General features: G+C 41.7%; 11 protein-coding genes across 13 annotated transcripts; 6 read left to right on the top strand and 5 right to left on the bottom strand.

Annotated features, from left to right (window-relative positions):
* Window positions 1–692: 692 nt before the first annotated feature.
* Window positions 693–24545, bottom strand: m (miniature). The gene is made up of 7 exons (XM_064691068.1): window positions 24415–24545; window positions 13662–13767; window positions 3991–4144; window positions 3800–3927; window positions 2931–3078; window positions 2273–2395; window positions 693–2179 (listed from the first exon to the last, which is right to left on the bottom strand). Exons 2-7 carry the CDS (start codon window positions 13737–13739, stop codon window positions 765–767), a joined length of 2046 nt encoding a protein of 681 aa, XP_064547138.1. The 5' UTR covers window positions 13740–13767; window positions 24415–24545; the 3' UTR covers window positions 693–764.
* Window positions 7609–8652, top strand: LOC135434440 (farnesol dehydrogenase-like). Its single transcript, XM_064691035.1, has 2 exons — window positions 7609–8241; window positions 8299–8652. The coding sequence occupies exons 1-2, from the start codon at window positions 7669–7671 to the stop codon at window positions 8476–8478; spliced, it is 753 nt and encodes a 250-aa protein (XP_064547105.1). The 5' UTR covers window positions 7609–7668; the 3' UTR covers window positions 8479–8652.
* Window positions 10509–11489, top strand: LOC135434435 (farnesol dehydrogenase-like). Its single transcript, XM_064691030.1, has 2 exons — window positions 10509–11137; window positions 11199–11489. Exons 1-2 carry the CDS (start codon window positions 10565–10567, stop codon window positions 11376–11378), a joined length of 753 nt encoding a protein of 250 aa, XP_064547100.1. The 5' UTR covers window positions 10509–10564; the 3' UTR covers window positions 11379–11489.
* Window positions 24546–32000: 7455 nt separating the features above from the next.
* Window positions 32001–48185, bottom strand: LOC135434446 (3-hydroxybenzoate transporter MhbT). 2 transcript variants are annotated; one of them, XM_064691044.1, is made up of 5 exons: window positions 48071–48179; window positions 47661–47999; window positions 33584–34102; window positions 32858–33511; window positions 32033–32791 (listed from the first exon to the last, which is right to left on the bottom strand). In XM_064691044.1, the coding sequence occupies exons 2-5, from the start codon at window positions 47701–47703 to the stop codon at window positions 32394–32396; spliced, it is 1614 nt and encodes a 537-aa protein (XP_064547114.1). In that variant the 5' UTR covers window positions 47704–47999; window positions 48071–48179; the 3' UTR covers window positions 32033–32393. The 2 variants fall into 2 exon arrangements, with proteins under 2 accessions (XP_064547113.1, XP_064547114.1); XM_064691043.1 differs by having other exon boundaries at window positions 32001–33511; window positions 48071–48185.
* Window positions 34064–42184, top strand: inaF-A. Its single transcript, XM_064691046.1, has 2 exons — window positions 34064–34544; window positions 42047–42184. The coding sequence occupies exons 1-2, from the start codon at window positions 34275–34277 to the stop codon at window positions 42056–42058; spliced, it is 282 nt and encodes a 93-aa protein (XP_064547116.1). The 5' UTR covers window positions 34064–34274; the 3' UTR covers window positions 42059–42184.
* LOC135434449 (uncharacterized) lies at window positions 35694–36093 on the top strand. Its single transcript, XM_064691047.1, has one exon. It carries the CDS (start codon window positions 35814–35816, stop codon window positions 36060–36062), a length of 249 nt encoding a protein of 82 aa, XP_064547117.1. The 5' UTR covers window positions 35694–35813; the 3' UTR covers window positions 36063–36093.
* Window positions 40220–43750, top strand: inaF-D. Its single transcript, XM_064691045.1, has 2 exons — window positions 40220–40478; window positions 42047–43750. The coding sequence occupies exons 1-2, from the start codon at window positions 40253–40255 to the stop codon at window positions 42907–42909; spliced, it is 1089 nt and encodes a 362-aa protein (XP_064547115.1). The 5' UTR covers window positions 40220–40252; the 3' UTR covers window positions 42910–43750.
* Window positions 48186–50504: 2319 nt separating the features above from the next.
* Tango10 (transport and golgi organization 10) lies at window positions 50505–53313 on the bottom strand. Its single transcript, XM_064691028.1, has 4 exons — window positions 52821–53313; window positions 51698–52700; window positions 51358–51515; window positions 50505–51295 (listed from the first exon to the last, which is right to left on the bottom strand). The coding sequence occupies exons 1-4, from the start codon at window positions 53124–53126 to the stop codon at window positions 51041–51043; spliced, it is 1722 nt and encodes a 573-aa protein (XP_064547098.1). The 5' UTR covers window positions 53127–53313; the 3' UTR covers window positions 50505–51040.
* A 664-nt stretch (window positions 53314–53977) lies between these two features.
* On the bottom strand, window positions 53978–57160 carry prtp (pretaporter). Its single transcript, XM_064691029.1, has 3 exons — window positions 56888–57160; window positions 54909–55317; window positions 53978–54845 (listed from the first exon to the last, which is right to left on the bottom strand). The coding sequence occupies exons 1-3, from the start codon at window positions 57073–57075 to the stop codon at window positions 54213–54215; spliced, it is 1230 nt and encodes a 409-aa protein (XP_064547099.1). The 5' UTR covers window positions 57076–57160; the 3' UTR covers window positions 53978–54212.
* Window positions 57161–57997: 837 nt separating this feature from the next.
* Ucp4A (Uncoupling protein 4A) lies at window positions 57998–61081 on the bottom strand. Of its 2 annotated transcripts, none has more exons than XM_064691033.1 (5): window positions 61050–61081; window positions 60050–60416; window positions 59082–59191; window positions 58424–58912; window positions 57998–58344 (listed from the first exon to the last, which is right to left on the bottom strand). In XM_064691033.1, exons 2-5 carry the CDS (start codon window positions 60407–60409, stop codon window positions 58170–58172), a joined length of 1134 nt encoding a protein of 377 aa, XP_064547103.1. In that variant the 5' UTR covers window positions 60410–60416; window positions 61050–61081; the 3' UTR covers window positions 57998–58169. The 2 variants fall into 2 exon arrangements, with proteins under 2 accessions (XP_064547103.1, XP_064547102.1); XM_064691032.1 differs by lacking the exon at window positions 61050–61081 and adding an exon at window positions 60840–61025.
* A 675-nt stretch (window positions 61082–61756) lies between these two features.
* On the top strand, window positions 61757–63785 carry LOC135434436 (inositol polyphosphate 5-phosphatase K). Its single transcript, XM_064691031.1, has 2 exons — window positions 61757–61985; window positions 62076–63785. Exon 2 carries the CDS (start codon window positions 62077–62079, stop codon window positions 63577–63579), a length of 1503 nt encoding a protein of 500 aa, XP_064547101.1. The 5' UTR covers window positions 61757–61985; window position 62076; the 3' UTR covers window positions 63580–63785.
* Window positions 63786–69173: the final 5388 nt, after the last annotated feature.

The following is a 69173-nucleotide window of genomic DNA, read 5'->3' as shown; positions in this document are numbered from 1 at the left end:
ATTCCACATTGTCCCTGTGGCCAGCTAGCGCATGAATCAATTCATGCTTCAGTCCATTCGCTTTTCTCACTTTCAGAGCTTTCATTCCATCTGTTTGTCAAATATGAGCCGAAGCATGTTCAAGTTTGATCGATTTCTTCTAGCTAACGACTGAATAAATGAACGAATGCAGGTTCCATTCCATTATGTTTCTGTTCTCTAACTAACGAATGAGTGGAAAACTAAATTCCGTTTTGTTCCTGCTCTCTTTCTCTCTGTTACTAACTAACAAATTTGGACATCTGCGGATTTGTGTTTCGGTTTCCGTTCTGTTTCTTATGCTCCATTCTATTTTGTTTCTATTTTGATTCTTGATCTTAAGGAAAGTGAAGAGAGCATGAACCATTCCATTCCATTCCATTCTGTTTCTACTCGATTGTGCATGTTCCATTCCATTGCGTTTCCTCGCTCTTTTTGTGGCTAACTAACGAATGATCGACTAAACTGAAAACGTGTTCCATTCCATTCGGTTTCTGCTCTATCTTTGTGGCTACTTCTTCTACTTAATTTTCTTCTACCTGTGCTGAGTTTGGAAAAGGTGCAGGTGCAAAACCTGCCAGTCAATAGGACATTTTCTTTGTGGTTAAACAAAAAAAACTAAAAAAAAAAAATAAATATATATAAATAAATAAGTTAAAACTGTTGCAGCAGGATTAGGGCTAGACTTGAGGGGGCAGGGACAAGGACAGGAACAGGGACGCGGGGAGGGAACTAGAAGGGATCGCTCATTGCACCGTTTCATGGCCAGCAGCGGGGCTGGGCAACTGTTGCTGCTGCTGCTGTTGCTGTTGCTGCTGTTGCAGGTGTCGCAAGCGGAAGAGGCGCAACGTCATCCAGGAGGCAAGTGTGCCCGGCACGGGCATGGGCGTCTGCTTCTCGAGCGCCTCCTTCTGCAGCTGATAGCGATAGAGCAGCGAGCCGGCGATTAGCGCCGAGACAATGGTCGCCGAGATGACCACAATGAAGAGTATGCTGAAGCCGGGCACCGGCATGCAAATGCCATAGACGACCTCCTCGCTGATCTTGCCCTGAAAGACGGTGACCGCCTCCTGCTTGGAGTCCGGCGAGAAGGCCAGATCCGCCTCAGAGATGACATCGTACAGCCCGCTGACGCCGACGTCGGCGCTGCGCACCTTGCGATCCGCTATCACCAACGATCGACGACGCCGGCGGCTGTTGCCTTGCGGCGTCTGCGTCTGTGTCTGCGTCACCGTCGACTCCGTGGAGCTGTTGGCATTCGGCAAGTCCAGATCGATGTGATCGTCGCGCGGCTGTTTTAATGCCTCCGCCTGTGGCCGGTAAACGGGACGCGGCACATCGTCCAGCTCCGTTTTCGGCTCCAGTGAGCGCGGTCCTGCCATTGGCACGCCCATGCGCTTTTGCGCCTCCAGCTGGCGGGGCCCGTGCGGAAATTTGCCGCTCTTCTTCAGTCCCAAATAGCGCTCGCCGTCGTTATCCATGTCGCTCAGATCATCGTCGCCAAAGAGATCGGACAGATCGGCCTCCTCATCGGGATCCTCGTGCACGGGTCGCGGCTGCAGATTGCCGCTCTTCTCCTCGTATAGATCAGATCCACCGCCAGCACCGCCGCCGCCAGCCCCGCCCATGGTCTGTTTGTGATCATGTATGATGTCCTCGTAGAAGATGTCATGATCCATGCCCATGCCCATGCCCATGCCCATGCCCAAGCCCATGCCCATGCCCATGCCCATGCCCAGACCATGGTGTCCGGGCTGCGGTCCGTGACCGATGTTGGCCGGCGGCATGGCCAGATCTCTGTGCATATCATTGTTGCTGCTGCTGCCCATGGCATCGCCAATGTGCACATCCTTGCGCTCGTGGGCATTGCCAATGGCCGGGCCCAGTCCATCGCCGGCCGCCGTATTCTGGCAGTGATCCAGGCAGCCGTGTCGGCAAATCTCCACCTTGCACTTGATGTGCACGCTGAGCGCATCCGGAAACTTGAAGGCATGGAAGAAGGCATATGTTATGACCGTGGCGCGCTCATCGGGAGCGCGTGCCTTGAGGAAGCGTGAGATCATCTTGGGACGCAGCACGCAGCCAAATTCATCCGATAGATTGATGACATGTCCCGAACCGTCCGAGGCGACGCACGACTTCACGCGCATATCAAATTCACCTGCACAGAAAAGGAGAGAGAGAGAGAGAGAGAGAGAGAGAGAGAGTTGTTAGTTGGGGGAAGGAACTGCTGGAACTGCTGCTGGGCACTTACCGCGATAGTCATTGATGGCCACCACCAGGGTGAGCGTCGATCCCAGCGGCACAATGCCGCTCACCGGCGGCGCCCAGGGTCCCTTGCCATGCTGTATCTCCATCCAGCAATCGACATTATCGCCTGCGCGAGACAAAGCGGAGAGTGCAAGAGACAAAATATTACTTTTTTTTTTCGTATTTTTTTGGGGTCAGCCAATTGAAAAAGAAATCGAGTACCTGAGTGCCTGAGTCGAGCGTGCCCGACTAGCAGATACCCTGCAATCAGCTTCGATCATTCGAAAGGAAGGGAAACCCTTAGCATATACCAAAAGCTGGGACTTCTAAAACTTGCTAACTTTAAAGGTAAGCGGAAAGAAGTAACAAATAGGAGGTAAACTTAAACATGCATACCAAATTTGGTGTCTTTAGCATTTATACTTCTCGAGATATGCTTAAAAGGAGATTTTTATAAATAAAATAATATATAAATATAAATTATCGATATACGGACGGACATGGTTTGATCGTCTCAGCACATCGACGCGATCAAGAATATGTATAAAATAGATAGGAGTTGTTTTGCCTGTTACAAAATCACGATGCCCGTTTTAGCAATTGCCAAGGGGTTACAGGGTATGCGAAGGAAAAAGAAAAGGCCAAGGGCCCACGCTACTTACCGCGAAAGTCAAGCTGTATTACATCCAAATCGGCAATTACCATCGGGGGCTTGGAGGCGGTCTTCTCATAGTCGTTGAACCACTCGCAGCGCAAACGCTTCGCCTCGTCCCAGACCTCCAGCAGATCCTTGTCATACTGCACGACTACCTGCGGTCACAATATGCCATTTAGCGGTTAGCGGTTTAGCGGTTTAGCGGGTTAAGTAAATGGCCCTCGAGCAGGTGAATGCACAGCGTGCAGCAACGTGGGAAAGCGATCAGTGATCAACGATCAGCGATCAGCGATCAGTGATCAGTTATGCAGCTCAGCTCAATGGGCTCCCATGGGCTTGCTTTGGCATATGGCATATGCCATATGAGCAGCAGCTATCTTTATGATCGATTCTCTTTTTCAGCTCCATGGGAATTTTCATTGAAGAGTCCTGTTTACTGAGCACTGATCACAGATTCGAGGATCGCTTTAGCAACATTTAATTTCAGCTGCGTTTGATGGTCCCATGGATAGCATGGTCTATGATTAAGAGACTCGGTATTTACATCGTGATCGTTGTCTCTTCACAAATATCATGGCATTTCGATCACTCTTGATCACTCTTCACTAGTAATTTATGTGCAATTAATTTCCCTAAGATGCCTCTGTTCACTGATCGTTGACTTCCGATCGTTCATCTACGGGCCACAGTGTGGATCTTGATCATTCTCTTTGTCGATCTTCCCTTAATGAACGATCTTTATTGATACATTGCTTTACGATCACTCTCTTCAAATATCATAAGTTGAAAGCTGTTTGCATTTGATAAGAGCATGTCTTAAGGATCGCTTTCGTATTCCCATTTGCTAAATTTGATGTGAATGGACGTTCCACTTACCGTATTCTCATAGAACTGGCCGTTGAGATCCGGTTTGGTGCCGCAGCGTGAGTACGAGATGCGAAACGAGAAGAACGTCTTGCCCGTCGATGGTGGCACATACACACAACGCGGATCACTGTGTTGTCCTGTTAATCAAACACATTGGATAAAGTCAGACTACGAACTGTATATGGTCTTGTCGTACGCACCTTTGGAGCTAACAATGCCTTCGAAGGGATTGGAGAAGGTCAAATGTACGTCCATGTGATCCTTACCGCACATGACCTCCAGTGAAACTATGTTTGGCATACCATCTGGCCGATCCATGGGCCACAGTTCATTACCAGCTATGACTAAACTAAACTGTTAGCGCAAATAGAAGAAGAACAAAGATACGGATATTAAAGCAAAGTCTTACTATTATTGAAGTAATCAGAGATCAACGAGGCTTAAGTTATTTACAAATATATTCACGCTCTTTTTCTTACATAAGTTGCAAGCTATCTTACAGGAGCTTACAACCAGCTTGTAAATTAGGATGTGAACAGATGAGTTTTGAAGCAAATTCCAGTGAAGTTCATTTATTCTTACTAGCCTAAATGGTTAAGCCTTAATACTTATATCGTTTAAATGGTAAACTTTTAAGGAATTTAAGAGCACCTTTTGAAAGGAAGAAGTTTAAGACCAGCTTGTAGAAGTTTACAGGAGCTTACAACCAGCTTGTAAAGTAGGCTGTGAACAGATGAGTTTTGAAGCCACTTCCAATGAAATTCATTTTCTCTTAGTAAACTATTAAGAAATTTTAGACCACCTTTTAAAAGGAAGAAGTTTAAAACCAGCTTGTAAAAGTTTACAAGAGCTTACAACCAGCTTGTAAAGTAGGCTGTGAACAGATGAGTTTTGAAGCCACTTCCAATGAAGTTCATTTCCTCTTATATCGCTTAAATGGTAAACTTTTAAAAAATTTTAGAGCTCCTTTTAGAAGCAAGAAGTTTAAAACCAGCTTGTAAAAGTTTTTAACCGGCCGCTAAAACTGTTTTTTAAAGCAGCTGGCAAAAGTCTTTTAAATTCCCGCCAAGTTGACGTCGCCTTAAAGAATACGTTTTTATGCCTCTTTATAAATCCAATTCCAACACAATTTCGCCGAGTTACTTACGCATATTTAGCTTGTATTTAACTTGCATTTAGATTGGAACAAACTGTTTGGCAGTGTGCGAAATGTGGGAAATAACTTGAACATTTCGCAGCACACTTAATTGACTTTTCTGGATGTAATTTATTTATTTTTCTTTTTTTGAGAAAGTTTGTATGTTCGTGCATTTCTAGATCTCTTAACTGATGCGCCTGACAACGATATGTAGACCGTTATAATTTCTAATTAACGCGATTCCCACTGGCAAACTTGACACCTGCTGCTGCTGCCAGCACCTGCCGACAACTAACAACTAACAACTGGCAACTGGCAACTGGCAACTGGCAACTGGCAACTGGCAGCTGGCATCTGAACTGGAATGGTGTGGTGCGACCCTCTTGCCCCATCCTTGCCCCAGCATGTTGGAATTAGTTGGTTAGTTAGTTAGTTAGTTGCCCTGATTGCAAATCGCGGACGTTAACCCGACTCCTGGAAATTAGGGTTGGCTGCCACAGCGACGGCCTTGAGGCTGCCGCACACAATGCACATCAGTCTATTGATGTTTTTTTTTTTTTTTTGCTTAATTACACTTGTTGGCCCCGCCAAACATGTTGCCAATAAAAACGAAATGCATTGCGCCAGGTTTCCGCTTTGGATTTGTTTTGCGGTTGTTGCCAGGCATCGAGCAGGCAAATTCCAGCAGCAGCTGCTGCCGTGGCCGTGCAGCTCGTGCAGCTCGTGCAACTCGTGCAACTCGTCTAGCTGGCTGGATTTACATACTTGCCGCAGCCGCAAAGCTGGCTCCTAGACGGGGCCAGGCTGGTCTTGGCTTTAATCGTACGGGCCAAAATGGGAATTTCGCGCTGCTGCACTTGCCGTAAAAGTTGATACCCATTCGCCACGCGAAAAGCAGCATTCAAAATTATGAACGACAGCTGCCGCTGCCCCAGCTCCTACCCCTGCCCCTGCCCCTGCACCTGCCCCTGCTCCTGCCCCTGCTCCTGCTCCTGCTATGCCATCCACAATTGGCCAAAAGGCGGTGCCAAATTGTCTGCAGCGTCCACAATGCGAGGCAACATGGACTACACTCTGAAGTTGACAAGTTAATTATTTATTTTTGTTCTGTTTTTTGTTTTTTTTGAAGTGCGGCAAATCACCTTGAAAAGGTCAGACTCCCATTTGGCATGTTTCGTATACCCTTGCAGAGGATATTATAATTTGATCATGACATGTGTAACGCATAGAAGAAGACATCTTTAAGCCCATAAAGAGACATTTCTGGGCCCATTAAGTATATTAATTCGAACTCAGCATCAAAGGCCGAGTTGATAAAGCCATGTCCGTCCATCTATCTATCTGTCCATCCGTCCGTCCATCTGTCCGTCTGTCCTCCTCTCCGCCTGTCTCCTTCTATGCAAACTAGTCCCCTTCTTTAGAGCCATCGTCTTGCAATATTGCTTAGCTCCGTCATTCTGTTGCAGGCAGAGCATATGTTATGTCGGAGTCGGGCGGATCGGACCACTTTATCATATAGCTAATCGAGTATTTTGTTTTTCCAAATATCTTCACAATTCACAAATTTGTCATTTAAAGGTTTCACTACGCTCCTCATATATATATTTAAAATTTTATCAACTCTTGTTAAGCTATGCTGCATTTATCTGAGCCAAGTCTTGTCAAGATCGAACTACTATAGCATATATGTAGCTGCCATAGGAGCGATCGGTCGATGAGGCGCTTCTTGTATGGAAAACTTTATTGTTTATTAATATATTTTGAGGATATAAATCTGATCATGATCAAACCACTATATCATATGGCTGTCAAAGGAACGATCGGTCCAAAATTGACTTTATATACTTTATTGTTTATCAAGATATCTTAACCAACTCCGGCACTTACTATTTAAACTATCGCACGACTCTATTATATGGCAATATAGGAAGAAACGGTCGGAAAATTAGTTTTCGTATGGCACAATATTCTGTTTTCCCAGATATTTTCAAGAAACCCAACATATGGCAAATGCCAAAAAGGGCACCGAACATATCCTTACCTTCTCGTTAGGCCTCAAACACATTAATTTATAGAACGGTTCCAGTTTTGAGCCTTGTTTCAAGGTCATCGACAAGCCATAAAACAACAGTTCGATAAGACAGCTGATGGCAACAATGCCCGAATATTTTTCAAGTGAAATACATTTGAAATCACTTTGAAGCAACCTTCTAAAGTACTTTCTTAAGCCACACACTTAAGGTAAATTTGTACCTGAGACCTCCCTTTGTTGGTTTAGGTAGAGATACATATTAAATGTGAACTGGAACCCCGAATGAATGTGTGAGTCATTTGAATCATCTGCAAAGCAGTCGGCTGTGTCGAATTATTAAACCTGTTCAGAGAGCGAGCGAGCGAGAGTGTGAGAGATAGAGAGAGAGAGAGACATAGAGAGACATAGAGAGAGAGAGAGAGGGGAACTGTAAGGCCTAACGACCCTAGTCGAGGCTAGATTCTGTCGAGCGGACAGCGGTTAATTGCGCTAACAGAATGACGCGACACTTTTCAAATTAAATATTTAGCTACCTATGCTTTACCTGTCCCATCACGAGCTGTGGGCGGGGTGGGTGTGGCGGCGCAGGTAAACAGCTGCTCACGCACAACCGGTTGCGCTATAAAACTGACTCGACGCGAGACGTTTGAGTTCAGTCAAAGTCTTGATATCTCTCCAGTCGGACATAGAAACTAAATACTTAAGAAAATGAATCGTTGGTTGAATCGTGTGGCCGTGGTAACCGGAGCCAGTTCGGGCATTGGTGCAGCCTCCTGCAAGGATTTGGTGGCCAAGGGCATGGTCGTGGTGGCTCTGGCGCGTCGCGAGAATCAACTCCAGGAGCTGAAGGCAGAGCTGCCCGCGGATCAGGCGGCGCGCTTCCATTACCGCAAGTGCGACGTGAGCGTGGAGCAGCAGGTGATCGATACCTTTGCCTGGGTCGACAAGCAGCTGGGCGGCGCAGATGTGCTGATCAATAGTGCGGGCGTAATGCTGCACACCGAAATCCTGAACTCGGAGACCAGCGCCGATCTGCGCTCCATACTGGACATCAATGTGCTGGGCGTCTCCTGGTGCACACGCGAGGCGTTCCTCTCGATGCAGCGGCGCAAGATCGACGATGGACATGTCGTCATTGTGAACAGCATTGCCGGACACCATGTGCCGGTTGTGCCGCAGATGAGCTTCAATATGTATGCGCCGTCCAAGTATGCGATCACCGCACTGACCGAGGTGCTCCGCCAGGAGTTCCTCAACAAGGGCACCAAAACAAAGATCACAGTGAGTGCCATTTGATTTGCCAGATAACAGTTGCTATATGTCTGCTTTCTACCATAGAGCATAAGTCCCGGCGCTGTGGATACGCAAATTATTGATACGAGTAATTTGTCCTCCCTTGGCGAGTTTCCCCTGTTGCGGTCCGAGGATGTCGCCGATGCGATCTCCTATTGCATTCAGACACCGCCGAATGTCCAAATACACGAGCTCACAATCAAGCCCATTGGCGAGAAATTCTAAGCTCATCCCAAGGCTATAGATACTCCGTATAAGGCTCGGAACTATTGTCATGTCATAAGATAATACTTAGTTCCAATATGGACGCTCAAAGTCAAATTCAATTCTATATATATATTTTATATTCTATTTTTTTTTCATTCTAATCTTTATAATATATGATTATATTTCACTAAAGAGTGTCTTTTCTTTTTAACAATTGGAAGCCAGTTAAATGTTAGTGGGATTTCTCAGACATTAAAACAGAATAGTTTATTAAGTCTGTACTTCCAGCTAAAAGTCTAAAGTAGTCGACCAGGCTATACCCTGTATCTGCCTCAGTTCTCTAGCCTGACAATAAATTTTGCATGTGAAATCAGCTTTTTATAGATTATGTTTATTCTAGCTAAACATTCAAAGTCAACTGGACTCATAAATCATAAATTTCTTTAATATACTCCTTGCGTTGCGAACACAGGGTATTGAAAACGTGTTCTTAATTGTCTACCTGCTAATGGGTATGTGTGTGTGTTCGTCTTAGCTGAGCGAAAGAATACACGTAAGAATTTGTAAATCATGATGATTATTAAATGAATTTTGTTTTATTGCGTCACGAATTAAAAACTGATTTTCAGTTTTCAGCAAGCAAAAACATTCCCAAACGATTTCGCATGAGAAATATACGAAATGAAATACGTTCGGCAATTAACAAGTAAGCGTACGTCAGTCGGGTGTGCCCGACGTGCAGATACCCTTAACCCATATGTTCTTCCTCGGAGCTTGTAGTCCGATCGTAATGACAATTTCAGATCTTAGGCATCTCATACAAAATAATGAATGGGCGACGATAGAACAAAATTTAAGTATTTCTTAGCTGCAGATATTACATCAAAATTCGAATAGATATTGTGCCAACTCGATATAGAAGAATATATAATTCAAATTTTAAGTCTGTAGATTTTGTAATCTGCCTGATACAAAAGCCCAATATACCCTTTTTCCCATTTTTCCCATTTTTAAGGGGAACATGCCCGGAACGACTCAGATTTCGAGAATATATGATTCCTTCTGCATGTTACATACTTTTGCTCAAGCCCAATATACCCCTTAAACCGCTTTTGAAGGGAAACATGACTTGATCGACTTAGCTAGTCATCCTGATCCATAATATATATGCTTTCTTCTGTCTTTTACATACTTTTGCACAAGCCCAATATACCCTTTTAGGGGAACAATATAAATATATAAATCTTATCTGGCGCAAAAATAAGAATATCAATGAAAAGGCATATTTTCAGACAAGTCGACTATTGGACACCCTCGCATAGAAGAGGGATATATTTATACACACAGCTAAATAGCCAGATTTCAAATGGATCACATGAGAGAGGCAGATAGAGAGAGAGAGAGAGATAGAGAGATAGAGAGAGAGAGAGAGGGAGAGAGAGCAAAGAGAAATCTTAAATATTTTTCCAGATCAGCAAATACGAAAGAAACGCATAGTCTGTCATTCATATCACGAACAAATTAACTATGACATGATCAGTTATTATAACTATAGCTGATCATACTGATCATATATATATATATATAAATATACTTAATGGAACCGACTGTCTTCATATAAAACATTCCAGACAAATAGAATTTCTTCTTGATTCGACTTGCCTCTTGTGAAATAAGGCTACAAAACTCGGATCTAATGATGATAGCCATTTCGCACGATCATCAAATCGAACAGAGAGTAAGATAGAGAGAGAGAGAGAGAGATGGGGGGGAGGGAGAGCTGGAGAGAGAGGAAAGGCCAAACGAGGCGCTCCCAAATAGACAGCGAGCGAGTCAAGGTTAGATTCTATCAAGTGGCCAGTGGGTTATAGTGCTATCAGCATGACGCGGCTCTTTTCGAATCTAACATTTAGATACCTGCAAATGTATTACGCTTGCCGCTGCGAGGGGTGCGGGAGGTGCGGGAGGTGAGTGTGCCGGGCCAGGCGATCAGCTGCTCACGCAGAACCGGTTGCGCTATAAAAGCGAAGTCGCCGGAGACGTTAACGTTCAGTCACAGCGTCGATAGCTCGCCCGCCGGACACATAAATATATATTGTTAAAAATGAATCGTTGGTTGAATCGTGTGGCCGTGGTAACCGGCGCCAGTTCGGGCATTGGTGCGGCCTGCTGCAAGGATTTGGTGGCCAAGGGCTTGGTCGTGGTGGCTCTGGCGCGTCGCGAGAATCGGCTGCAGGAGCTGAAGGCAGAGCTGCCCGCGGATCAGGCGGCGCGCTTCCATTACCGCAAGTGCGACGTGAGCGTGGAGCAGCAGGTGATCGATACCTTTGCCTGGATCGACAAGCAGCTGGGCGGCGCAGATGTGCTGATCAATAATGCGGGCATTGTGCGTCCCACCCAAATCATCAGCGAGGGCAACAGCGCCGATCTGCGCTCCATACTGGACACCAACGTGCTCGGCGTCTCCTGGTGCACGCGCGAGGCGTTCCTCTCGCTGCAGCGGCGCAAGATCGACGATGGACATGTCGTCATTGTGAACAGCATTGCCGGACACCATGTGCCCGCTGTGCCGCAGATGAGCTTCAATATGTATGCGCCGTCCAAGCATGCGATCACCGCACTGACCGAGGTGCTCCGCCAGGAGTTCCTCAACAAGGGCACCAAAATAAAGATCACAGTGAGTGCCACTTGAAATACGCGGAATCGATTATTTTAACATGTTTTTTTCCCCACAATAGAGCATTAGTCCCGGCGCTGTGGACACCGAAATTATTGCCAAGAGCGAAATTGCTGGATTGGGCGATTTACCCATGTTGCGGTCCGAGGATGTCGCCGATGCGATCTCCTATTGCATTCAGACACCGCCGAATGTCCAAATACACGAGCTCACGATCAAGCCCATTGGCGAGAGATTCTAAGCTCGTCAAGTGGATGCACTGCATATATAGATACTCTACAGAAGTCTAGGATCTGTTGTCTTATTGCATGTCCTTGTGAAATTATATTTATTATATATTTTTTTTCAACAATTCTGATCTTTGATTATATTTTACAACAACATATTAAGTTTGGAACAGCTGAGAATCCTGCAGATATTTGGCAAATTTACGATTTGTATACTTTATATAACATTGTAGTACAATGTTGGGGAGTATAGCATTAGAGCTCTCTTTATTGGCGATTTCGGTTAAGATATCTTTTAAAAGAAACAAGTTTTTGTGTTATAAACTTTTTTCGACCGATAGCTCCTCCGATTCGTTGCACTGATACAAAATTCGAATACCATCTGCCCGAATTTTACCAGAAAAGTGTTCTACTTTGAACTGTTCACTTCGTTTTTATATTTTGAAAATCCGCAGGTTGCGATCTATAAAAATATATATATTTTGTATGCCTAGTTTGATTATCATAGTTTCCTAGAAGACTCGTAAGGAATAAAGAGAACCTAACTTTTTTTGATATTTCCAAAGCGACTTCGAATCAATTTAAGTTTAAGATTAAAATAAAAATATTTATAAATTTTGATAAATTTGTATGCAAAAATGGGTCTTAAAAAAGTGGACCTTTTCGGGGTTTCTGCCTTTAAAATCGAAGAGTTTTTCTGCGTATGCCCCTTTTTTTGCTTAAATAGTTATAATTAGTGTACAACTTTGCATATATAAAAATCATAATACCCTTTTTTTTATGGGGTATAGGGTATTAAAATAGATAGGTAAAAACACTATAAAACATGTTGATACGATCGTATCTATTTCACATTCTTTTTTTTTTTATATAAATGATTATTGTATTGAATCAAAAATAGCATACATTATTTCACATTCTATCCCTCTCTCTCGCTCGCGCTGTCTCTCTCTCTCTATCTTACTCTCCCCCGCCCTCTCTATCTATCTATCTCTCTCTCTCTATCTGACTATCCCTCTCTCTCTCTCTGACGCGCTATCAGTGCCTCTCTAAGTGCTCAAAGGGCACAGATATGTGACTCGACACGTACAAATTAAAGCGTTCGATTTGCCATATCATGTGCACTTGATAAGATATTGTGCGTATGAATTACACAATCAATGTTTGTCTTGATCAAGATAATTATGATTATTTGTATATTGTGCTTAGATTCGTAGTGGTAGATAGGCTAAAATCGCTGATTTCTATATATTTTGTATATATGCAAACATGTATGCATGCGTACATGTATAAATACATGCCCGGATACATACATACATACATGCATACATACAAGCATACATACATACATATACACACACATACATACGAACATACATACATACATACATACATCCATTCATACATACATACAAACATACATACATACATACATATATACATACATACATACATACATTCATACATACATACATACATATATATGTATATACATATACACACACATACATACATACATATATATGTATATACATATACACACACATACATACATACATACATACATACATACATACATCCATTCATACATACATACAAACATACATACATACATATACATATATGTACATACATATACATATACATACATATATAAATATGTGCATATATACATACATACGCATATACATACATATTAACATATGTACATACATACGCATATACATACATATTAACATATGTACATACATACGCATATACATACATATTAACATATGTACATACATAGGTACATACATGCATCATAGGTATGAACACACGTACATACATACATATAAATGTATTTACACATACATTCATACAAAAAAAAACACAAACAAAAAAAAAACGAAAAAAAATACCAACAAAAATAAGTATGAAAAACTGCAGAGCCTACTTGAATTCTTGAGAATCGAGGAGTAGAGCATTTGGCAGAAATTCGTTTTATTTAAATTTGCAGCACAGCGACAAATGAGCTTGGTCTGCGTTTGGTATTAGAAAGCAAACATGCATGCATACATCTCTTCATGCACCAACACACACACCCTCACACACACAAACACACACCTATATGCCTTCGTACAAAATACTTTTAGTATTATATACTTTGTTCCATATAAGTTTACTATTATAAGATTCGCATAGAATCTATATATTATTCATTGCTCGTGTAAATATATATGTGTATATGTTACATATAAATATACAATTTTTCCCTTTCCCAACCATAATTATATTTACTTTCAAGTTGTACTTACCATTAAATGTAAAATAAATATACAGCTACTAAATCTAAGGTCCCACAGCCGTGTAGGACCTTTTTGTGGGCTCCACATGCTGGCGATGTGGGCGCTGCGGCTATATCTGCAAAAGAAAGCGAGAACAAGAAGAAGAACTGGTTAAATAATCAGATTCAAGGCATATAGCATACATCAAAATGTCATCACAATGGCAGGGCAGGTGTCTGTGCCATCTATTATTCGCTGTGGCTTGAGCGGCGCAGAGCCGCACAGTGGTTCAACATAGTTGAAAGTGCAACCAAAAATAGAATTTCAATTGAGCTTTAATCGTGCCACAAACACTTGCCTGTCAACATAGTTAAATTCCCTTATAATGCTTAGCTATATCCTAAAAGAGTTGGAATCTTAAGAATTCCGTTTAAGGTTTTGATTTAAATACAGTAGTCGCTCGCTATTTGTAACACTTTAATTAAATAAATAAAAACATATATCTGAAATTGAATATATGTAATATACTATATTGGATCCTTTTATGGGGTCTCTAAAAGTTCTATATTCAAACGCGTTTAAAAACAAGCGAAGCATTATACTGAAATAATGAAGTTAGTTAGTTTATAAATCAATGTGTTGTGCAACAAAAGACTCGAAGCTCAAGAGCTGCGATAACAAAAGGTCTATTAAGTGTCATCGTGATGATGTTTTAGCTACCTTTTAAAGAACAAATGAAAATATCAAGTGTTCACTGTTATCGAAGTTGCGATAATGTATGTAGAGATTGTAGGTCGTTCACAACTGACCAGCCCCAATGTGAGTCAATCTTTAATGGGCACTTCATAATTGTTGAACGAATAAACAAATAATAAAAGCACAAATAACAATATGTGAACAGATTTCATTTCAACATGATTTGTTAAAGTTTTTATTTGTAAAAAATACAGCCAAGTCCAAAGTTTCAGTTTTAATCGCAATCAACTGCATTTTAATAGAGCAGCAGTATTATTTTTTGCTGGCAAGATTTGCGCATTCGGTCCCACTGTGCGGCACTTTGCAACAGCCAGTTAGTGGCAGGCGAGAGTTGGCGTGAGTGGGTGGCGTGGCGAATGCGGCTAATGAAAAGAAATTGGCCAATTGCGAAAATCTGCTGGGAGAGCTTGACGAATGCGATTGCGAATGCCAAGCGCCAAGAGCCAAGTGCCAAGTGCGAAATGCATTTTGACTGTCTCTCACGCTTGGTCCAGTTTGTCGTGACCCACAAAACGGCAAGGCTGCAAAAGCGAGCTGCACAAATTAGTCGGGCGCTGCAAGGATTGCACTTGCAGTTATCGAGAAGCGATCAACTATTTAAGGGAAGTATGCGAGTGCGAAATGAATGGGCAAATACTTAGCTACAAGTTGCCATCAATTGTGATAGGATCGATTGATAAAGAGAGTTATCGAAAGTTATCGAAAGTTATCGAAAGTTATCGAAATTGATCAGTTGTGCCGACTGCAAGGGTTGCATTTGTATAGCTATCGATTAAGATTAAGCGATTAAACGAAAATATGATAGTCATCGATTGTTATCGAAATAGATCAATTGTATAGAAATGCAAAATGACATGAAATTGAATTAATTAATGTGTTTATCCTGTATAAATAATTAGCCGAGCCCTGGAAGGGTTTGCATTTGTGGACAAATCGATAAACGATAAACGATTAAACGCAAATCAAATTATCGATAGTTATCGAAATAGATCCATTGTACAGAAATGCAAAATGACATGACATCTTCCAGATGCTTCTATTTTAAAGATCATATTATGGTAGGAATTAGCAAAAGTTATCGATAGTTATCAAAATAGTTGAAATGTGCAAATTTCGGAATGTCAAGAAACAGGTTTAAGGAAAAGATTTCCCATGGCTCAGCATCTCGTTCATTGGCGTACCCAAAGAATTCCACCAACGGAACCAACCAAATTGTCTGTGGCACATCTTTGGGGCAGCAATAAACAAACTGAAATTTAATAAACGACAAGGCGGCTAATTTTAGTGGACCCAAAATTGAAACCCGTTTCTCGGATCAAGTGGGGGCCAGTGGCCCACAGGCCAGGGGCCACAGCCCAATTCCCGCTGCTTGCTCCGTTGCCAAAAACAGCGCCGCGAATCGTGTTAACGCCCCAAAAGCGTGAGCTGACCAAGCAATTTGTGAGGGTATAATTTAAACGGACTTCAGTTGAACGTAAATAAAAAATTACAAAAGAAATTATTAAAATAAGCACATGAACACAATTTAGATAATCGAGACATAATGCAGAGAGTTGAGATGGTAGCAAATCTAAAGAGAGTAAGAAGAAGTCTTCAGATAAGAGATATACAGGGAAGAGAATACACTTTTAAAGTCCTGAACAATTTGTAATGTTCAATAAATCTGGGTATAAATTTAAACTAGGAATTAATTCAAGAACGATTTGGTATTGCGCTTGAAAAACATTTTCTAAGGTATTAAAATGAAAAAAATAGAAAAAACAAGTAAGAGGTTCCAGTCGGGAGCTCCCGACTAGGGGATACCCTAAACCCTCTTCTTCCAACAGGCGATAGGTATAAAATGAAAGATACCCAAGATATATATATACTATTCTAGAAGCTACATGTCAAGTTTGGTGACTCTAGCTCATATTATTTACACAAATTGCTCAAAAAACCGGATTTCGATATCGATTTTTATCGATTACTTGGAAACGGGGTAAGTTATCGAATATCGGAATCAAACTCGATCTGCGCGGAGACTAGGAGGACCTACAGCTAAAGTCTCTAGCTCTTATAGGTTCTAAAATCCTTGCGTTCATACATACGGACAGACAGACGGACGGACAGACAGACGGACATGGCTAGATCGACTCGGATGTTGATTCTGATCAGGAATATATATACTTTATGGGGTCGGAGATGCTTCCTTCTGCCTGTTACATACATGTGCACAAATACATTATACCCTGTTTACCCATCTTCAATGGGTTCAGGGTATACAAATTATAAGAAAACTTTTTTGGGCTTACTAAATTCATATATTTCTTTCAGTTCGAAGAGCCTAAAAAATATTTAGAAAAATGCTTAAACACAACATAAACATTTTTGTGTGTCAACTGATCAAATTGTGGACATGATGAAGAAAGAGTTGGAAATCAGCCAAGTTTTGGGCAACTAATTAAGCTCAATTCAAGATCTGTTTAAAATGGGTTTTACGCACAAAGTTTGCAAGAGTTTGAACTCTTGTACACTCCGAGAAGCTGCGAGCTTTTCTATATGCTATTGATATTCAAAAGAGCTAAAATATTCCCAAATATAAGACAATTTAGTCAAGAAGTTGTTTAGTTCTCAAATTTCTATTGATCGGGCAGCAGGCGCACTTTCACTGCCGACATGTGGTGAATCATGCAATCAATCAATCAATCAATCAATCAATCAATCAGTCAGTCCAAACAGAGCAACGGACCAGCCCACATTGGAGCAATAATAATAAAAGCAAAGCGCAAACAAAATCAAGTCCAGCTATGCATAAATGTGTTTATTTCTCTCTTTTATGATTACCTGTATTTGCACACTTTTACCGCCAAAGGGGGTGGAGCTAACAGGGTGGGGAGGGTAGGGCAGGGGGTATTCGCTGGTAACAACAGGTGAAAATGAAATCGAAATTGTATGCGCGAAGCGGCTTTCAATCGATTTGTGGGCCGCATTCGAACAAAGGCGGGCACACAATAAGCCCGATGGGCAGCAGCTGCTGGATAAAAGATACAAGATACAGATACAGATACAAAATGCAGATACAGATACAGTTGGCAACTGCCAGAAGCCATTGTTGCTGCTTGTTGTTGATTGTTGTTGTTGTTGTTGCCTTTGAATTGAAGCGCAAAAATGCGGTCAGAATCGCGCGCAGAACTGTAAATTGTTTAAAGCATCGACAACAACAACAACGACAACGAATCAATGGAAATGCGATTTAACAACGGTAAATTGTCTGCTTATAAAGTTTACACACTTTTTTTTTTTACTACCTTATTTTTATATATATTTTTGTTTATTTTGCTTGTCGTCTTTAATTTGCGGCCGATTAATTTCTCTTTTTTTTTTTTTGGGCAGCGCTTTTCACTCTTAACTTGGCTAATTGGCCGCGGGATCAGTGTACACTGGACAGATTACAATATGGCTAACTGTAAAGAACACCTGAGCGCCTGTTGTTGTTGTTGTTGTTGTTGTTGTTATCAAAAAGTAGCATAGAAGAAAAAGCTGTTGGCTGCATCTGTCAAACCGCACTTTGAATACCCTTGCGAACAAGAACTAAAAAAGCTTTAAAAAAAAAAAACTTACATTTTTGAATGCATTTTGGCATATTACATATATACAGGAATATGTGTATATTATATGTAGCCAATTCCAATTAACTTAGACCCAACTTAAGCCACATTTAAGCCCAACTTAAAGCCAACTCAGGTGGAATCAGCCACAAAGCATGGAGAACTTGAGCCCCAACAATTGGCACTATCTAATATAGCCCGAGAGTTCTCTGTGAAAATATCTACGGCTTGCGATATATTCAGTAGAACGGGCAGCTTTAAAACTTGAACTCTGCATATATCAATATATACATATATATATATATATATGCCAATTTACAAAGTTAGGGTATTAAGGAGTAGAGAGAGGGAGAGAGAGAGAGAGAGAGAGGAAAGAAGCAGCTAAAAGCCATGCCACACAGCGCTGCAGACGGCGTCGCGTCTAACTGTTTTGCATGTGGCAGGCAGCTGCGCTAGCTGCCCCCGCTGCCACAGCCGCATGCCCCAGCCGCTGCACCCAATTAAGTGCGCCGGCCTGGCGGGGATCTACTTAAGCCGTGAGTCGGCAGTCCCAAATATGTAAGCCATAGAAAGTGGCTTCAACGTGTGGCAGCGCTGTTAGCGGCGCATGTTGCACGCTCCGCTAGCGCTTAATTAATGTTAATGCCGGCAGCCGCAGCCGCAGCCGCAGCCGCAGCAGTTGCTGCCACAGCCGAGCTGCAATTAACAGCGCCGCATTTTGGCTGTGCGAGGCAGGGCGAGGGGCCAGGGGGGGTGGCTAGTTGCCACCTGATATGCTTGGGGCAGTGCCACACATATTTCATTAATAGCCCATTAACGTATCGATGCCCGATACAAATGAAATGGAAAACCGAATTGTCGCACAGTTTTCACTTTTCTTTCACAACTCGTTTTTTTAGCGGTTTGTTTTTTTCTTTTTTTTTTTTATTCGATCAGCTCTTTTTTAAATTAGCTATCAAAAGCGGCGGTTTTTCGGGCGTTTGTTTGGCTTGGGAAAAAGACCACTTTCCAATCGAAGCGGCATTTTCACACACACCAACACACACACACACACACGCACATAAAGCATTAAACGGTAAATCACCGAACAAAACGCAGTTACCCATACATTTTAATGAAACTCTTTTTTTTTCTAATATATTTTCCAACAATCTGCCGGCTTTTTATTTTCTTGTCGGCCAAACAATGAAAACTGCGGCACAAAAGCCACAATTAATGTTGATTATTAGACATATATATATATATATATATATATGTATATATATATAGATATATAGTATATATAGCTGAAAATGGTTCACTTTCTTTTGCACCTGATTTTAATTAAACTGGTTTGTAGACCAGCCGCCCGAACTGGTCTAGTTGGTAATGGTTAATTGCTCGCCATTGGGCGCCGCATACACCAGCGTTCACATGAATATGTACACTATCATAACATGTTTATATTTGGTCAAAAGTTGGCAAAATTTTAAAAGAGCTATTTGTTTATTTTTATTTATATATTGTTTCTTTTCACCACATAATTATCCATTCAGCTTTTTCCGAAAACATATATATATACATTATGTATATTTGTATAATTGTGACCATTTAAAAAGGTTTTTACTCTACAACTTTCTGTTTAGCTAACTTTGAGTTAAACTCTATGAGAACTTACAGAAATTGGCTCTGACATTTGCAATGCTTAAATGAACACAAAATTCGTGTTTATAAAAAAGGTTTACAGTACTTTCAAAATGACCATCTGCATGTCAAATATTAGGTAGGTACATAAACTTGGGCTTGACATCTTTAGAAGATATTTGTGTATAGTATACACTTAAAGATATACTTAATAAGTGCAAATGCTTCTAGGTTAATTATGTGAAGGTGTCAACACTGAATTACCATCTACATGTCAAATATTATGTAGGTACTTAAACTTCAGCTTAACATATTGAAGATATTTTTGGGTATATTATATAAATTTTATGATACATTTAATAAGTGCAAATTGTGTAAAGCTGTCAGCTTGAATTTACCATCCACATGTTAAATATTAGGTGGGTACATAAACTTCAGCTTAACATATTTTGGAAATATTTGTGTGTATAAAGACTTTAAAACATATTTTATAAGTGCAAATGCTTTTAGGTAAATTATGTGAGCATCTCTCTGCTTTACCATCCACATGTCAAATATTAGATGGTTACTCAATCTTCAGCTTAACACATTTAGCAGATATTTAAGCCGAATTGCACTTAATAAAGCGAGTCAAGCCGTTTATAAACAGTTTCTTGAATCGGTTTATCGCACTTAAACGCATCGAATGTGCCTATTTGGTTTGCCGAAAATTGGGCAAGTGCCAAGCACCCGGATTTGCAGCTGTGCTTGCCACAAGATGCAAATTGTGTAGCCGGGCAGGGGGGGGAGAGGTTAGAGATTTCTGAGGCCATGCCGTTGTCATTTCTAATGTTCAAAATGGGCTGCTCTAAAGACCGACAACGTGTCAAATGGCCCAACAACAACAACACGAATCGTAGCTGCCACAGCCGCAGCGGCAACTTTTCAATTTGGTGGCACAAAATGCTTTGGGAATTGCGCGACAACAACTGCCACTTGGCCCCGCTCCGTCTCCGTCTCCGGGCGGTGGCTTTTGTTTTGACAGCTACCACGGCTTGGCGGTGGCAACTCCAAATGCAGCTGGGAACAGTTGAATGCGTTGCTGCCCAAGCTGCTGTTTATCAGAGCCTGCCACATGCGAGTGCAAGGGAAGCATTTCATTTTATGACAATATGCAAATGATTCGCAGAGCTCCTGAGCCCTGAAGGCAAAAAAACTCCCACACACAGACACACACACACACACACACACTTGACGCTGGAATTCAGTGAGTTTGGGACTAGTTTAATTTGTGTAGCCAATCTAAATTTTCTTCAGCTCAGCACATTAACTTTTTCTAGTGCATTGACAAGCGAATTCTACAGGCCGAATGTAAGCCACATTTTGAATGATTTTTTTGTATACTCTGCTCAAAAAGTGACAAGGTTTCAGATGAAGTGTCCAGGTCTGAAACCAACGTCTATCAGAGGGCGAGTTAGTCGCAAGAATCTAGATATCTAACACAGTTTAGTGGCTGGTGTCAAATTTGACAGACACTTTATAATGATATTGTTCTCAAGAGTTCTAGCGCCCGCAAAATGATAAGAATCTATAAATTTGTTAGGTTTTTTTTCCTGATTATTAAAATATACCGCAAGAGGTTAATATTTTTGGGCAGTTAGTATTTATGATCCTCATTTTGTATGAATATAAAAATAATCACAAGTAGTTGTTAGCACATTCAGGAAAAATACAAAAAATATACCAAATACAAGTAGTTGAGAGAAACCGATTTTAGCTTTCAAGCCCTTACCGCTGAATATACAAATACTCGCAAGTAATTGTTAGTATATTGAGAAAAAAATACCAAAAATATACTAAGTTGAAATATTTAAGAAAAACAGATCTTAACTTTGAAGCGCTTACAGCGGACATAAAGGAAATTACGCATTTCGCATTGATATAAAAATACTGGCAAGTAGTTGTTAGTATAGTCAGCAAATACCAAAAATATACCAAATACAAAAAATATGTGAACTTTGAAGCGTTTATATCTGACATTAAGTAAATTAATAATTTCGTATGAGTGTGAAAATACTCGCAAGCAGTTAGTATATTTGCAAAAAAAAATACCACAAATATACCAAGTACTAAGTAGACAAGGCAACGGATCGTCGCTTTCAAGTGAATGTCAAACCCAAATGACACACGAATTTCAAACAGAGGAATATGCGCCGAACAGAAGAGTTTGAAGAGTATTTAAGCATGTCATTTGGTTTGCAAAGAGTCTTTCTTCATTTACAGTGGAAGCTGAGAGTTTCTTTTTGATTGAGATGCGTTATAATTTGTATCTTTAATGTGCTTGCATGTTCTTTCAACTCGCTTCACTCTCCCTTTTCATTCATTTGGGCTTATCGAGATGCAAACCGATTTCCATTTCATTCATTCATCATTCAAATGAGAAGAAGGGGCGTAGTGGCGGGGAGGGGTGTATGGCTTGTATCTGACGATGTTGCAGCATGTATTATAGAAAGGCAAAGAACAGTTAGACGCCAGAAAAGATATCGAGAAATTGTTGAAAACTTGTTAAGCGCCAAATTAGCATTTTACAAAGAAAAGGCCAATCGCGTGTTTGCCAAGCTGTAAATGTATCTCTGTATCTCTATCTGTATCTGTAGCTGTGAGTATCTGTGTATCTTATCTGTGTGTGAGTGCAGAGCATACTTGCTGAATTAAAACGAAGCTGGCCAAAATCAAATTGTCTTTGGCGGCAGCTCATAAATTATGCGTTATCAAAGAGCTGGCCGAAAGAGTCACTGAACGGGGCCTTCGATCAGAAGAGGGGCAGGTACAACGCACGTGGGGGGGGTCAATTCAAATAGCAGCCGGACAAGCTAATGCTGTTTATTGCCAGCTGTTGGTGAACGAAAGTCGACGACAATGAATGAATACCAAATGAATTCAAACGACAATCAACAGTCAGATGCTAAAAAGATCTATGGGCTCACAGAAAGTACGAAAAAAGAGATACCAAAAGAAAAAAGAAGAGAACAAAGAGTTTCTTTCGGCCTAGCCGAATATTCGATACACTTGACCCAAGTTAAAATAGTCTAAAATGAGATAAAAGTGAAACCGTTTAATTGGATCCGATTATCGGATATCTATCTGGGATACCATATTGCCAAAATTTTTAATCAATTATGATTAAATATATATCAAATTATATCAAACTATGTTTCATTATGTTGAAAACCGATCGCTAACAAAAAGTTAAAAATTGATCGAAAAAACATTAAACTTTTGACCTGATTATAATTATAACTATATATTTTTAAATATAAAAAACTGTTTACAACTTACTTCAACCAATATATTTTTTAATACTCAAATATGAATGAATATGCAAAAATATAAATACCCAATAATATCTCAATTAATCCCATACAAGCTATATGATTTTCCAAAGATATCGACTCAGATTTCGACTTCTTTAGTAGCTCAATCAAGTGCTAACCGAATACCTTAACTGAGAAAGTTGTTGTTACATCAATTGTGACAATATCAGTATACCCTAGGCAAGGGTATAAGAAAAGAGTTCACGATTATAGATCAAATAGATGCCAGAAACTTGTACGCGTCACGTCTGCTTAGGGTGTTTCAGGCTGAAAAGCAAATGATTTGAGGCCAAGACAGAGAAGCACACACACACACACACACACACGCGCACACGGACACAGGTGTAGCTGTTAGTTGAACTCCGTTTGCCAACTTGCAACAGATGTGACAACAACAACAACAACAACAACAACAACAACAACAACTGGCAAATGGCAACTTGGCATTGCATTTATGGCCAAGTCGCGTGTTTCTTACCTGTCTCTTCCCCCCTACCCGTCTCGTTCTCTTGGTGTGTGTGTGTGATTTTTTTTTAACTGGCGCAAGGAATTGAGTTTATTGTGCCACCGCGCGGCGTTCTTTGGTTTGTCGCATCAGCTTGATTAGAATTCGAAGTAGTTAACGGTGCATTTAATGCGCTCCAAGACGGATCAGATGCATTTAACACCGATCATTTCTCTCAGTGTGTATCTGTGTGTGTCCTATGTATTGGTATTTATGTGTGTGTGCATTGTTTACTTAGCGATTCGATTGCTTTTGATTTGATTTGATTTGATTGATTTGTGAACTCATTAGGCTCGCGTTAAAGCCTAATTATCATCAATACACTAAGAGAAAATAATGGGCTCAAAAAAAAAAAAAAACGCTTGAGTCAAAAAGATTTGATTAAGACCAAGTTCATAATTTGTATTAACAGCGTTAAAGTAAAGAAAACAAGAATATTTCAAGAAGAAAAAGCTAGAACCATGGACTTAGCTTTATTAAATAATGAGTAATGTATGCACAGAAGCAAAAGCAGCATTTGCATTCATTATCTCTAGCGAAAAAAAGATACCAATATAGTTGCATAATAGGGCCAGAAAAAAGTACTTTATACAAAATATTAAACTCAGAGCAACAACAAAAACAGTTCTGGAATCAAACAGATTATTATTCAAGCATTTTTCAACTAAAGCCCAGTAATAATTGGTTATATATAACGCAAATTGTCTATAAAGAGATCAAGTGACTCTCACACACATGCATACGTGTGTATATCCAATAACGGTTAACAGCAGCAGCATTTTCTAATGATTAGCGCTGCCAACATAAATTATTAGGAACTGCTGCCTGTTTGCAAGCTATCTGGCAACGCTGTTCACGCTGCCTTATCACACTATTGAGGGACGTGCAAAAATGCCATAGAAATTGTGTGGAGCTTTGGTTCTGATACTCTTATACATACTCTTATATCGAGCACTTACCGTTGAAAAGAAAATGTCCTCGTTTTTAACGCTCTTGCGCGCGCGCTCGATCCGTTGGTCCTGGAAAGCTACACTCAATGAGAGCTTTCTGCGTGATATGTATGTGTGTGTGTGCGTGTGCGTGTGTGTGTGTGTGTGTGTTGTCAACGATTTTATTAGCTTTCGGACTAAAGTCTAAAGCGAGCGCATAAAAAATAGCAACCAAAAAAAAAAGTAATAAAAGTTAATAAAATAAATAACAAAATAACGATAAAAAAAAAAGTAGTCGAAGAAGAAGAAGAAGAACATGCAAGTGCTCTGAAGAAGAAGCTGAAGTGAAATCGACAGAGCGCTGCACAACACGTAAACGTAAATAAGAACCAGCCAAGCAGCCAGGTAACCAGCCAAGCAACTCAGGTGAAATGCGGGGTGTGTGTGTGTGTGTGTGTTAATGAGGGCGGGGGGGGGGGGGGGGCATATCATAAAGTATTTTTCACATTGAAAAGTTGAAAAGTCCAAGCGGCTGATGATGATGCCAACTGATTAGTGATTAGTTGCCATTTGACACATATGCAAGTGTGTCTGTGTGTGCGCGCGCGGGCTCGTCTCTCTCCCTCTCTTTCGGTAGCCGCAGACACACACAGCGAAAGGAACAGAACACAGACGCAGGTGCACGCGTATGTGTGTGTGTGAATGGGGAATGTGAATGGCATTGGTTAAATTGTCAATAAGTAACGAGAATATGGGAAATTTTTTTTTTTTATGTTTGTGGGTAACGGGGCGGGGACGGGGGCAAGCACATCATGTCAAGCCACTTTTTGTGGGTCGTTTTGATTTGTGTGCGTAATGATTTTTATAATATTTCTGTTGCTTTGGCTAAGAAAAAATGTAAAAAACATCCGCAACGGAAAACTTTGATTTCAGTTTTTCGATTCTCAATTGAGCGCAGACCGATAACGAGAGGGGGCAGGGGTTTAGGGGGAGCGCACATACAGCTTTTGTGCTAATTGGAAAAAATTAGAAAGCATGAAATGCCGAATCCGCTTGCAACCTGCCCCGCACCAGCAGCCCCTCCCCCGGCACTATGCAATTGCAGCGGCATTTTTTACAGCTTCTTCTTCCTCTTCGTTTAGCTTGTGTCCTATTTGATCTGATTGGAGTCAAGTTGGCATCCTTTAGCGCACACAGTTTTTGTTTCTCTTGTTTTTTGCACAGAAAATTAAAAAACAAACAAAAAATGTAAACACAAGAAAAAAAATAGATGTATATTCTTTAGTTTCCTTTTTGTTTTTTTTTCTTTTTGTGTTTAATTACCCACTCAGGGCTGACTTATGTCTGGCAGCAACAACAATAACACTCACTTCACTGTAAGATCTCCGCTAAGTCTGTGGTGTGTATGTGTGCGTGTGTTTGAATAACGGCAATTGCGAAAAGAACAACAGAACAGCAAAAAAAAAATAAGAATTTAATACACTGACACTGGCACTGGGCGTCTGGCTGGGGCTAGAGCACGAGACAAAAACGAGACTCGTTCACGATCCGAGCGGAATTCGGATTCGGATTTTGATTCGGACTCAGAATCGGTTTCGGATTCTGTGTTAGATGCGCCAAGCGAGCCAAAGACGTGTGAACTCGTCGAGCGACGAACGCGAAATACACGCGAGCCAGCCAAGATACTTTCTTTGGCCTCGTAATGTAACTGTCGGGAACAGAAGAAGAAATTCAAGACAAGACACACACATACACAACACACACATAGCAAAATCTGCGGCAGAGTAGAGGCAGCCGCCTGTAACTGGCTGCGCCGGCGCTCTCAACGATATATTGTTGCGCCGTCGCCGTCGCCGTCGACAGCGACGTCAACTGCACAAATGAGCACAGCAGAGCATAGAACTGGCACTCAACAGGCTCAATTAGCACTCTTTGCTTCACAGTTCGCCTGATTAGCTGCACTTATATTGCTGAATCATTTGGTAATTGGACGTTTTAAAAGGTTGCAGCGGCAATTTAAAGCTCCTGCAGGATCAGTTTAGTGGCAGTGCAGTCGACGCTGAAGCGCACTTGAACTTGAACTTAAATCGCGCAGCGTTCATTAAAAGCTAACGGCAGAGGCGGCTGCTGCAGCTGCGGCTAATTTGTTGTTGTTGTTGTTGTTGTTATTGCTGCGGCCAACAGAGTTGCCAATCTTTATTTAAATACACACGATTAATCGATAAATACAAAAGGAGCAAAATGTTGAATATATATTGGTATATTTTTAGTACCTTTTTGAGCAATTCACGATTTGCATTAAATTGAAATGTACGAAAATAAAGGTTTAAATTGATGTGCAAATAATTTTTATTTAGATAATTTAAAAAAACTGTTGTAAAAATGTCGTATAATTTTCTTTTAGCTAAACCTGTTAAAATCAGCGCAATTGGCAACCCTGCGGGCAGCACTTGTGTGTGCGCGCTGCTTTTGCTGCTTTGTGCGCATGTGTGCGTGCTTGATTCAAAGTTGTTGTTGCTATGCTTGTGCTTTTCTCCACATTTGTTGTTAGAGAACGCAGCAACACGACCGTTGCAAGAGCCAGTGCAGCCGCTGCCACTGCCACTGGCGCTGCCGCAGTCTCAGCTTCAGTCTGCCTCAGATGCTGCCTCTCTTTTGCACACAGCCACAGAGCGGCAACTGGGCGCATTTCAACGGTAAACATCATGAATGCATTTGGAAAGTGGCTCGTGGTGTTTGCATTTTGCATTTCTTCGCATTCTTTTATGTTTATGTGTGGCTGTGGCTTTTGCTTTGCCTGCGGACTGGCAGCCATCGCACAATTGTGCCAGCAACAACAACAACAACAACAGCCGATGCCGAAGACGGCGTTTTCATTTCTCAGAATTGATTGGCCGTCGCGTTCGCATACTCCACACGCCAGCTTTTATTTCTTGCTGCATTTTTCAAGCAGTCGCTGCCGCCGTCGCTGCCAGGCACCTGTCGTTGTTGCTGTTTCGCTACAGACGCTGCTGAGACGTCTGCTGGCCAGTTGCTTCTCTCTGTCTGTCTGTCTCTCTGGCTGTGCCTTTGCCTTTGCGATTCTGATTAAATAACGTTTGACTTGGCGGGCGTCGACGTCGTCTGCGTCTACGCTTTCGTCTTTGTCTGCGTCCTCGTCACCTACCTTGTTTATGCGACTCACACTCACACACACACATGCTCATTTCGTGATATGGCACACATACACATATCGCAATGTCCCTGTATGCAACAGGCAATGCCCGTTATGAACTGCCAGATAACAACTGTCATTTTGTAAGATCTTTCTTCTTCCTTATGTTTGGCTAGGTGGCAACACTTGCAAAGGCATAGCGTCTACTTATTCTGTTCCACTTAGTCTTGTATATAAACAGATTTGTGCTTTTTTACTGAACTTGTGATTTAGCATAAACAGTTCCTTAATTTTGGGTATGAGCGTTGCCAGGCTATAAAACAATCTTGTGTTTTATATTTTATAGATGGCTTTTGTGGATTTTGAATATATACAAAATATGATAGCTGGATGATGTTGGTTAGAAAATTTAAGAAAAAAAAAAAAAAATTTAACGAAAATCTGAATTAACTAAACGAAAAAGCGTGATTAACAGCGATTAAGTATTTGTATGGAAGTTTCTTTTAATCAGATATTTTCTTTGTTAATTCCTTAGATTTAATTTCTTTTTATATTTATCAAAAGCTTGCTAACCAAAATAATGTCTGATGCTTTTGCCCATGTATATGTATATGTACTTAGATATATAATTTTACTCGATATGTTATGATAATTTCCCTTCTGGATATTAAACTACATATATAAATATATAGATATATGTATGTATACTAAAAATAAATAATAAACCTTACATAATAATCTTTTATTTTCGTATGCATAGTTGCCGTACTGCAATAAAGCTAATTTTATTTATTTTCATAATTTGACCTGTATTATTTGAATTTGGCATTTGAACAGAGTTGCCAGACAGTAAAAGACAATTGATTGCTGCGTCTAAGCGCCGCATCCGCTCGCTTCATTAGCTGTACATGGGCGAGCCGTGCAACACGGGGGCAAACTGGGCAAGCTGGGCAACTGGGCAACAATGTTGCCGCTGCAACATGGGCAACTGTTGGTCTGCTGTGGTCATCAACGGCAACTGTATGCTGTGGCAACTGTTTAGCTGCAACAGTTGCACAGTTGCACAGTTCGTTGTTCGTTGTTCGTTGTGTGTTTTGTCAGTTGTTCTGCGTTTGATTCTGTGCTCATTCTCATTCCCATTCCACGCATGCGCAGTCTACTTTTCAATTTGGCATCATCAGCAACAGTTGCTGCCGTGTTGTTGCTGTTGTTGTCTTTCATTTCTGGCTTGTTTCAGTTGGCGTGTAAATCTATTAACGTCGCCTCGTTCTATGACTGGCATCGCATCATTGTAATTCCTCAACTCACCTGCCGTCAGTTGCTGCTCCGATTGCTGCTCCACTGGCCAGTTGCCAGTTGCCAGTTGGCAGTTGGCATTGCGATCGCCTCGTGCCAATTTGCCTAAGTCGACTATTTAACTATTTTTGCCATTTGCCAGTTGCCAGTTGCCGTTGCTCTTAGCCAGTTGATGCTGCTCCATTTGGACGTGCGACTTTTATCTCTGATTTTATTTCACGGCACGTCGCTTGTGGGGCGTCCTCTTCAAGATGTTGTTCTTACTGTTGTTGTTGTTTTTGTTGATGTTGTTGCCGTGCTTGTTGCCCAGTTAGCAGTCAGTCAACGTAGACGAGCGCCACCTGCTTCTTCTGCCCAGTACCCCCAATTGCTGGCACTTGTCTCTATTTGCATAGCAGCCGCACCACACACACGCCGACATTACAGCCTAATTTGTGGCCCATTGTGGGTCAACATACGCGAACCCCAACAGCAGTGCCTTCTACCTGGTTGCCATGATTGATGAACGACAGTTGCTGCTCCTTAATTGCCGCGACATTAGTGCTCTGGCGGCCCACACTCAACCGATGCAGATGCCACACAGACACGCCCCACGGAAAGCAATCATGGCCCACAAAAAAACAGAAAAGGCGGCAGGGGAAAGCATTTGGGGGGGGGGGGGGGGAAAGCAGGGGCAGACACATGTGGTGCAGTCTATTAAGTAGAGATTAGATGCAGATGTAACATAGATGTATTGCGGTATAGGTTATATTGATGAAGCACACGATATAAACTAGATGGAAGTTATAAAAAATATAGAAAAAAGATAGAAGAAAAATATAAGATAGATAGAAGATCGATTATAGACAGGGTAGAAATTGGGTAGCATGATTGATGATGATTGATGATCATACAGAGAAGATGGATTATGGACAGATAGAAGACGGGAAGAATATTGATAGAAAGTGAGCTCTACTTGTGGATCTATGATGATTGATGATCATAAAGGGAAGATGTATTGAAGATAGAAGATTTGTAGAAGAGGATGACAAGACTGGTTGATGATAATAAAGCGAATATAGAACGAAGATATATACAGAAAGAATAACACAAAGAATAAAGAAAAAATATATATAAGATGGATTAAAGATAGAAAGAAGACGGGTAGAATATTGGTAGAAAGTGAACTCTTCTTATTGATTGATAATGATGGATACTGATAAAGGGACGATTTGTAGAAGAGGAGTAGAAGACTGATTGATGACGACTAAGAGAATAAAGATATAAAGTGAATTCTATTCATTAATAATATAGAGAAGACAGATAAAAGATGGATAAAGGTTAGATAGAAGAAAGGTGAAATATTGGTGGACAATGGGTATTTATTGATTGATGTTGATTGATGGTGATAAAGGGATGATGGACACAAGATCTGATTGATGAATTGAAGATAGTAGATGATTTAAAGTTTGATTGATGACGATAAAGAGAAATAAAATAGAAAATAAATTAAAAATAGATAGGAGACGGATCAAAATATAATTCTACTCATTGATTAATGGTGAGAAAGAGAAGACAGATAAGGCAGAAGAAATATATATAGAAGAAAGGCTCACAATTGATGGAGTACAAGTTTAGGGCAAAAGGAAGATAGTCGGATGATAAATAGAAGATACGGGAAAGATATATATACCATATAAAGAATACAAAAAAAAAATGGTATATATATATATATATATAGACAGACAAAATTGAACATGAACAAGATAAATACATATAGAAGATAGCAGAGGTTGATAAAATCTATATAGAATATATAGAAACATAAAAATAGATGATTTATAAAAGAATGGCTTACGACTTATAGACCATAAATTGGGAATAGACAAAAGACCGACGAAGGCCTTAAGAGCATAGATTAAAGATATCATCCTGTTAATCAGTCAATCAGACAATCAGACTGTCAATCAGACAGTCAGTCTGTCAATCAGACAGTCAGCTCGTGAGGCGAAATAGTTAATATAACATATATAGAACGAATTTCTATGCAAACCATTTTATAGAGTTTAAAAAGCTTTGGCCTATTTAGATGAAAGATATCATTTAGTTAAACAATCAATCAGACAATCAGTCAGTCAATCAGACAGTCAGCTCGTATTTTATAGGGTATAATTGATATGAAGCTTTGACCTATTTTTCGGATTGAGATTAGATAACATAATTTTGTCTGCCAGGCCCACTGTGCGCCGGCAAGCTGCTTGAATGGCTCCACTGTGCAACGGAACTGGCTAATGGAACAGGCACGGGAATGGGACTAGCAGTGGGACTGGGACTGAGACTGGGACTGGGACTGGCAGTTGTTATTTGGTTATCTGTCTATGCCATATAAGTCGACAAATGCGCAGTTAGGCTGGTCCATGGCCAATAGCCCGATGCCCGATGCCAGATGCCAGATGCCGCCTGGCAATGACAACGTGTGTGTTACGTACTTGTATTTATGATTGGCAGCTGGGGCGGCGGCGGTGCTGCCAGATCCGACTCTTCAGACTCTTCAGACTCTTCGGACAGTTCAAACTCGGCAGAGATCGCTCAGACTGTGGTGCAGCCGGCGGTGCAAACACCGTTCGCTGTATAAATAAAAAGCGTACTTACGATTGCAGATGCCAAGATCCGACGATCCGACGATGCGACAATGCGACAATGCGACGATCCGACGATGCGGCTGGAATGCGTTTAGTGGCGACTCTGAGCCGCCCCAAGAGCCACTCTGCCTCCACACAAGCACACAAACACACACACACACACCACACACACACAGCGAGGCAATGTGAAGAATGTTAATGCAGCCGCTGCAGCTATCGGCAATGACAACAGCTCCAGGCTTGTGTGCACGACTACGAGATACCCATTGCTTTAGTAAAAGTTTCAAATGAATTGTTCTGGGCTCACATACTTCATGAGTTTAGTCTTATGCATATGCTCAACATTATCATCATAGGGCATGATATACCCTGTAAGTTACCCAAAAAAAACATTTATATAACATATATATATATTTATCCCGACTAGATTAAAATGAAAGCCTCTGTAACTTCTGAGTTTTTCACGTTTTGCAGTGGATTTTGACAGGACTCAATGGGAATTCTGTAGGGATTACTTTTCGACACACTAGAACTTGTGATCTGTTCCTGAGTTCCATTTATTTCAATAAGCAATTTACTCAAATCTGATTTTGAGGAAGAAACGATTGTTTGTTACATAAAGTTCCATCAGCTGAGTATACCCCATCTAGGCGCACATTTTGTTTACAGGGTATAATAGAACAACAACTATAGAAATGAGCACAAACATTTACTTAATCCATTTCCAATGCAATTGCTCTCGTTCCCGTTCCCGTTCCCGTACCCGTTCCCGTTGCAGTTCCAGTTCCCCCCAGCTCGTTGCCATTCTCATACCCGTTCCCATTGACGTTCCCGTTCCTTGTAGAATTCATCTAGTTTTTGTTGTTGTTGTTGTCGTTTTTTGTTTGTTTGTTTTTTTTTTTTTTTACAACTACATAGTTAGATAGTAGGGGCTACAGTTACTTAGAGCTAATTTCCTGGCTGCCGGCGGCGGCGGCGGCGGTAGCTGAGGATTGCCGCCTGGCCTTGGGCTTGGCTTGATCCGGCAGAAAGTATGCCATCACGCTGAGCACCACCACCAGGCCGAGGACGGCCCAGAAGCTGGCGTCGCAGCTGCTGAACAAGAGGCGGCCCAGCAGATTGCTGCCAACAACGGCGCCCAGGCGACCCACCATCATGATGAAGCACATGCCCATCGCGTTTATCTGCGTCGGATAGAAGTCCATCGCAATGGTGCTGACCAGGCCGCCGCAGTTGCCGATGGCCATGGCCAGGGTCAAGGCGATCACCACCAGGGCGAAGTTCTGCAGCCAGTGGAGCAGGGCCAAGCACACAATTGTCAGCAGCATCCAGCCAACTGTAAAGAGCGAGAGGTCAGAAAGGTCAAGTCTGATGAGGATCTGTCTTGAGGAAATGCACTCACTCAACAGATTCCGCTTGCCAATCAGATCGATGGTATAGGCGAATATCAAGTAGATGATGGTGAAGGCGCCGCCAATGGTGATCATCACCTGGTAGGTATTGATGTCGGCGGTCATGATGCAGCTGCCGTCCATGGATGTCTCGCCGGCGGCGTTGAAGCCCTGCAGAACGGTGCAGAGCAGGGAACCCTGTGCGCTGTCCTTGCCCAGCTCGTTGAGTATGGTGGGGAACCACATGAAGATGCCCTGGGCGATGCCGTAGATGAGGAACTGTATGATGCAGATGTTGAGCGTGTGCAGGACTCTGGAGCGATAGAAGAGCGGCACCGTCTGCTGCCAGATGAGATGCACTGCATCACAGAAGCCATGCACACTGGACAGGCTGGCGCCGCCGCTTTGTGTGGCCAGGCGCTGCACTGGATAATCGGCTGACGATCTGCCCGAGTTCTGGGCATAGATGCTGCGCAGCGTTTGGAGCGCCTCGTCGACACGGCCCTGGACGAGCAGATATTTGGGCGTCTCAGGCAGCAGGAAGAGACCGAGAAGCGCCAGCACACTCACCGAGACATCCGCGATGAGGAAGACACGCCACGAGGCGAGGCTCAAGCCCAGCAGCGATCCGTTCAGCTGGAGCGGCAGAATGCCAATGGCCACAGCTGCGGGAGCAGGTAGCAGAGAGGAGGGATTAACAACAGCTTGGACACAGATGGCCTGACTCATCGACCTACCTGGCGCAAACATCATGGCAATGCACATGAAGCAGGAGAGGAGCGTCACGTGGCGAACACGCGACTTGTTGCCGTGAAACTCGCCGCACAGGCTGAACACGCACGCCTGTCCGCCGGAGATGAAGAAGCCGGTGAGGAAGCGGAGCACAATCAGCATCCAAATGTTAACCGAAAAGGCGGACACAATCGAGCTGATGGCGCTGAACAGCATCGCGTAGCGCAGCGTGGCCACACGGCCCCAGGTATCCGCCAGGAAGCCCATCGCGTGCGAGCTGAGCACCACGCCCAGAAAGCCGGAGGAGGCCAATATGCCCTGCTGTTCGAGCGTGGCCATCAGATCGCACTTGACCAGCGGCAGGATCAGGCTGACGCCCATTATCTCCACCATGACGGCCATGAAGCACAGGCCGCAGATGAGCAACAGCTTCAGGTGGAACCGTCCCACGCCCGTCAGTGTGATCGCCTCCTCAAAGCTGTATTCGCGGCACGGGGCTGGCTTGCCACACTTTTCCACAGTGCCTGCAATAAGTCGCACGTCAATCACGGTCAATCAGTGTCAGTGTCAGCGACAATCCGGCTGTCAATCCGGCTGTCAGTTTGGCATTAAAACTAAGTATTAACCGGCCGCTCATTTGCATAATTGGCAACGCCTTAAGTACAGCGACGCCGCCATGGAGCAGGCCCAGTCGCAATGGCAGCCGCGGCCGCAAGCACTGGCTCGCCCGATCCGCTGGCGGACGATGTGCGTCTGCCCAAGGAGCAGGCGACGTCGGCGTTCTTCGAGTCGAAAACCTTTCGCCTGATCTCGATTGTCATCTATCTGGGCGGCATCAGTGGGCTCGGCATGGCGCTGGCCCTCTACTATCTCATCTTCTTTGACTCCGGCATGCCGGATATTCATCTCCGGTTTCCCGTCTCAATTGGCGGCCAGCCGGTGCAGAAGGTGCACGAGTACCAAGAGGTGAGTCCCAGCCGAGCTACCCCACCACCATTCCCATACCCTTCAGCGAGAAAGCACACACAGAACTTACGATTGTCGTGTTTTCTAATTGGATTTGCCAACAACAAACCGGGCTGCTCGACGAGCAGTATACCCTACAGTCATTAAATAAATGCCACAAACTCAATCTTTAATTATGAGTAAAACAACTTATCAAGACTCTAACACAAAACTGAACTCTGGGTAGATAGATTTGAGTATCGCAAAAAAGTTAACAGCCACTTTAACATTCGCTTTTGCTGTCTACGTTTGCATATTAAAAAGAAGAGAAGGAAAGGATATTCTATATGCAAATGTGAAGTCTAGTTTGCCGCAACAAAGTTAACAGCCACTTTAACATGCGCTTTTGCTGTCTATGTTTTTATTAAAGAAAAGAGAAGCAAGATAGGATATATGCCGAATTTTAAGTCTAATTTTTTGCATCAAAGTTAACAGGCACTTTGACAGGCAAATTTGGTGTCTAAGTTTGGCATATTAAAAAAAAAAGAGAAGTAAGGAAAGGATATATGCCAAAGTTAACAGGCACTTTAACATGCGCTTTTGCTGTCTATGTTTGTATATTAAAGAAAAAAAAGAGAAGTAAGGAAAGGATATGTGCCTAATGTGAAGTCTAGTTTTTCTTAGCTCTGGGAAATATACCTAATGAAGGCCACCTTCTGCCTTCTGCCGCTCACATAATCGATATACCCTTATTTAAGCGCCTTCGCTGGGTACAGGGTATACAAAATAAATGACGTCGCAGCGTTGACAACAAATCAAACCAGGTCAAGTGGCCAAAGACTAGCGCACGTTATGTGGCTCAGCAGGTGGCAACGCGGGTAGCGAAAGAGGTGGTGGGTGGCGGGGGAGGGGGGGGGGTTGTAGTAGGTACACGCAGCGGGTGGAGGTGTGCCACGAGGCGGTGGGGTATTGAATCTTATTAGCGTGGCGGTCAAGACGCTGCCCCAGCGGAGCACAGCCCAGCTCGGACATGAGGGCAGCGCCCGAATCGCTCGACCACAAGCAAACAGAGAGAAGAAGAAGAAGCGGGAGGAGAAGAAGAAGCAGCTGTGGAAACCGCAAAACACAGAGGAAATGTGGCAAAGCGCACCGTCAATCGCCCGCCGCCATTCAGTTCGCCTCCAGAGACGCCAAGCCGTGGAAGACCGCAGATTTGAACGGTTTCTCGTTGGGCTTAAATACAGTTACATATACATATATATACACATATAGTATATATACATTTGGAGAATGGCTGCGTCGTCGTCGTCGATGTTGACCAACCTGGCCGCTGTGGTCAAGGAGGCCAATGACGAGGAGATTCAAGTGCCCAAATCGGATGATTTCTTCGAGTCGAAAGCCTTTCGACTCCTCACCCTAATCCTCTATATGGGCGGTGTCAGCGGCATGGGCCTAACGCTGGCCATGTACTATCTATTCATCTGGGACTCGCGCATGCCGCCGCTGCCCGTCTTCAAGCATACGCATCCAATTGGCTAAAGCGGCAGCGGGAAAGGGGAACCCTAGCCCTAACCCATCATCGAAACATTATTTTGGGTGAGTGTTCCGTGGGGATTGGGAATTGGGGTTCTTTTTTTATATATAAGTTATCCGGCTTTCTGTAGCATTTGCTTTGACTTGCACTTAACACGAGCCACACGGATTAATTGGGTAGAAAGAGGGCATGAGGGCAACTAATCGAATGAAGGTAGGGCTAGGGTGCTGGACTAAGGTTGTCAACTAGAGGTTGCTGTCTCGAGTGTTAATTCCAACGGACTCTGGACCCATTGATATGCAGAGAAAATTGAAAAAAAAAAGCTGACAGACACGCATAAAACTAATCCGCATTAGCACGTTCCACTAAATCGCAGAGCTCTTCCACCGCACCCAACGCCCGGACAGCCGTACCGAGTGGGCCGGGTCTGCGTTCGCTTGCGTCATCCGTGTCCGATTTTGATTTAATCGACGTCAGCGTCAATAAAATGAAATCAGTAATCGGTGCGACGCTAAGCAAGCCAGGCCAGGCCTGGCCCAGTGTCTAAATAATAGAGTCTCGCGTCTCCAGAGCTCAGATCATGTCAGCCGAAGCGCCGGCGGTCAATGTTAATTTGGCCAAAATTGTCAATCTCATTGGCTCCAATGTGCGCGAGGAGGAGCCCTCGAGCATTGGCAGCTCGCGCAGCGTCCGGCTCGCCAGCAGCGGCACGCCCCGGCGTGCCGCCTACTCGTATGTGCCCAAATCGCCGCAGCTGGAGGAGATTGTGTTCGCCAAACCGACCTGCTCGGAACGCTTCGCCCGCTACTTTATCCTTGTCATCTACTTGTGCGGACTCTGCAGCCTCGGCTTCATACTGTCCATCTATCACATCTTCTTCTGGGACTCGCGCATGCCGCCCGTCTTCAAGGGTCCCAAGAAGCCGCCGGCTTTTGGCTAATGCCTTAGTCAGCCCGGCAACAGATGCCCATGTTGGTAAGGCAAAGCGATACGGTTTCTTCTTCTTTCTATTGTCTACTAGATTGAACTTGCAGTAACATATTTAGGACTTTTGAGAGAGAAGTAAGGGAGATTTTAACAGTCGGATATAATTGATAAAAACCCTTAAGCCCCAATAAATCAGATATTCCAAACTATTTTCATGCGGAATTTGGGGTGGTTTATTGGATCCAGGTGGTTAATAGATCAGGATGAACTTTATATATACTCTGTATATACCCTATATATACTCTATATATACTCTATATATACTCTGTATATACTACGGTTCGGTTCATAACCTTGCTTTTTACGGACAGAACTACAAATAATAAATAAAAATAATTTTCAAAAATGCGTAACAATTGAATAGTTCTCAACTAAATAATGTTTGCGTACAGGGTAACAGCTAGTCGAGCACGCCCGACTCGTCTGTTCGATAAAGTTTCATTCAGAACACACAAATTTATCGCACTGGAAATTAGCCTATTGATGCAGCTCTTCGGGGAGTATAAGAGTGGGCACATAAGCCAACTTATACGTAACTGGTATATAGTTAGCTGGCAGTTAAAGAGTACATCAGATTATCATACACTGTTTTGAGTTGTTTGTTGTTCAAGGTGGCGCGACACCTGAAAGGAATCCTTGAGGGCCATTTGCAAACAATGTAACAGTCGCTATAACTGCCCCCCTGGCCTGGTGTGGCGGGTGTGGGGGGGTTGCTGCTTGAGTGTGTGGGTGCAAAAACTGAAACTGGGCGTGTGGCCTACATTTTGGCGAGCCACATGATGAATGTGTGTATGCGTGTGTGTGTGTGTGTGTGAGTCTCGCTTATTCAACAAAATCAATGGCCAAACGCTGCAATCGTTCGGAGTCCAAGCCGATGTCCGCTCTCCTCCTATCGCGCTCTCTCTCTCTCTCTTGCACTCTTGCTCTCTTGCGCTCTGTGTCTGCCAGCTTTTAGTTGCATTCGTTTCGCCGTTGTCCTAGTGACCCAGTTGCAGATTATTAACCTCCAGCTAACGGCGACCGAGCCACCGAACGACCGGCCGACCGCTGACGAGCGGATTGCCGAATCGAAATGGAAAACAAGTAAAAGTTTTGCGCAGTGCAGAGAGGACACGTTAAGCGAATACCCTGTAGCTGTGCAATATAAGAGTTATATAAGAGCTTAATGCTAGTTTCCAATAACACAACAGAAGTTTTACAGGGCGTATACATAATGCAGCTAGTAAAAGTTGATCCTAACTCGTAACAATTGCAATTATACATATATGTAAGCGAAGAGAGTACGATCCAATTGGATTTTGTATGCAGAGTAGAAGAGTGGTAGTAGAAGAGACATAAAGTGCGATCATAATTTTAACTATTATAATTTTATGTTTTAAAATATAAATGTATTCAACTTTGTGAGGAGTTTACGATCCATTTGCTTTTTATCGGCCATGTTGTTGCTAAGCTGCGCTGGCGTCGCAGAATATAAGAGAGCTATTAGTAGAAGAGAAAGAATTTCTAAGCGTAACAGACAAGCAACATTTCTTACGGGAACTCAAGCAAGCTCTCACTGTACGTACATATACATACATACATATCGTGTATGTTTTTCGAGCTACTTTGCTAACTGTTAAATATCGACATTTAAACGCTCTGTAAGCTACAGTAAAGTGTGTATACCCTATTTGGCAACTTTCAAGTGCAGAGCATCAAAAAGCAATAAAGCAGCGCATGGCGCTTGGAAGCGAAAGGTGCAGGTGCAGGACGACCAACAGCGAAAGTTGCCCAAGCGAAACGCACAACAACAATACATACAAACATATTTATCTACATATGTACATACATATGTACATACAAACATACATATGTATTCGCATTGCCCGCTGTTGTCCTTCGCAACGCCGCCTGCGAAGGTTGCCAGGGCATGGTCACACATTAAGCAGACAGATGTGATTGCAGGCAACTGCAGCGCAGCTGCGACCGCTGCCGCGCAATAGAGGAAAATGGCAATTAATTGGCGAGAAATGTTTGGAACATGATTTCATTTCAATTTTACGCCCAATTGATAGATGTTAAAACAAATATATTTTTTTTTTAAATTATTATTATTTATTAATCATCCATTTTGCGGGCAAAGTCAGGCGCGCATTTGCATTTCCGCGTGCAATAAACAACCAAAACGCGCGTGGGCCGTGGGCCGTGGGCGTGGGCGTGGGCGTGGGCGTCGCGCTCTTGACACATAAAGCAGTGACAGGCCTCAAGACGTGCCGATGTGCTGCTTCTGCCGCTGCCGCTGCCGCTGTCGCAGTCGGACAGCTTGGCTATGTTTTTGTTTGGAATGCCAGCGGCGCGTGCCAGTTGCATTTAAAAACAACAACACGACAACTAACGGACCGCATCCAGACGCCGATGCCGACGCAGGCGTCGAAATTTGTATGTAAATGAAAATGAGCGAAATGAGCAGCAAGCAGCAATCAGCGAGCAGCGAGCGGCTGACAGCTGGAGTAGAGTAAACAGGCATTTTATGAATGAAATTATATGCGAAAGATGCCGAAAAAGCGCAGCACAATGGAGGAGGATCGCAAGGGCTGTTGGTTGGAGAGGGAGAGAGCGAGCGAGCGAGAGAAAGAGATGCGACTGCCTGACACGAAGGCTACGCCGCACGAAGTGCAGCAGCCGAGGAGCAGGCGATGCCGCTGCCGATGACTCCTGCATTGACTGAGCCAGCAGCAGAAGCAGCAGCAGCAGAAGTAGCAGCAGCAGAAAGGCTCTGCTTACGGCTGAAGCTCTCTGTGGCTGGGGCGTCATTTCGCTTGCATTCGCTCGACGCGTCGGTTGGCAGCTTTTTTTGTGACTGCGACTGCGACAGCGGCTGTAAACTTTAACTGTTAAGCGCAGCGCGACGCGTCAACAATAATAATAACAACAATAATAAACTACAAAAACTTTGCATTTATGTACAACAACTAGACTAACCAATTGCACTGCCAAACGCAAAAATATAAACACAAAAGAAGCTGAACATATCAAAATCAGAAAAGAAAAGAGAAAAAGGAAAGTGCACGGCAAAAATAAATAATTAACAAGACAGCCCAATCAAAACTGGCAACGAAATCAAATAAGAAAAACAAAAACAACGAGAATCAAAAGAGAACAGCAACTGCAGCAACAACAGCAACAACAACAACAACAACAGCAACAACAGCAACTAGAAACAACGAAAATGAATTCCAAAGTCAATTCGCTGGAGGAGAAAGTGAAACTGCCGCCAACGGAGACAATAAGCCGTTGCTATCAGCCGCAGCAGAGCAACCGTAAGGTCATCCGCATCCTAACGGTAGCCGTCTATGTGCTCTGCGTATCGCTGGCGGCCATAATGCTATCGCTATATTATATATTCATATGGGATCCGACTATACGGCCTTTTGTTACCAAGGCCAATCAGTGCGGTAAGTGCGGCAATTGCTGGCGGCTGGCTAATCAGCCCAATGAACGTTTAATCCCAAACTTAACGGTAACTTTAACTGCATTTGCCAGTTAGAATGGCGATGGGAAGGGGGGACTGTGGTCAATTGATGGACTCATTTGGGGCTGCGGACGCAGCTACTAAATCAAACTGGGACACAGGCTTTCAACTAGGCTACAGCTAAATTGCACACCACCCCGCTTACCGCCCTCCCCTGCCCTGCCCTGCCCTGCCCTGCCCTGCCCTGCCCTGCATCGCAACACTAACCGATTCATCGCCTCTAGTTAAATTAAGAGTGTCGGCGTGGCGGAGAGGGGTGTGGGGTGTGTCTAACAATAACGGTAACGGCTCGGAACGCTGTCGGCTTTTTCGGTTGTCGTTGGGCTTTGCCCATGCCGAAGGGGCGTGACAGTTAACATGGTTGTGTTTTTGCATTTCTTGTATTTGTTGTATTTGTCCTTTTTTTTTGTTTTGTAAATCAACTCGAAATTGGGTCAATGGGCTATCTTATGCGTGTGTATGTGTGCGCGTCTGTGTGTGTGTGTGTGTGTTTGTGTATGTGTGCATGGCTTTTGCGGTTCAATAATCGCATTGTCACCAGCCATGAAATTGGTTCAGCCCAAAAATATTCACTGATGCATATTACAAAGTAGACCCATTAGGATTTGAGCTATTGCGAGTGCTCTAGCCGGGCATGCACGACTAGCAGATACTCTGGACCCAGCCACGAGCTGATGTCAATAACATTACAGTTACTTCCCCAGGTCTTAGGCCCTGCATTATGTCTTGATTAACTTTGGTGTTTGTGGTCCGATCTTTTTGAAATTTTCAAAGCTTCAATACGACATAGAAAAGTGTGTATATCCCAGAGTCCAAGACTATATCTCTATAGATGAGATTCTTATTTAACTCAGTTGTTTGTGGTCCGATCTTTTTGAAATTTTCAGAGCTTCAACATGACATACAAAAGTGTGCATATCCCAGAGTCCAAGACTATATCTCTATAGATGAGATTCTTATTTAACTCAGTTGTTTGTGGTCCGATCTTTTTGAAATTTTCAGTGCTTCAATACGACATAGAAAAGTGTGTATATCCCAGAGTCCAAGACTATATCTCTATAAATGAGATTCTTATTTAAGTCTGTTGTTTGTGGTCCGATCTTTTTGAAATTTTCAGAGCTTCAATACGACATAGAAAAGTGTGTATATCCCAGAGTCCAGGGCGTTATCTCTATAAATAAGATTCTCATTTAAGGGGGGAAAAGTTTGCGGGTAAACCAGATAGTTAAATACTCTGGTTTTGCGTATACTCCCTCGTAAAGCATTTAACGTAATCTTGAGCCCGACGAAGAATATATATAATATATAGAGGGTCGAAAGGCTTGGACCTGTTATGGATACAATGGATTCAGGGTATGGCAAAAGGACGGGAAGTAGAGCGTAGCTAAGCGAGCCCAGCCGCTGTTCGTAGCTAGACACAGGGTATCTGGCAGTTGGGCACTGCTGCCTGGAGCATTCATTGTTTGATTACCTTCTGTTTTACCGTTGCAGACAAAATTGTGATACCCGAAAAGATTGCCATACGCCTATTAAACTCATCGGAAGTCACCGCAGAGCAGTTCTACAAGCACATCCTCGAGCAGTATCGCATCCTGAACCATTTGCAAATGCAGCGCCAGCAGTTCCTGCAGAAGCAACATCTGCAGCTGCAGCAGCTGGAGGCGAGCAATCGCTTCCAGGAGGTGTTCGCCACGGCCACCATTATACAGGCACATCCACATCCGCATCTACGTGAGCCGCTCAAGAAGCCACTTGTCACACACTCCAACAACAACAACAACAACAACAACAACAGCAGCAACAACAGTCCGGGCTCCTATCGCCTGGAGGCGCCGCCAAATGTGGACACGTCGGCGCACCACATGCCACTGTTGCTGGACACATCCCCGCCGGCGGAGGGCATCATGACACATGTGAAGCGTAAGACCCACCGCGGTGGCCACTACAAGCACCATCGTGGGCGTCCCGGCGGCATTGGGCTCAAAAAGCTGCCGGAACGCAGCGGCTCCACGTTGACGGCAAGCAGCACAGCCGCCGCTGGATATGCGCTGGGCGAAGAGCCAACGGCGGCGGCACCATATGGCTACATGGACACACCACTGAATCCGGCGGCCGGCACCATAGTGCAGCAGCCGCTGCAGCTGTACACCTCGATGCCCATACCGCTGATCCTCAGTCCGAGCAACAGCGAGAAGCGTCCGTCGCACCACAGTCACAGTCATGCGCATGGCGAGCGACGCGGCCTCGGTGGTGCCCAGGTGCGTCGACGCACCACAACGGCCACCGTGTCCGGCTATGATGCGCAGACCTACCTCAATCCGTTCCTCACCGGCGAGCTGATCTTCGAGAAGTAAGCGCTGCAAATGTTGCTCCATTTACACACACACACACACAAAGCGTTGAATAGTTGGCCAAAGTTTAGCTAAAGATAATTTACTTTAAGCATCTGGCATGCACCAGATGGCTGGGAATTCTTCTGGCACGGAATTGAGACTCGGACACTCTATACTATACTCTACTTTACAAGTACTACTATACTATACTCCCTTGCACACGGCAGATGCATCGAATATACCTATACACACACACACACACACACACACATTTATATAGTATAAATCAGAGTTGAATGTGACCAGGGTTTCCACTAGGCTATTTTTTTTTTTAACCATGAACAGTGAAAGGGCATTTTTTCTAAACTGCCTTGTAAAGTTCATGTTAGTTGAAATGGTTTTCATAAAGAAGGTTTTCAAATTAACAAAGCTGCGTCTTTCAACTAATTAACAAGTTTTTCAGAGCGTTGAGAACGTATTCAGTTTATGTTTAACTTGCAGTTACAAGCTGACAAGGTGGCCACATTGTCAGTCTGACTTGCAGAATATTTACCAAGCAGATTAATGAGCAGCTAAATAAAAGCTTGAAAGTGGCTATTAGTTGGGAATATGTCAAAGGAAGGCGTTTTTTTTTTCAAGTCGGCAACCTTATAATATTCAGTTGTATAACACTCGCACAGTTATCTAGCTGCTGGTAAATTTGGCTTCACTTGTTAAAGTGGCTGGCAACACCGAAATTCTCCAATTCTTATATACCTGTCAGTCAAAAGCCGTCTGAACTATATGCAAATGTATTTAATAGTAGACGTTTCGATTAGGATATATATTAACGAGGGAACTACCAGTTTTTAAGCTTAGATCACTTAGATCAAGTCGACTTCAAACTTTTTGTCGTCTCGTAAATGAGTTACCAAAAGAAACACCAGAAAAAACTATTAACATAAATCCTTATGTATAAACACAGTTTTGCATATTTATGGTTAATTGTCGTTCGAAAGCTGTTTGATATTTGTAAAGGTGGCAACACTGCCACGCTAAATGCGGTATCAAAATACCATGAGAAAGTTTACGTCGACTTCATGTTAAAATGACACCTAACTTTAACAGGAGCTTGAAAAAGATGCTGGAACTGAAGCCCAGTGGAAACCAGGCATTATTTATACAACATTAATTAGAATCGTTTTTGGGTATACTAACGGGTCCTATTGTGGAACCCAACCCCAAGAATTGTGCTCAAGTAATTGATAAACAAGAAAAGAAAGCTGGCAACTCTGATAGATACCACAATTGTTGCAATGAACACACCTTCAATACTTATATAAATATATATCTAACTATATAAACAGTAAAAAAAAAACTATATAGAGGGGCATTACTTAAACTACTTTCTAGAACCAAACCAAACACACACACACACACTCACAACTAAGGCGAACGCAATACTCAATAATAGTTATAGTTAAAAGTAAAAGAAATAGTTAAATACGATAGTTAGTTAGGTACTTGTATACATATGTACCTAGACGGGACCCACTCCAAATAGAGCGTCACTCGCAGCGGCAAGCAACGACACCCCACCTAGGACACTGCTTTAAGGCAACAACAATAACTAGTTACAAATCAAGCAACCATAACTTAGTATAACCAACCAACACTCTCACAAATATATATACATATACATATATAGATCTCACGGCATCGGCATCAGCGCAGATATCGGAGAGGGTTCAGCTTGGCAAATTGCATGAATACTTCATAGATTGATAACGATAACTTATTTATATGGTATTTGTATATACACAACATTGAAAGTGCTCAGCACATAACAACTAAATAGGGACGATATATACATGCAGACATATATACATATTATCCATGTTGCAAGTTTCATATTCGAGGCAAATCCATCGAAAGAGATCCCAGTTTTTGCCGCCCTCAAAAGTATGCTATGGACATTTCCCTGGGCTTGTCTCCGCAATTGGCATTTCGATTATTGGATAAAGCTCGTACATGTACAAACATATATATGTATATAACTGCATATATGTGTATGTTTTTTATAACTTTTTTTAAGGGAAACAAAAAAGAATAAACAAAAACACAAAAATGTTCTTCAACATTTTCAGTTGAGACTTGCGACTTGGTAGCGTTGAAAATTGGCGAAAGAAAAGAAAAAATAATGAACGTTTTTTTTTTGTTAGTGAAATTTGATCAAAACGGTTTTTGATACAATGTTTGTTCCTAAAAACAAAAAGTTACGTTTCCACAAGAACAATATACATATATATAAATATATATATATTTATTCTAGGATCATCTAGTCCAAATATATTTCTAATTAGCGACAAATTAGAGTATTTCCAAATATATCGATTTATCAAAAAGTCAAAATTTGATAAAAAAAAAAAATGAAAATAAAACAAACGAATTTTATATTTAAACGAAAGTTTACAATTTTTGGTAAAGAAATGCGCGAGTTAAAGTTTTTTAAATATTTACTTCCATTAGTTTGATAGATTTGTTAAAAGTCCCTCAAGTTTTGACTGTTTGAATTGGCAAACAAATTCGAATATCCGGTAAACGGATTTAAAAGACAAAACAATAGCCGAACCGTATTTGAGTTCGAAAACGGTTTGAAAATCAAAAGAGTTTTGAACTCGAACTCGAAAATTGTACTAATCACATTTGCTTTAAGCTTAAATGTTTATCAACAAAATATTTTTGATTTTATGATTTTGAAATATTGTGCATGTGTGAGGTGCAAATAGAAACACAACGTGGAATGGATTTGAACCGGGCACCGCACATCTGACAAACTAATTTATTTAATTCATTTGTATTACGTTTATGAAATGCCGTAGAAAGACTTTTGAGAAGTTTAATAATCATAAATATTCAACAATGTTAAGTTAATTAACAATCGGTTTGCTGATCTGTCAATGCAAAGTTTCGTTTATCACAAAATACCCTGCATATATAGCCCAATAGGGCATATCCATAATCGTACGTTCACAAATATTAACTGCTCTGGCGCACTCACATATAGGAAAGGAAATTGCATATCCAAACCCCAACAAGAGGAAGACCCCATATCATATCCACAACACAATCAAAGAAAGAAAAAATAAAATAATAATGACGAATCTCTGAATAAATGATTATATATCTATACACACACATATATACATATATATATATATATATAAATATATAGATAACATAAATATATATGTGAAAACTATATGGCTTTATGGCATAGAATTGTATACTGTAAATGTATTTGTATCTGATGAACATGTACTTGCATATTAAATAACAAATACACACACACACACACACACACACACACACACACACACACATGTACGTTGTGTACTTAGACGAAAAACAAGTCATTTTGGCAATAATAAAGCATAGAACAAACTATTAAAACAAAACTTTAAACTGCCTTTTAACCAACTTTAGTCAAACAAATAACAGTACGTTATGCAAGACGCGAGTAGTCGATGCGCAGCTACCCTGTAAGCAGACAACGAGCTGAAGAAGTTACCTAACACACTAAGAAACAAGTAAGAGGTTCTAGTCGGGAGCTCCCGACTAGGGGATACCCTAAACCCTCTTCTTCCAACAGGCGATAGGTATAAAATGAAAGATACTCTCTATATACTATTCTTGAAGCTACATGTCAAGTTTGGTGACTCTAGCTCATATTATTTACATAAATTGCTCAAAAAACAGAATTTCGATATCGATTTTTATCGATTACTTGGAAACGGGGCGAGTTATCGAATATCGGAATCAAACTCGATTCTGCGCGGAGACTAGGAGGACCTACAGCTAAAATTTCAAGTCTCTAGCTCTTATAGGTTCTGAGATCCTAGATCGAGGCGGCTATTGATGCTGATCAAGAATATATATACTTTATGGGGTCGGAGATGCTTTCTTCTGCCTGTTACATACATGTGCACAAATACATTATACCCTGTTTACCCATATTTAATGGGTTCAGGGTATAAAAGCTGTTAAGAGTAAAATAGGCTAGTTTTTACCAAGAAGTTCTCTCAGATGAAAAGAGGAAATATAAGTTTTGTTTTTAGATAAAATATTTGGTTTTTTCTTGCTTCAATATGAGAATCAGAAAATTGCGGAAAATCTCGACAGATTCAAAAAAAAATATATACAAATTAATCGCAATTCGTTTAAGCCAATCACAAGTTTTGAAGGCATAGCAGATCTCAGACACACACAACTTTTTAGGATTCGAACTATTTAACTCCCGAGCTATAAAGAAATGCCTAATATCTTTAAAAGTGTTTCCCGTACTCTCTAGTAAATCGGCTCAAAACATATAGCCAGCTTTATCCTTATTCGATGTGCATTAGTACGGAGCTCGAACAAAAAAAAAAAAAAACTGTCTTCATATGCACAAATTAACCGATTCAAGCGGTTACCCGTTTGGGACATTCCACTGTTTACAGGGTATCGAACAAATCTGTGTTTGCGCTAATTAAAACCTAATGAACTTTACAGCTCACATAAACATAAACATTACGATCCACTTATCAGTGGAAAACAAAGGTACGCCCTTATCAATCATATTTCCGGATGCCACGTTTTTTGTTTTTTTTTTGTTTTTACACAATTCAATTAGGACACTAATGTTGCGGAACTAGTTTCCGTTAATAAGCTGAAGCCGTGAACCAGTTGGAACCATTTCGAACGATAAAATATATTTGTAACCAGTTGGAACCATTTCGAACGTTAAAACTCACCGAACTCGCGCTCGCAATCAATCACATAGCCCGGATTATCCATTGGGCTTTGACTTCAAAAAAAAAAAAAAAAAAAATCCAAATCTTTTAGAATGAAGAAGACGGAAAAAAAATGGAGGCACACGCACACTGCACTTGGCCAGAGGCTCGACTGGTATCTGGCTAGTTCGGAGGTTTCGCGACTTTTTATAGGTATAGCTTAGGTTCTGACTGCTGTCGCTGTCGCTGTCAAAATTCGACTGGCAGGCCACAAAACTCCGAACGGCACTTTAAGCCTAATTTATCTTCAGGTAATGCTGTGCGTCTGGCATTATTAAATGGCCCGATTACAAGGTGGTTCTGTAAAACAATGGATGGATAGCGATGAGTACATAAACTAGAAAAAAACACTCAAACCTAAAAAAACATACAAGTGATACTGTCGTTGGGTATGCCCGGCTGTCGGATACCCTGCTGGAAATACACCTATCCAGAAATCCAAATTTGAATACTCCAAATATGAATAGATATTGCTTATTTACAAAATCTTTCCAGCTGCCCAACAATATATACTGGGCCGTAGAAACTACAGATTTTGCTAGGGTAAACAACTTCTGATTGATTAATTGACTGTTTTCCGAGGATTTGGAACAACCTTTAAATGATCTGCGATGCGCACAGGGTGCCTGAAAAGCCAAGCGACAAGCACAATAACAGAAGACTGTGTGATATGAGGCAACAATAAGAGCGTGTTATAAAACTTAAATACCCATACAGATACCGCTAAGTATAGCTGCCCACCCACAATTTGTGCAAGTCAGCGCCGTTGGGTTTAAGCACTCTCACTCTCACTCGCTCTCACTCTCCGTCTTTCAGGGTTATGGTGGTGCACGGGTATTTTGGTGGTGCAGTGCGGTATAGAGTTAAAAGTTGTCAACAGCCTCGGGGCAGATGCTTAAATAAATATGTAATTGCTTTCTTGTCAACTACGTAGTTAGTACACAGTCTGCTTTGTATGCCGAACTCATCTTAAATATGCAAAAAATAGAAAAAACAAAAAAATATATATATATTATAGATATTTATATATAGTTTAAGCTGTGCTGGAGGTAAGTTCAAGGTCGCCCTAACGCACAATCTGCTTTTACTCTCAATATTACGTCGGCATACCCCAGGTATGTTTGGAAATATAAAAGATATGTCTGGATCAGAATTTTATTAACAATTATGGATAAGTACGACGTTACAAATATTCGTTTTCATTAGTTTCAAACCGCGTAGGAAACATACTTTATGTCAAATATTATTTTACACTCTAAAGAGCTTGGATGCCGGGGAAAATGCATATTATGTTATTATGTTCTTCTTATTCGAAAATAATATAATACCAGGGCATGTTCACAGATTAAAGACAAGGTATTCGAAATGAATTTCGCTTTAAATAATAACATTTGTAATTCTCAGCTATATTTAATCTCAAGAGCTTCAATACGGAATTCCTTAAAAGCCTAAATTAGGACATTTCTGATCCTTAACATTATATATAATATATATGTATTTCGTTTGTTGCAACAGTTTCGAAGGTTCTCTTTTTTTCATATTCTAAAATATGTGATTATTATAACATATGATTATTACGATAGCACAGTTACTAATAGATTGCATATATATATACATATATATATATATATATATATATACAGCTTTGGTTTCTTTTTGTTTCGATTTCCAGGCATGGAGCAAGCCGCATTAACTGGTACAAAAACTAGACTATGAGCGTATTCAGAAATTGACAGAATTCTTTCTCAGAATTGAATTGACAAACAAGAAAGTTGAGAATATTGCTTTAAAATGAAATGGCTCATGTATGTACCTATATAATATAGTAAAAACTTTTGATTTTATGGGTAAATAGTTTTCTCTCTATACACATCTATCTCAATCTCTGTCAAACCTTCTCTCTCTCACTCTCTCTCTCTCCCTCTCTCTCGTTCTTTACACGCTCACTCCCTCTCTCTTTCGCTCTCTATTTTGTACCTTGCTCTTCTTATCTATGGGCACTTTGACGCAATACCTATTTATATATATGTCAGGATTTATATAGCTTTCGGTTTATGAAGCTGTCTTTATAATGTTATAACAAAACCCAAGTAGTTATTAAAAGTTCATACATGATATTTACACTACAACCAGAGTAGGTAAAATAGTTAAGCTTAAGCCTTAGGAATACATATACATATATACACCTATATAAACACATACACATATATATTTGCACTATTATCTAATGCCAGGGTAATAGCCACATAAGTTGGTAACAGCCTTACATAGTTCGGCATTATCTTGAATGGATAGTACTTAAAGAAAATAATTGTATTTGCTTGGAAGCTGTAAAACTATTAAGCTTCGTTCTCTCATGTTACTGAATTTATCCTCTTGGCAGCAAAATGCGCAAAAGTGGCAACGCCGGGCCGTTATACATTGACATTACGTGTGAACATTTATCAGCTGGAAAAACTGTCGGTTAAGATGCTTAAAACTAGAAAGTTTAACTTTGAATCTAACATAGGAAAATGGTCTTAACAAGTATTTGTATACAAAAAATAACTTTTAAAAGTTGAAACTCGGAATCCGTCTATACAAATCAACGTTTATTAGAAAAATGTCCTTTCCATAGTCTAGTTAATTGCAATGTTTATTGGCATTGCGACCAGTAAACATGCTCTTCAAAGGCAACTACAAATATATTATCAAGTAAATGGCCTTTTCGCTAAACCCTTTGCTTAAGTTGTAAGTCAAACCAAAAAAAAAAAACAAAAACTAGAACACATATTAATTAATCAAAAAAAAAATATAAAAAAAATTATAATAAAATCAGAATATATTGCAGAAATACAAAGCCATAGAGCGGTACTTAAAAAATATATAATGCTTAAGCTGGGACTTGTACAGCAGAAAAACTGATGCGCTAACCTTGCGGATCTGCGTTTCAGATGTTTTCGTTAACACAATGGATTTTCATAGTTGTATGGAAGAAAAAGCTAGGTTTATGCACACAATTCGAGCACGTTGGAGCATGTCAAAGAGCCAACGCTCCAAACGACTAGGATAATATAGGGGCTGAGCGGGCTCTAGAAACTAATGTCTTCGCGTTCTCTATATATATAAATATGTATATAGATAATATATATATTTATTTATATATATATAAGTATATATATATATATATGCGCACATCTGTCGATACAGATCTAACATAAATCCAAACACATATTCCGAGACACACACAATAAACACGCACACAACTCAATTTATCTATATATATATATATATATATTGAAGTATGTGTGTGCATTGTGTGTGTGTTTAGGAAGATGGGCATGTGCTTAGGTTTGATCAATTCAAAATTGAAATGGAGGCGTGTCGCGACAGGTGTACGGACCCATGGGGGTAATTACAACGTGCAGGGAGAGCGTATTGCGCTGATTGCCCGTCAGATGGGGGCTCAAATAGGGTGATGTCTGCTCCAGCTCCTCGTACGGTAGCAGATTATCCAAATTGATGACACGTGCTATCTCCGAAAAGTATTCGGTACGCTCCACAACGGTGCGTATATGCGATATCTTGTTCTGCACGCCAACGATGAGCACGGCAATCTGTCGGTTAATACATTGCATTAGCAGGCCGGCTACATTCCATATTTACAGGGTATACGCACCTTAAATCGTTCCTCGCCAATGTTCTGGTGCTTGCATGTGACGCGGAGTCGCACCGTGTTCAATGAACAGCCGGGCACATCCTCGCCACAGACCATTTTGGCCCTATTGTACTTAACGCCGCGCGGAAAGAACTCAATCTCCCAAGTCATGCAGGGATCTAAACATTAATATCACACGATTTAGAAAGAAGAGAACATATATCAAAAATACAAAGGTATAGCAGGAAATGGCTACATTGTGATGTACGGGACAACTTTTATGCGGAGAATAAAGGCATCCACTCTCCCGTATTTTTTGGCCATCATTTCAGATACTTAGACATGAATGAATGGTACTCACCGTCTTCAGTCTCGGCGATGTGGCGTTGCGAAAAGAAGCAGGTGACATAGTTCTTGTAGTCCTCGATGTTGTCAAAATTGTGCACATCGATGCCGACGCTCCAAGTGTCGTTCCAGTAGAGCCGCGGTGTGAACTGCAGTTCGCCGCACTCTGTGCTCCGGACTTCGCGTACGCGATCCTCCTGGCCCGACTGATAGCTCATGCCGATGGCAATGCGCTCCACAAGAAACTCCTTATGGTACTCGATCAATGGGACGACTAGTAGATGCGCCAGCTCACGCGGCGTCATCATGCCAAAGCGTATGTGCATGACTGTCTGCTCGATCAGCTCAACGAAGCTGGACGCCTTTTTGTCGACGCTAATGTCGGCGGTGGACTCGATTAGCTCGCGCCGGTGGAGCAGCCATGTCTGCAGTATGGTAAACAATTTGTACTCGCTGGTGACAACAATGTCGTTCTGCTGCAACAGCAGCTGCAATATAGCCGGATCCATGTCCACAAAGTCCTTGGACTCGGCCACCATCTCCAGATTCCATTTGAGGAAACGCTTCAGCGTCTCGGTGAGATCATTATGCGTGGGCGAAAACGATAGTGTGTATTGCAGCCAGGAGACCAAATAGCCACTGGTCGCCGACTTGGCCACATGCTTCGTCATATAGCCCACGCACAGCTCGATGAGATCCCGCACATTGTACTTGTCGGATAGCGCCAGCATGGGCATTACCGTCTGGAGCGTCACCTCGATATGGCCCACATACAAGTACTTGATAAACTGTGGAAATACCAACGAGCAGCAGGCCTCCTCGTGCAGCTCAATCACATGCTTGCTGCACTCGTTCCACTCCGGATTCATGAGCATCACTTGAAAGACATCGCTGCTGGCGCAGAGTATGACACGGTGTGCCGGATACTCCTTGCCATCCACCAGCAGCACAATGTCCGACATCAGCTGCTCTGCATACAGATGGGCAATCTTGTTCAGCACGCTGTTCGCATCAATCATCTACACATACACGCACACACACACACGCACACACACACACACACAGATGAGTATCAGAGTTTAATGGGCCTTTTGGTAAGGTGCGCTGTTCAAGTGGATTCTGTGTAAATGCATACTCACGGTGCTAGCGCCATCCTGTGTTTCGTCTGTTTCCAAACACTTGCGCCGCTTGGCATCCTGATCTTCGTTCAGATTTGTGCTACCCTCGGTGCCATTTGTGGCTGCTGAAGCGCTCGCATTGCCTGCAGCGCCAGGCTCACCTGATGCACCGCCGCCAGCGGCCGCAGGACTAGCGCCAGCGCCAGCACCAGCTGCAGCTGCACCAACACCACCACCAGCGGCACCACCACCACTACCACCAGCGGCACCACCGCCACCACCAGCGGCACCGCCACCACCAGCTCCTCCGTTGATGTTTGCGTTCATAAAAAACGTTGTATCGGTGTGCGTTGCTGTAGCTTTGTGTAACACCTGGCAGACGCTCCTAATTCAAATCAATTGATTTGATGATGCCTACAGCATTACCCGTGCAAAAATCGTTGAGGACATGCCCAATAGGTTAACATCAATTTCTTCCGAACGAAAAACAACAAATTGCGTTTTTGTTACTGTGTGACCGTTTGCCGTGTTGCCTATAAAACCCAAAACGCAAGGCACAATTCGCATTACTAAAAAAAAAAAAAAAAAAAAAAACAAAAAACAGTATTTTATACAAAAACCGCAAATTTTCAAATATTTTTTGATTGATATTTGCAAAATAACAATATTATAAATATACACTGGCGCAAGCTTTTTTTTTTTTTTGGCTATTTGTAGAAAATAGTTACGTGCCATTAATTAGCTGATTTGACAGTTTATAATTATATCGTATTTTTGGTATTTGCAGTAGGAGTTCCCATCTTCCTACCTTATCTAATCCATTTCAAAAAGCATTAAAACAAATACAACTTCCAAATTTGTGTTTATTGGTTTCTATAAGACATTAATTCAAAATATTTTTTCAAAAACAAAAACGAAAACCAATTTAAAAGTCTTAAGTTGAGATCAAATATGCCAGATATCAGTACTAATATGTTTATATACTTTCTGTTTTTCTAAAAAGTTTTGATATATACTTCATTCAAGATTCAGATTTAATATCAAAATTGAAGAAAAATAATATTTTTTTTTTGATAATTGGCACATGTGAAAACAAAACTGAACTGAATGAAAAGAAAAAGAAGCTAATGGACAACACAAGGAACAATCAAAAAACTGTTTCACATTTTCAGTGTACATTTGATTGTTTTGTTTCGACTTATTATTTAAATTTTTGTTTTGTTTTGTTTTTTTTTTGTTTTTTGTTTTGTCCAAATGGATGACTACTCGGTCCAAAATGGCACGACTATCAACCTATCAATGCCCTCATAGAGGCTGCAATAGCTGGTTCGAACATGCAGAAATTAGTTTACTTTGGCGATGACATTCGTATTGGTGTGTGTTTCGGTTCATCATTTGATGTATGCGCACAGCTCAGAGCTCATCGTGACCGATGAATTTCCTGACGTACGCCTGCAGCTCTGGCAGTGAGCGACTGCCTTCGTACTCCTTCTGGCGCTGGCCATTCTTGTAGAGGAAGAGCGTCGGATAGCCCTCGACCTGTTGGTCTATGCAGATCTGTTTGTTCTCCGGCGATGTGCAGTCGACCTTGGCAAACACAATGCCCAAGTCGGCGGTCTGCGTCTCTGTTGCCAGCTGTTCCCAGGTGGGCTGCAGCTTCTGGCAATGTCCACACCAGGGTGCATAGAATTTCACAAAGGCAATGCCATCGCCGGTGGCCTTCTCGAAATCCTCGCTGCCGTTCAGCTGCAGCACAATTTGCTTTTTAGCCTCCTCCGATGCGTCTTTTGCCACATCGTCCAGATCGTGAGTGGCGCTTGGGGCACCGATCATCTTTACCACATAGGTTTTCAATGTGGATAGGTCGCGTGCACCCGCATATTTCTCAATCTTTTTGCCATCCTCTATCCAGAGCAGTGTGGGATAGCCCTTGACCTCAAAGTCCTGGCATATGCTGCGATATTGTGTGCAATCGATTTTCGAAATCGTTGCCTCCGGCTCCTTGATCAGCTCCTTGGCCAGCTCCTCCCAAGTGGGTGCCAGACGCTATGTTAGATTTAAGCAATCAATTTGTGTTCAAACAGATGGTAAATTTAAGAATTTAATTACCTGACAATGGCTGCACCAGGGTGCAAAGAATTTGACAAAGTGATTGCCGCTGGACACATGCTTGGCGAACGTCTCCTCCGTCAGATCAACGACCTTGCCCACGTTGGGATTCATTCCGCTGCCATCCAGATGCTGCTGCTCACTCAAATCCTCCACGGCGGGCGTGTTCAGCTCCTGATTGATGAAATCGGTGATGGCCGGCAAGTCGCGTGTACCCTTAAACTTGATCGACTCCTTTTCGCCCTGCTTGAAGAGTCGCAGCGTGGGATAGCCAGTCACCTGGTGATCGGCGCAGAGCGTCTGATGCTTGGTGCAGTCCACCTTGGCAATGGTCACCTTCGGCTCATCTATGTTCATTATTTCAGCCAGCTGCTCCCACAACGGATGCAGGCGCTTGCAATGGCCGCACCTGCCGATGACACCAGAACAACGGATTGGAGCATATGCATTAGGAGGGATTTGCATTAAATGGCTTAACCAGTTCAAGAGCGGTCCAAGCCTGGTTAAAGATCTTTTCTAGACAAATTGCTGTTGTTTCAGTTCTTATTTTTATTGTCTGATAAAATGCATTTGTATTTTACTTAATTTAAACTTTTTGAAAACGATTAAAGGAGAGTACAAAAATGAGCGAGAACCAGATATATAATATGATATATGTACATATATATATAATGATTGATTCTCTTGCATTGAAATCCAGCATTAAATTAGTTTCATCAACGCTAAAGTTAGCTGTGGCAGAGCTGTTGATAAGAATTGTGGACTGCGTATATGCGAGCTCTTCAAAAAAATGATTCTGAGTATCAAGACTCAATGGGCATTGTCTGAGGATTAGGGGCATGGGCAGGGCAGGGCGGGGCAGGGCAGGGGAGGTCGGGCTGTTCGAGTTATTGAATAGAAAAGAGTGCATGATATATGGCTGCTATATATGTAAAAGCTGATAACCGGCCAGCGCCTAACTAACTATGAGTGTATAATTACAAGTCGTACGTGCGTGTGTGCGCTTAGTATATGTCAATCAATGGGGCACTTCTTCGACTTTTCTCAACAACAACAAATAACAAAGCCCCTTTGACCGCCCTTATCAAGATACGTGTTTAAAATATAAAAAAAAAAACAACAATAATTCTTATATTTCAGCAGCCAAAATAGTTGCCGCTGCCGAAATATTGTAGAATATGTGCTTTAGAGCTGGGCGCGTGTCGTACTTTCTTTCGTGACACGACTTAGCAAAACGCCTACTGCTTAAATTTTTTTTTTTTTTTAGTTAAAATATGACATATATACATAGATATATAAATATAACATATAATATATATATAAACATATTAAAGTATTTATATACATTTATGGTATTTGGATTTTGCTCGTTCTGGATTTTATGTGCTTTAGTATTTTTTGTGTCCTGCTGATGGTCACAATTTTGAACAGTGCGCGTTTTTGAATTGTAGTCAGTGTGGCCAAGTCAGCCATTTTCTAGCTAATCTAGGTCGGCAACAGTTTTAAGAGGTCGGCAACAGTTGGAATTTTCAACTGATTTAGCATTTTTTGGCAATATTTATTACCAACTCGTGCTTGGAAAGCAAATTCAGCTCTTTTTTACATTGGTTTCGGCCGCTTTGAAACGGCAATTGGCCACTCTGATAAAAAATGCGACACGCACCCATCTCTACTTCAGCTTCTTATGGCTGTGTCAACAACAAGGAAATGAGTGTTTCTATTTTTTAATATGTTTGCACACTAAAGTCGGAACACATAGAATGTATGCACACATGCATGAACATATGTTGGTACATATGTATGAACAGATGTTTTTAAAGATTGCGTGGCTATGTCTGCATGCGTGTGCGTCTGCGTGTGTGTGTTTAGCCAACTAAAACTCCAACTCATTGTTTAAACGTTTGCTTAACCGCATTTAAATCAAACAGCCAAATTTCCCAATATTGTACTCAATAATGCCTTTCGGCAATTTCGCTTACCATGGCGCAAAAAACTTCACAAAGACATTGCCGGCTTCGATGGCCTCGTCAAATGTTTCCGGATTGAGCTCGACTGCAAATTGCTTCTCATCGGCTGGCTTTGGCTGTTCGTCGGTCGCAGCGGCTGCCAGAAATGGTTTTATGCTGAGCGCACAGATGGCCAGTGGTATAATTGATTTGAATAACATTTTGGAGTGTATAATAAAGTTTGTCTATCGCCTTTGCACCTCTTATATACACTACATGAAATGCTGGTTGTGTTGGGCAGTGTGACCAGCTTCTTGTGACACAAAAATACCACGGCGACTCGCCACCTACGCAAATTGACGAGTTGTGTTTGGTGGTATCGATGACTATCACAAAATACTTGATATCGATCATTTAAATTTCAGGTGTGACCAGTTTCGTTGCGACACAAAAATACCAAGGTGACTTACCACCTACACAAGTTGACGTGTTGTATTTGGTGGTATCGATAATTTTCAAAAAATACTCGTTAACTAAATTTCAAGTTCGTTAAATCATTTTAAAGCAGTTAAATAATTTCGTACATGGAGATTTACTTTATTTCTGATACACATATTAAATACAAGATTAGCTTTTGCCGATTAAATTTCGTAAAAATATGAGGATTCGCGTTCATTTCAATTTATGTAACAATGTACATCTTACACTTTTAGAAAGTTTATGCCTTAAAAAGCCTGTTTAAAACAGGGCAATAATAAAATGTAATATACGAGCTTAGTACACTTTAGTAAAGGCTTATTCGAGCATTGAAAAATATCAGTTTATATATATATATTCTCACAAAAAATAAAAATAGCAATACCTTTTTCAAAATAAAAAAAAAAAACTTTGCTTAAAACCAGAAAATATATATTCGTCTAGATTTTCATATTGATTTCTTACAGACTATTGATTATAATTTTCAACATGATTGCAAGTTCTATTTTGATTTTTCGAATTTTGTATAGGTTTCGACTATTATAAATCATCTGTGCTTGTTGTCTGCACCCAGACTCTATTAGTTTTGAATGGGACGAAGGACGAATCAAGTGGAAGTTTTAGATGTTCCATAAGAATCAGATTTAAGCATAGATAAAAACAGTCTTGAGAGTATTTGTACCATTATAATAGCACTTGTTCACTTTGCCGCACAAAGCAACAAACACAAATAATGTAGAATTAACATAGTTTTGTTGATTTTTAAATATCGATTGCATTTTCATTTTGATTCTCATTCATTCCCAAACACTTAGGGTGTGACTTAACAGCTAAACACTCAGTAACTGGAGGCGCCAATCATTTTGCGTATTTGTTCAAAGGATAGCCAAAAGGTGAGCGACCAAGGAGCCATGCGTATCCAGCAGGGCAGAAAGCCCTTGTAGAGCGCGACGAAACCCTCCTTGGCCACAGTCTGGCGCAAGCAATCCAAAGAGCCGCGATAGAGTAAACCACTGGAAATGGTATTGAAATCGGTTTAGAATTGGCCTGTGAGAGGACAAGAGAGAGAGAGAGAACAAGTTGTGTGCTTACCGGCCCAGCTCGTCGGTGGGCTGATTCATGATGCGCGTCTTGACCACATCTGCCGGTGTGCCCATGATGGCCGCCACGAATCCGGCGCATATGGATGCCAGGACATGCACCGTGTGGCAATCGGGCATTTGCAGGCGACGCATAATCAGATGCTTGATGGTGTCATATGTGGTCAGATCACCCAAATTGACCAGTGCCGCACGCTGCACATTCGGTATGCTGCCCTTCCAGAGGCCCTTGACGCCGCCGCGTTGCACAATCATGCGGAATGCATGCGCCGCACTGTGCACACGCGGCGCCTCGCCCATCAGACGCCGCCGTCCCTCCATTTGTATTTGAACCTTGACCAGATCCGCGGGCGAGGCCAGCCATTGAGCAACGGCACCGGCGGTGACACCGCACAGCGCCGACTTCCACACGGGCAGCGCCTGGCTGCCGTTCTTGGTGAACTCCTTGCGCATCAGATCATAGCTACAGATGCGCACGCCGCTGTCAAGGAGGATACGAGATTAGTTCGGCTGGCTGGCTGGCAAATGGGCAATTTTGGATTGGCAATCGCAGTCCAGTATTGCTACACTAGGCGTCTACTTAAAGAGGCACAGATTATGTGCCTGCATATGTGTTTTGTACTTGTTTGCTTGTTGATTGGATTGCCCACCTATAGACGACGTGTCTGTAGAGCGCCGGCGTCACGCCCTGCCACAATTTGACGGCGCCCTCCTCGCGTACAATGCCAAAGGCGGTGGCGACCATGCCGCGATATTGCATCTGGTAATGGGGGGTTTTTCAGTTACATAATATGCAGCTCATTAAAGAACGTATTTATACCTATCTATACACATGTACATACATAATATGTGGACTATGTATATAGAGCATGGAAATAAAATGGTTTTTTTTTTTGTATAGTTCACATTTAACACACGCACAGAGAAATGGAATTATGGATACTTGTCGGGTGGTAAGGGGATGGAGAGGGGTGGAGTGGGGGGGGGGGTGTAAGACACATTAAGCTAGTGAGATAGGTGGGTGGCGTTTGGCTACTAAATACAACAACAGCATGAAACACAGTCACCTGATCTCAATCTCCATGTCTACATTTATCTGCATTCGCTCAGATGGACACACCCCAAGAATAAAAATAAATAACAGCACCAGCTAGAGCTTATCAGCAGCACGCTGATAATGCATATGACTGACCAAAAGAGTGCCGTGTTGTTTGTTATTGCCAAAAAAAAAAAAAGCTAAAGTTAACTTCGGCATACCGAAGCGCCCAAATACCCTTTCAGCGTATTGCCAAAGGAAATATTTGTAATCTTGATAAGAGTATCGACATATGTACGTCATAAGATTAAACCCAAAGCTGCAGAAAGTTAAACAAAGTTGGAATCGTTTGTCAACACTGTAAAGCAGACGTTCGGATCTGGTCAAGTGCTGTGTGCCCAGTTATAAGCTGGGTTTTGGTATCGGTCGCTTATCGGTAGCCGCCTGCGAGGGTATCGTTATTAGCAAAGCCGGGATCAAAGCTAGCATGCATGAGACCAACACAACAACAAACGGTTAACACCAAAATACCAAAAAAATGCCAAAAAGACAAATATCAAAATAACAGCCCAGACTACTCACATTTGCCTTGGCGCTGCTGCTGGTTGCAACGGTGGCCACACTGGCCGCCTCGCCCTGGATTTGCAAACGGGTCTTTGTGAGATCCAGCGGATATGTGACCAGCTCGGCTATGGAGGCGGCCACAACCGAAACGATATAGGTGCAGGCAAATGAATCCGCATAATCGTATTTAACTGGTCGCAGCTGATGGCGTCCGCTATTGACAGCGCCGCTGCTGCTGCCGCTGCCGCTGCTGTTGGCCGCTGTTGAAACTGTTGCATTGGTCGCTGCGGTTGCTGCGTTGGCGCTGGCATCGCTGCTGGGCACACTTGCTGTGGTTATGGCAGCGGCCGCGGCTGCGATTACCTGGGGCGCAGGCATGGTTAACCTGCAATTGGATTTAGTTATTAACAAATTCAATTTTATTATTATTCAACAGCATGATACGACACCAAGCACATACACACAAACAATGGCGCGTTTTTTTTTTTGGTGGCAAGCCAATCAATGTGTGGGCTGCGCTGCTGCGACCGTGGCTGCTGCCTCTGCTGCTGCCGGCGTTGTTAAAGTCAACAATTTAAAGCGCAAAGATCGCGTGACTTGCGAAGCACTGCAGAAGCTGCTCTGCTACACGTTTCAACTTTCAAGGATGCTGTGCGCACATTTGGCTCTCATATATTTTTACATAACACCGACAACAACAGCATCAGCATCAGCAGCAGCAACGGTTGCCAACGACGTCAAAGTGTGAAGAAAAAAAAAAAAACAAAAATCTGAACCAAAATTAGTTTTAGTTATGTTGTGCGCTCGCCTTTTATTCCGTGGCCGTAGACGCCGTGTATCGGCGGCTTTTATTCAATTAAAAGCACGCCCCGATCGTCTGTACATTGCAGAATTGATTTGTATGTTTGTAACTGATATAGCGTATATATATGTATGTATTTTTTTTACTTTTATGAGCGCTTATCAATTGTGCATCAATAAAACAAAAAGTATGTGTGTCACAATAACAAAAACAAACCCAAAGCTAAGCACAGTGTTGCATATCGCTGTACAAACTCTGGCAGCGCACTAGTGCTGCAAACTGACGATGATTGTTAAAAGCTGTTAAAAGCTATAAAAATAGCTAAAATAACTAAAATACGCAAAAATAGCAAAAATTGCAATTTTAGATTCAGTTATGTACATTTACATACCAGAATCAAATTTGATCCCTTACTGTGTATTCGTTTGCTTGATATGACTCAATCGTGTGAGCGAGTATATAATTTAAGATAGCTTTGACGTAGACTTCTATGTTAAATGAACAAAATCTAACTCAATGAATCATTTGAAATCAATGAAAATCATTTAAGCGATTGATGCAAGTTTTTTCAAAGAGTAAGTAATACCGGAGCTCATGTATTTTGCCGAAAATTTGACCATAACTTCTGTTATGAGTATTCTTAGAATTCCTTAAACTAGGCTAGTACAAAATTTGAATTTGTTGGAGGTGCGGCACCATATGATGCATGCAACGCAGTATTAAATCAAACAGGACTGCCAACATTTTTTTGTAGAGTCTGCCGAGTTGCTGTGACGCTGTGATTCAAATACATTTCATTTCAAAATAAAATTCGCAGATAGCTTTAAAATCTGATTTGAAAAAGCTAATTTGCAACACTGGCACGCACGCTTTCGATACTATCGTTGTATCGATAACGATAGATGCACAGCGAACAGCTGCTTTTATGACTTAATTGGCCTTGCTTTTTCAAAAAACGGGCTCTGCTGCTGCTTGTGCTTTATTTACTATGCTCTAAGCCTCGTTACGCTGATTACTTCATCGCTTCATCGCAAAACAGCTAACGGCAATCAAAATACAATTGCAACAATAAAAGCAACGCAGCGATAGCAACTTGCGACACCAAATTTTTAGCAGCACCAACAACAACAACAACAACAAGCACTCGTTAATGTAAGTAACAATATGGCCAAAATCGCATGAATCAAAAGCTAATAGTGATGTCTGTGTGTGCGTGTGTGTGTGTGTGTGTGTGTGTGATAGCATGAGCAAGACAGAAGCTGCCGAAACGGCCGCACCCAAAGCCGAATCGAATGTGCGCCAACAACTGGAAACGTATCGGGTCTATGTGGTCACCTGGAATGTGGGCAGTCGGTTTCCGGACAACATCCAACTGCGCCAGCTGCTGGGCCTGCCCGACGATGACAGTGGGGATGCGGCTGGCGAACTGCCCGATATCTATGCAATTGGACTGCAGGAGGTGAACGCACAGCCGCAGCATCAAGTGCTCGGCCTGTTCAAGGAGGATCCATGGACGCACAAGGCCAAGCGCCACTTGCGCAAGTACAACTATGTGGTCGTCAAAACGGAGCAAATGCAAGGCCTGTTGCTGACGATGTTTGTGCGTCGGCCGCATGTGGAGCATCTGAAGGACATAGAGGCGGAATTCACGCGCACCGGTTTCGGTGGCATTTGGGGCAACAAGGGGGCGGTCAGTGTGCGTTTCACGCTATACGGCTGCGGGCTGGCGTTTGTTGTTTCCCATTTGGCCGCACACGATCATCAGCTGGACGAACGCATCGAGGATTACAAGCAGATAATCGAGAATCATCATTACCATGTGAAACGCTATCGCGAGATCTACGATCATGACTATGTATTCTGGTTTGGTGATCTCAACTTTCGGCTGGAGGGCAGCGACAGCGCAACGGAGGTGCGCGACGCACTCAGCGATGAGCATAAGCACGAGGCGCTGCTGCAGCGCGATCAGCTGTACCAGGTGCGCGAGCATACGCAGCAGGCGTTTCAGGTGCTGCACGAGCGCCTGCCCGCCTTTCCGCCCACGTTCAAGTTCAAGGAGGGCACCTCCGAATACGACATGAAGCGGCGACCTGCCTGGACGGATCGCATCATGTACGCAGTGCAGCCGCTCAATCGCCAGCCCGGCATGCCGCTGTCCATTGAGCAGTGCTCCTATAAATCGCATCCCGCCTACAATATCAGCGACCACAAGCCGGTTACCAGCGATTTTACGCTCAAGCTTTATCCCAATTATCGTGCGCCGGGCATCAGCTTCACGCCGCTGTCGACTTGGCGCATTGGCGATGAGAATACCGTGGAGTATCGCAAGCAGCCGGAGTTTGAGGAAGGACCCAACGATTGGATTGCCATCTATGGCATTGACTATGCCAGTCTGGCGGACTATGTGGCCTATGAGTATGTGAATCAGGCCGAATCGCCCAACTCATCCGACACAAACCAGGAGCGGGATTACTTTGAGACGCCAGAACCGGCGCCTCATCGCCACAGTCGACATCATCATCATCGCAATCGGCAGCGATTGCGTCGCCAGCAGGAGGCCAACGAGGAGCTGGTGCGTCTCGATTTTGCCGACGATGTCGAGCTGCGCCATGGCGAACAATATTTGCTCATCTATTACCGCAGCACTGGCCAGCGCGGTGTCACCAGCATTTCGGGCATCTCCGGTCCGTTTGTGGCCGAGAAGCGCAGCGGCTCGCCGCATCGCACCGAATACCATGTCGACTAGCTAGCGGAGGCCCTGGACATTTATATACTTTAGTCGAGCTGCAATTATGAGCCTTGTTTTACCTTAATTTGCCTTATTTGTTGTATATTTTACATATGTATATTACGATCTGATCTATGTAGATGCATTTCCTGTTATTGATATGTAATTGTTGGTTTTTTTTTTATCTATATGTGTATATCTATAGATATAAATGTATTTACGTTGATGTGCATGTTTTTACTATACATTTCATTACATTTAATGTGTCTTTTGCATATGATTATTAATTTTTTAATTGTATATACGTATATGATACACAAATACACGACAAACAACACAGACCAATTGAAAGACTGTTCCCATTTAGATATACATATACCCTTTTTTTTTTGTATCACGGCATTTTTGAAGCCTTAAGGTTTTTATGAATATATATATTTACACATATATTTTGTTGTGTTCCATCCGATGGTTTTTATATAGATATATATATGTATATGTATTGTTATCGTGCTAGGCGGTTTTTATATAAGTATACCCAACTTGGGATCTACAGCTTTCTTTATAATTTTAGAATTAAGAATTACGAATTACGAGTTCTTAATTGTCTGGAATATAAATAATGACTTTTTGTCACAGTTTGAAGCTATGTTTGTAAGACTTTGCACAGATTCTGTTCGCATAGCCTGACTCTTATTGCGCATTATAATCTTTTAATAGGCATCTACTTATGTCATACGTTTGGAAAGAGGTGATTTCGTAGGTTTAAGCCTTACAGTAACAGCTATATATTATCTGGTTACTTCATAAAGAACTTGCTGTTCCCACAGTACACTTAACTCTCATTGTGCTACTAGCTATACCCTATTTTTAAAAGGTATCTCTACTCTGTGTAACGTTTGGAAGCAAGCTTTTTTTTTTTTGGAAAGTCCCAAAGTATTTATCTATTAACAAATGGGCTAAAAAAACTTGCAATTTGCAAATCTATGTTAATATGAAAAAGTTAATCTTACCTTGAAGCTATGGCTTTGGGACTTGGTTCTGTAAAAGAAGAAGACGTATGCTCAATACATAAACTACTAAATTGTATAATGGGGGATTTACTCACCTCGACTTATCGTCAAATATGATTATTGAGCTTGGGCTTTTCAATGTTTATAAGATTGCAATCCCATATAAAATGATGTCGATGTATAGTATATTCCCTGCCAGGATTCAACTATTTGCTATGATAAAGGAACTTGGCACAGTTGCCGCCCCTAAACCAAAGAACTATTAGATCGTAAAGAAGTAAAAACTGTTATCGTGTAAGTTAACCCGATCAATTGGCCGGGTAAGGGTATTCGGAGTTATTGTCGAAACGAATTCAGTTTTGCATGTGTGCATTGATTTTTATTTATATAAATGATGTCCGTTGTTGAAGCATTTGAAGCGCTTTTTAACCGGTTTTTGCACTCGCCGCACTTCGGCATGCCATAAAGGTTAATTGCGTCACAATAATTGCCACACCTGCAGCTCATTTCCATACAAAAGCTAAGCGTAAGATGACAAATTCCAGCTCGAGGCACACAAAATAACAACAAATTGGGCTAAATTGTTGAAATACAGAAAAAACGTTTTGCTTGATTGTCATTTTTTGAATATGGGTTTTTATTTGTTGGATGGTTTTGTAATGTTAAGCATATAAATAAAGTATAAATACATGATATAGTTGCCTGTGCCATTTTTACGCACAAATATGATATACTAGATAATACACATACATACGGCTATATAATTTAAAAATATATATGCTAGCTGCACAAAAATTGTTTGCTGAGCTTTCAGTTTTCAGTTTTCGATTTCGTTTAATTGCCCCTTTTCCGACAATTTTTCCGCCTGTTTATCTATAAAAATGTTGTGCGCAATAAATTTGGAAAAAACAAAACAAAACAAAAAAACAGCGCACACGCCTTGAAAAATGATTGGGTACGCTCCATAAATAATCATAAAAGATATTCGAAAAGAAAAGAAGAAAATAATAAGAATACGCATATGTATATGTACATACATCGCAATTAACTTGCCATTATATCTTGTTAATTTTTCGCAACTTTTCGCTTACAGACTAAACAAATTTTCCAAAGGAACTGCAGACTTTTTAAATTTCAATTGTTCGAGCTGTTTCTTGAGTACTTGGATGAAAAGAGTCAAAAATACAAACAAACTATGCACTTAAATATTAGATACTATTATTGTAAGCTTGGGCAATATTCGTTGATCAGTTACACCCATATGATATATACATATGTATATTCGAGTAAAGTGTATACTAGATGTGGTAAAAGTCTATAGCTATGAAATGTCATACATCAATTTCAATTGTTCAATTACAATATTTAAATACATATATAATATAGTTATATACAATTATACGTTGACTGCTTTTGTATGTAGTATCAAAAAATAGTATGCCTGCTACTTATAATTAAATACTCTATAAAAAATATAAACATTTATATAAAATGTATTCGCTGCCTTTGCCTCAGTCAGTTGAAATTTCATATTCGTTGTGGTTGCTTTAAAATGTATACAAAAAATTCAATAAAATAATAATAAATTACATTCACTTAAATATAGTTTAATATATAGTTTGCTTTCATTATATGCAAATTTAGGACATACATATGCTACATAACAAACGGGGATTAAATAGAGGGAAAAATTACTTTTGGCCTGAACACTTTGGAAGTACTATACTTACATAATAGCTATCATAATACAATCTGCTTAAAACATCTATAATTGACGTTTAATTAAACATTCATTTTCTCAGACAATTTTGCCATAATTTTTTTTGTTCTTGGTTTTCAAAACGCTTTTTTTTTTTTTTCTTTTGGTGTACGGCATGCGTTAAACGCACTATAATTATAAAAAAAAAAAAAAAAAGTAAATAAATTAATATATTTAAAAAACAAAACGGATAATTGTACTTTTTTTAGTTTCTGCGTTTTTGTAAATTTAAAAGAAAATACATTGTGTAAATGTGTGTGTGTGTGTGGGGAAGTGCATTTGCAAGTCGCTGTGCCACGGTGGCCAGTCTGGCAACGCTGCATCTATGTGTGTGTGTGTGCTTTCGTTGAGTTTAGCAGCTTGCCAATTGGCGAGCAGGTCTGGCAACGCCGCTTTGCTAACTAGCTAACTGTACATTGCGTTTGCATCCATGTGTGTGTGTGTGTGTGTGTGTGTGTGTGTTGCGTCCGGTTAATTAAACGCGCTTTCTTCTTTTGGCATCTTCTCTGTCTGTTTTGTGTCTATGCTTTCGGTTATTGCTTCTATTTATATTTGTTGTTGTTTTGAGCCATTTAACCTTGATCAGTTTTCATTACGTTGAACTTTTGATAAAATGTGTGTTCCAGTGTGTGTGTGTGTGTGTGTGTGTGTGTGTGTGTGTGTGTGTGTGTGTCGCGTGTGTGTGTGTGCATATCAAAGCGAACTATTAACCGTTTTCAATGTTTGTTTAATTAAACGCGCGCTTTTTGTGCGACTCTAAAAAGAAGCACACACATACACACACACACACACACACACGAGCAGACTAAGAAATAAAATATCCCAATGTTTACAGTTACAGCATCAGTCTTCAACTAGAATAGAATCCAACGCATTGACACAGGCTCCACAGGTTCCACACATCACACTCACAAACGGAATCCACGCGTTGCAATCGGATTCGATAGACGTTAGGGCCCAAGAGAAGACTAAAAGAAATATCCAAACTTGTATGTTAAAAGAGAGCGTTAACTATTTAAAAACAAATCCGTCACCAAATGTGTTCATATATGTATGTACTTAGATAGCCTTCTTTCATTTTAAAGATAATATCAGAAGTTTTTATGTTATGCAAGAACTTGCACAAGGCGCAAAGTCAGCTGTTAAGATATTACTGTTAGACAGGACAGTGTTGTGTATCGAAATAAAGTGCTACCTTAGAGTATAAACGATCAATGTACTTTTACAGATGTAAAATCGATGGGTCTCAGCAGATGCAGTTGAAGAGAAACAACCCGAATAGGTAGAGCAGGGATTTTGACGTAGAAGTAAAGGTTTTCGCCAAGCGCAACAGAAGGCTACGAAACAAACTAACCCGCCTGTGCCCAGAGGAAACTGTCCAAGCAGACCTAGGAAGGTATGGTGGTCCATAAGGACAGCTACGCTCATTTTAATTCGATAAAAATCAATGACAAAACTGACGTCGGATTAACAAGTCGTATTAAGCGATTCTACAAATACCCAACATATATCATTTATGTACATATATTCATATATATGTTTTCAAAACAAACTGTCCGATTGTGTTAAAAAAATACTGTTAGTTCTACCAATAGTACTAGCCTCAGTAGACATTCTTCTGAAGAAATATCTTCTGCACAAAAAGTCACTGAGAAAATGTTGCATGAGTTGGGCTAACGACCTAGGCAAGGTCTAAGCAAGAATCTATAAAGAACAATTTCCACATGGACTGGCCCAAATAGATGAGAAAATAAAGCTGCATAGGTCAAACTTCGAAAAATCGTATAATCAAATATACGGAGATACTTGTATATGAATACATTGAAATCAGTAGTTTGGTTAAACTCACAAGTTTCGTCTATTTTGGCCTTGTCCCCTATTATAATTTCTGTTATAACTTTGATTATTATTTCTGGAACCGTTGCTTTGATAATTACCTCTGCCACGATAATTACCCCGGTTTCCTCTATTATTTTCCATATTGACGCTGAAGGAAGAACAATACAGAATTTGCCTGTCCTGTTGCTTTGGAAATGGCATCATTCATGTTGTAGAATGTGCCTGCCTGCATGATCAGTTTCACTTTGTCAATTGCGCAATTTTGCGTCATGGCCTTTACGGCTAATGTCAAGCTGTATTGGTTAGCTAGATCCGGGCTTAAACCATCACTGATATAAGCTCCTTCAAGAGACTGGGTCATATTTTCTACCTCTTGGGAACAATACAAAATAAATGCGAAAATGCCCTCCCTTGAGACACTGCAGTGAAACTGAATGACGAACTCGAACATCTCGAGTCGTTATTAAAATCAAAGAGCGAGCCCTGTCCCTCAGAAAAAAACAATTACAAAGCTAACAAAGTATCATCGTCCACCGCCAAGACAGATACCAGCACGCCCACGCCGATGCCCACCAGATTGTGAGGGTCCCCTCAAACTGGACAAACTGGACAATAAGGAAAATAAGCCCCTGGAGAAAATAAACCACTGGAGGAAAACGACAACACACTGAATATAAAAGTTATTATATATCAAACAAAAACTAATAATGATACACCCATTGCCGCAGTCAGCCTCCCAAAAGTGATGAAAATATGTCCACAGGATTGCGAAGGCGCGCTGAACAGGAGGACATCTATACCTCGTCTACAGACAGAAGACACCGGATGCAGCTATATACTTTTAATATATTAATATGATAATAAAAAATTTTTGTAAAAATTAAGCGGAAACTCATCAGCTCGATTAGCAGCATAGCCCGTAAAGCTATGCGACACGCTAGGTAGGATTTTGTCATATTATCCAAAATTTAAAAAACAAAATAAGCCATATATGTGGCATA

Source organism: Drosophila montana, unplaced genomic scaffold (genome assembly GCF_035044405.1).
Source record: "Drosophila montana isolate Dmon_TW-CO22-7 unplaced genomic scaffold, ASM3504440v1 contig_3325_1, whole genome shotgun sequence".
In the NCBI taxonomy this organism is placed as follows: domain Eukaryota; kingdom Metazoa; phylum Arthropoda; class Insecta; order Diptera; family Drosophilidae; genus Drosophila; species Drosophila montana.
Note: the sequence above shows the minus strand (reverse complement) of the source record. Positions and strands in the feature narration are given on the sequence as shown.

Excerpts from the sequence above, each read along its gene's own strand:
- Tango10 (XM_064691028.1), bottom strand. The coding sequence starts at position 53,126 with ATGAACGCAAACATCAACGGAGGAGCTGGTGGTGGCGGTGCCGCTGGT. Across the intron at positions 51,516-51,697 it reads CATCGCCGAGACTGAAGACG|ATCCCTGCATGACTTGGGAG; the intron begins GTGAGTACCATT and ends ATTAATGTTTAG. Across the intron at positions 51,296-51,357 it reads TTGGCGAGGAACGATTTAAG|ATTGCCGTGCTCATCGTTGG; the intron begins GTGCGTATACCC and ends ATTAACCGACAG.
- LOC135434436 (XM_064691031.1), top strand. The coding sequence starts at position 62,077 with ATGAGCAAGACAGAAGCTGCCGAAACGGCCGCACCCAAAGCCGAATCG.
- Ucp4A (XM_064691033.1), bottom strand. The coding sequence starts at position 60,409 with ATGCCTGCGCCCCAGGTAATCGCAGCCGCGGCCGCTGCCATAACCACA. Across the intron at positions 58,913-59,081 it reads TACAGACACGTCGTCTATAG|CGGCGTGCGCATCTGTAGCT; the intron begins GTGGGCAATCCA and ends CCTCCTTGACAG. Across the intron at positions 58,345-58,423 it reads CCCACCGACGAGCTGGGCCG|TGGTTTACTCTATCGCGGCT; the intron begins GTAAGCACACAA and ends TACCATTTCCAG.
- LOC135434449 (XM_064691047.1), top strand. The coding sequence starts at position 35,814 with ATGGCTGCGTCGTCGTCGTCGATGTTGACCAACCTGGCCGCTGTGGTC.
- inaF-D (XM_064691045.1), top strand. The coding sequence starts at position 40,253 with ATGAATTCCAAAGTCAATTCGCTGGAGGAGAAAGTGAAACTGCCGCCA. Across the intron at positions 40,479-42,046 it reads TACCAAGGCCAATCAGTGCG|ACAAAATTGTGATACCCGAA; the intron begins GTAAGTGCGGCA and ends TTACCGTTGCAG.
- m (XM_064691068.1), bottom strand. The coding sequence starts at position 13,739 with ATGTGGAGCCCACAAAAAGGTCCTACACGGCTGTGGGACCTTAGATTT. Across the intron at positions 3,079-3,799 it reads GCCAGTTCTATGAGAATACG|GTAGTCGTGCAGTATGACAA; the intron begins GTAAGTGGAACG and ends TTGTGACCGCAG. Across the intron at positions 2,396-2,930 it reads AATACAGCTTGACTTTCGCG|GCGATAATGTCGATTGCTGG; the intron begins GTAAGTAGCGTG and ends TGTCTCGCGCAG.
- prtp (XM_064691029.1), bottom strand. The coding sequence starts at position 57,075 with ATGTTATTCAAATCAATTATACCACTGGCCATCTGTGCGCTCAGCATA. Across the intron at positions 55,318-56,887 it reads GTGAAGTTTTTTGCGCCATG|GTGCGGCCATTGCAAGCGCC; the intron begins GTAAGCGAAATT and ends TGTCATCGGCAG. Across the intron at positions 54,846-54,908 it reads CCTGGTGCAGCCATTGTCAG|CGTCTGGCACCCACTTGGGA; the intron begins GTAATTAAATTC and ends AATCTAACATAG.
- inaF-A (XM_064691046.1), top strand. The coding sequence starts at position 34,275 with ATGGCAGCCGCGGCCGCAAGCACTGGCTCGCCCGATCCGCTGGCGGAC.
- LOC135434435 (XM_064691030.1), top strand. The coding sequence starts at position 10,565 with ATGAATCGTTGGTTGAATCGTGTGGCCGTGGTAACCGGCGCCAGTTCG. Across the intron at positions 11,138-11,198 it reads GCACCAAAATAAAGATCACA|AGCATTAGTCCCGGCGCTGT; the intron begins GTGAGTGCCACT and ends TCCCCACAATAG.
- LOC135434446 (XM_064691043.1), bottom strand. The coding sequence starts at position 47,703 with ATGGATAATCCGGGCTATGTGATTGATTGCGAGCGCGAGTTCG. Across the intron at positions 34,103-47,660 it reads TGATTGCGAGCGCGAGTTCG|GCACTGTGGAAAAGTGTGGC; the intron begins GTGAGTTTTAAC and ends GACTTATTGCAG. Across the intron at positions 33,512-33,583 it reads TGCCATGATGTTTGCGCCAG|CTGTGGCCATTGGCATTCTG; the intron begins GTAGGTCGATGA and ends CTGCTCCCGCAG.
- LOC135434440 (XM_064691035.1), top strand. The coding sequence starts at position 7,669 with ATGAATCGTTGGTTGAATCGTGTGGCCGTGGTAACCGGAGCCAGTTCG. Across the intron at positions 8,242-8,298 it reads GCACCAAAACAAAGATCACA|AGCATAAGTCCCGGCGCTGT; the intron begins GTGAGTGCCATT and ends TTTCTACCATAG.